The following is a 68,095-nucleotide window of genomic DNA, read 5'->3' as shown; positions in this document are numbered from 1 at the left end:
GTCATCTCTGATATGAGAACCTGAGTGAACAAAAGAATTCCAATTAATTTAAGAGCTCTCTGCCTTTGAGCTGAAAACAGCCAAGAAACGTCAACGCCTTGCGCTGGATTAAACTTGAGGGGGTGGGGGGGGGGGGGGGGGAACGCGTCACCTGCTATGCCAGAAAACTGGCCAGGGACTGGCCTTGAGGACCAATGATATTAGAGGAGTTAGGAGTCTAAAGCTGGAGAGGGGTAGGGGTGGGGATGAATTGGCTGGTTATGTTGTCCCGACTGAATTTTTTCAGCCATTCTCCAGTCAAAGAGACTTCTTTTTGTGGTCTTTAAAGATCATGTCGCTTTCTTTTGGGTGACAGATTAATCCCAGGCAGCCTCTCAAAGTCCAGTGTATTGTGGGGTAGCTGAAGCAGCAGTCCAGCCAGCGGTGACAGCGGTGGGTGTCAGGGGAGGGGTAACTGCTAAATGTGGCTCCTTTCCCTTTGTGACCACCTTTTGGAAAATCAGCTCAGAAGAGCGAATTAATATTAAACATTCCGCTTATTATATTGTATTATGTTTTGTTGATGTACATGCACCGTGGAGTGGTTTTCTAAGATGTAGTCTGTGCGCAAGGTACTTTTAAGCGGTCGTTCAGAAGAATTCTTTACCACGGCCTCAAATTGGAGTAATAAACAATCAAAGGATGAATGAGAAATGACCTTTTGCTCCCTAAATTATTTTCAGGGAACAATGGACGGTCATTTCGGTTATGTTTAACGTGCATTAATAACGGTTTTGTCTTATGTTTTCTCTTAAAACCGAAGCCAACTCGGCGTATACCCTTATATACACTAATATACTTTTTTTTACCTTTTTTTTTACAGGTAAACGATCACGTGTCTTATGTCATAAGGCAGCTTATTGTGCTTGAAAGTGTTAAGGATGATAAAAACTTTCTACCGGCCCAATTTTGAGCCACTGTTGCCATGTTTTAAAAAACGACCACGTGATAACGGATGACGTAATACATATATCATGACATCTCCTCTCTAATGTGAGGAGTAATAAACATGCAATCTAAATGTCAACAATGTCCATTGTTCAATGTCCAAGACCTTTGTCAAAGGCCATTACACAGATAATGTTTTCAGCCGACAATGACAACTCGGCCTAACAACGTGTTAATGATTAACGGTCCTTAATCAAATAGTAATATACAAAATCATTTAGTCTGGGTGGTCGGACAGTTCGGCCAGATCTAGTTCGGATAATATCATTGGTCTTGATGATGTCACTTTTTGGCTCTTAATGATCCCTCTGTGACTTATTGAACTCGTGGTGGTGCTTTTGTTAACATCCGGGGTCTTGATGAGGTCTCTCCTGTTTCACCTGTAGAGAGTTCCATTGCTGGTTACAATTACTGAATGAGGGGTGTGGGCAAGTTTTGTAACTGTAGCAGACTTCCAGCCATTCTTTGTTTTCAGTTGAACAGTGTCACCAGTTTTGACAGAGGTAGTAACTTGGCTCCTCTGTCAAAATACAGCTTCTGTGTTTTCTGTTGAGCATGGAGCCGGGACTTAGCATCTGTTGTAATTCTTGCATCAAGTAACTGTGCGGTAGTTGGAAGAGTGGTTTTCAGCCTTCTGTTAAGGAGAACTTGAGCTGGAGAATAGTTTTGGCCGGTTATCGGAGTGTTTCTGCATTCCAGCAAGGCAATGTATGGATTCAGTACCATCTTCATAAGCTTTATTCAGTACAGATTTGGTTGTTCCAATGTCTTTTTCTACTTGTCCATTAGCTAGTAGGTGCTTGGGGCTTGTAGTTGTGTGCTTAAATTCCCATGATTTTGCAAACTGTTTGAATTTCCTGTTGGAAAGCTGAGGACCATTGTCTGAAATGACTTCATTGGGTATTCCATAGCGTGAAAAGGTGGATTTAAGTTGGGTGATGACTTGGGAACTCATTGTGCCGTCACATATCAAGCCAATCTCTACCCACTTTGAATAATAATCTACAGTCAGAAGACAGTCTTTCCCTCCAAGGGTAAAAAGATCACAGGCGATCTTTTTCCAAGCCCTATCTGGGACATCATGCTGGATCAGTAGCTCTTTGACATTAATTGTTCTTTCTCTGTTTTAGGCATGACCTGCAATTTGCAATTAAATCCGATATCTGTGCATTCATGTTTGGCCAGTACAGGATGTCACGGGCTCTTCGCTTGCTCTTTTCAATTCCTAGGGGGCTTTCGTGAATTCTTTCAAGCATTTCAGGTCTCAGTAGTTCTGGAACAATCACCTTGTGATTTCTGAAGAGAATCCCATCAGCTTCACGGATTTCTTCCTTGAAACTCCAGTATGGTTTTGCGTCAGCAGGCACTTTACTCTTGTGGTCAGGCCATCCCTGTTTGGTCAGCTGCGCGACTGTCTGGAGAGTTGGATCTGCTGCCGTTGCTTCTTGAAGCTCTTTCAATTTTTTCTCTGAGGAGATGGACTTGCATCTCAGTTTCAGCATCAGGTATCCCTTGATTGGTGCAAGTGGTCTCCAGGTGTGCTCTGGATAGTGCATCAGCAATGAACATTTGTTTTTCTTGGACGTATTTCACCTTTAGGTGGTAGTGCTGCAATCAAAGCAGGAAACGTTGAATTCTGGGTGGTGCTTCAGCAATTGACTTGGCAAAGATTGCTTCTAGTCGCTCTTGATCAGATTCTACTTCTTTTTCTTTGCCATATAGGTACTGGTTGGAAGCTTTCACATCCAAATACTATCGCCAGTGTTTCTTTCTCGATTTGCGCATAACCTTTCTGGCAATCAGTCAGGGATTTCGATGCATATGCCACGGGCTGGTTATCCTAACGTACCACAGCTCCAAGCCCTGATTGAGATGCATCCACTGAGAGCTTTACAGGCTTGTTCACATAATAGTAGCGCAGTACTGGTTTTGAAGTAAGGACCTTCTTAACTTCATTAAGAGCTTTTTCTTGCTGCTCCCTCCAGTGTCATTGCACTTCTTGCTTAAGAAGGACTCTAAGTGGCTCAATTAAGATGCTCATATTCGGGATGAGCTTGCTTAGGTAGGTCAGCATGCCTAGCAGGCGTCCTACATCCTTCTTGTTTTGCGGTGATGGCAAGTTGAGGATTGCTTCAATCTTCGATTCATCAGGTTTGATTCCATCTTTGGTAATCTTGTCACCAATGTACACAACCTCGAGAATCTTGATTTCGAACTTCTGTTTCTTTAGCTTAACACCTTTCTCTCGGGCTCTCTCAAGAACATTTCTGAGTGCTCTATCATGGCCCTCTTCTTTTCCCGATAAAAGAAGATCATCATAGATAACTTCTGCTCCTTTAAACCCTTATAGGCAAATTGCATTTTCTTCTGGAATACTTCATTTGAGGAACTCAGGCCAAATGGTAAGCGATTAAACTTGAAACGTCCAAATGGCGTGTTGAACGTTGTGAGAAGAGAACTTGGGTGGTCTAGCTTTACGTGCCAGAAGCCATCCTTGGCATCTTATTTGCTGAATACCTTTGCACCAGTTAACTTGCTGGTTATTTCAGTGAATGTCGGGAGCTGGAGATGCTCTCTTTTTACTGCTCGGTTCAGGTCTTTTTGGTCAAGGCAGATTCTCAGATTTCCATCTGGCTTTTCCACTATCACAATAGAGTTAACCCATTTTGTTGGCTGATCAACTTTCTCTATTGCACCTAAATGTTCCATTCTCTCTAGCTCTTGCTTTAGCTTGGGGAGAAGGGTGAATGGAACTTTTCTTGGAGCGTGAACTACAGACTTAACCTCTGGGTTAATTTCAATATAATGTTCCCCTTCAAGCTCTCCAAGGCTCTCAAACAGGTCGTAAAATTAATTAAGGATAGAACTCTCAGCATTGACATCAGCCGTGTCCTGACAGTCCTGACGAACTTAATTAAGTTCAGTTCCTGACATGTTCTTAAACCAAGTAGAGAGGGGAGGGGGTTGACCCTCAGCCTAAACAACAAAGAAATCAGAGTCAATCTGTTTGTCTTTCTACTTACAAATCATCCTTGCCACTCCTACCACTGGTATCTCGGATCCATTGAAGTCAGTGAGTTTTGCTTTAGTTGTCTTCAGTTGCAGCGTTCCCTTGAGCGATTTGAATACATCAGATGGGATATTACATTTGCTTGTGCTCCAGTGTATCCAATTTAATTAAATTCTACCAGGTTGTTGTTCACTTGAAGAGATGCTTTCCATTCTTGCTCATGGTCATCTTTCTGGATTTGGCCGATAAACAATTTTTCTAATTGTTCGTCTTCGACCACAGGTTGAGCGGCTTGATCACTTTCCACAAAATGAACATTCTTGGAAAGACACCGAGATGCGAGGTGGTTTCGATTCTTGCATTCTTGACAGATTTTTCCAAAAGCTGGGCATTTTCTCGGTGCATGAACTGTTCCACATCTTTCGTATTTGTTTGGTGGTCCACTGCTCGTCTTCTTCTGGCGATCCTTCTCCTTTTTCTCTTTTGGCGGGAATTTACTTTCTGGTGTGGCATTCTTGTTTACATAATCAACACTCTTGGATTCTTCGGTTATCGATTTCGTTTGCCGTTTTAAAAATTCCGACGCTCTGCACATATCAATGGCTTTCTGAAGACTTAATTCGGTTTCTTGCAATAACTTTTCTCGCAAGGTATTGCAGGTTATCCCACAGACGATTCTGTCGCGAATTAAGCTCTCACACAACTCACCAAATTCGCACGTGCTCGCTTTCGTACGGAACTCAGTGACATACTGATCGATGCTCTCAGTCGGTTCCTGAACACAAGTGAAGAATTTGTGGTGTTCAAATGTGATGTTCCGCCTCGGATTACAACAGTCCTCAAATGTCTAGAATAAGACGTGATAACGGATAACGTAATACATATATAATGACAACTGTTAATCGAATAAGCCGTTTTTCTCGTAAAAGTCTTAAGCCAGGCATTGCAACTACTTGAGACAGGGATCGAGTCACGGTTAGATTTCGGCATGATTCTCTTTAAGCTTCTGATAATGATGATGATGACGATGATGATGATGATGATGATGATGATGATGATGATGATGATGATGATGATGATGATGATGATGTGGAGCATGAGGATATTAACAATAAAGAACTGGGAATTGGGTAACTACCCGCGTGGCAAAGAACACCAATTTAATCACAAGGAGACTGATCAGCTTCTGTTTTTGTTGACATGTACCAGACATTTTGGCAAACTTTTTGTCCTCCTTGTTTATACGTCAATAACCTATACAATTGACAATGCTTTCATTAAGTCGAAGACGCGTCTTGAGCAAACTTTTGTGGGGTAAATTTTAAATCTGTTTATAAGTTAAAGACATCGGAAAAATCTGAGGCTTAAATCTGGAAATTCGCGCAGGAAATTATTGGCCACTAAGTATCAGATGTTGTCTTTATAGTGCCTACAGGATATTGACATTTTAATTGATAGTAAATAGCAACAGATTTATTGGTGAATTGTGCTTGCCCAACACAAATTAGAAGGCTTATTTAAGACGAGGCTTAGCAGTTTTGAACGGAATCTATTCAAAGTAAAATCTACTTTTGCTTTGACAAACGTTTTATCGATTTCAGCTTTTGAGAGCAGATACACCCTCAATCAATGGAAACAATGCCGGTGAATTTATTCTATTTACATTTTATTCTACAATATAAGGTAAATTATGCTTCATATTCAGATTTGATTACAGTTAAAGAAACTTTGATTAACGCAAAAGAAAAGCCTTTATACCGACTCTGAAATAAATGTCAGGTGAGGAATTGGTACCTTGACGATTCAATGGACGTTTGAATGTGAGAATGACTAGAAGATGTATTCGTGTACGGTACGGCAACAATCAGTTTGACATAAGCAAAATTCTACAGTAAGCTACCTCGTACCTCTAAACAACGGATTTTCCTCTGGCGTGCATTTGTGGGTCTACTGATAAATCTTAATTCTGTTTTACACGTTTTAAACGGCAAAATGGATGAACAAATCTGAGGTTACAGATCACAGTCTGGTTTCATGCCATTTCCAAATGTTGTTTGAGTGTCACACTGTACTGAATGCCTTAGTCGCCTGGCGGGTTGTTAGTTTTGATGATGTACACGCACCGTGGAGTGCTCTTATGAGGTGCAGTCTGTGCGTCACCTAAAAATACATACCCACATTGTCTGGTCTATTGTGTGATTCTTGTACCATGTAGCCGAATTATATGGGAACATAATTAGCAGAAACCGCGTTGGAGTTTATGTTCTTGTAAAAACTTTTAATTTGATCATTTCACATTGTTTTAAACTGCCAGGACGTCAACTAGAAATGCAGTACAATTTTTTAACGTACGTGCAGAGCCACTGCTTTGCTCCTTTAATCTTTTTTTTTCCTTTGGTTTTGGCGTCCATTGTCGTTACCTTTGTGTCTGAGTAGCCGGCGTTCAGAGCTCTTTTCAAAATCGGGTACCGAAGCAAAGAAACAGGGCAAAATGAAATCCACCATGAGTCAAGCCTGTCACTTTAGCTTACATGAGTTGTGTACGTAAGACTTCTACTCACAATTAGTATTTTGGGTTAATTAATGATGACATGCACAGTTGTTTTGACACACTGATGCATGTTGTTCACGGTAGCTCAGTTTCAACCAGTACGCGTAGAATTTAAGCGTTCGCGTGGGTTTTCCTGCGTGTTTCGGTTTTTTTTTTATTTATTTATTTTTTTTTTTCACTCACGGTCGAATCCTCTAATTTTTCATTGTCATCCCAATTTACACGAGAAGTTAAAACGCCAAAACTTAGAAGACCACTCACGGAATAGCTTGCAACGCAGACTAACTTAAATTACGAATAAATCTTGAAAGTTGATCGCTTCTACTTTAGAACCAGAAGACAGTAAAACAGCCAGAAATAGCAAAGGTTTAGGCTTTTATTATTTACATTTGTCGAGGAAAATCTGATATGGAATCAACAGCAAACTACATGAATATATGATTGGTCTTTTAAGTGACGCCGCTGGAAATGTCTAAAAAAAAAAAACAGTGAGGTACTCAAACTATTAAAATACTTGAGGAAAAGTCGAATATAGTTCAAGTTTTTTTGCTTTAATAATCAAACACACTCAATGATATATCTGCAGCTAAAGTTTCTTATACATCAGCGGTTTTTGAAGCTTCACATGTTTAATAGTAATTACAGCGTGAATACTAATATTTCATATGGTTCACCAGTAAATTTTCTCCGGGTCTGATTGGTTTTAATTGATCACGTGACGTGGCAGTGATCATCCGCGGAGAGACACAATGTGTCAATATCAGGCAAAAATGCCCGGGTGGATAATACACGTCCTTAAACAAGCGTCGATTCATTCTAGCAATTCGTTAACAAATAGGTTGCTTTCATTGCATTTTCACCCTCTATGTTGTTCATTCGTCTTAGTTTTTTAATTTCAAACTTTAATTTGCCTTACACTTCAACTTGACAAGCTTAGAATATTAACCTTGCACAGAGTAAACAGCTGAAATTCAGACCATTGACGGCAAAGTTGGGTTTTTCCTCTCATTTTCCAGTTATAAACGTAAAGAAACATTGAACGTTAAGAAAAATAGTTATTGGGCTCTACCCTCTGTGACTGTTTGCAAAAATGTTTTTACGCACGAGTCCAAAAGATCACGAAATATTTTTTTCTTTAATTGGCAAAAGGTTATTAAAGTCTAGAAGAAATTTGCATGCTATTTTTCAATCTTTAACACTGCTATGTTTTATCCCTTGTTGCATTATTTTTTTGGTGAATTCGTCTTTTCATACATTTTTCTTTTACTGGGCCCCGGTTTCTTAAATGTCCCGATAACTGAAAATTATTTTGTGTGCCGATACCCCGAACGGAAAGACAATTGTTATTTTTAAGCCCAATGTCAGATGTATTCATAAATTTAGGTAACATATACGCAAGTTTTAACCAAAAATTCTTGCTTTATCAGTTGAAGGAAATAAAATAAGTACTTTTTAAACCAAAAGGTTATCTGGTCTTTCGGAAAGTGGGCTCCATGAATTCTATTCTCAGAAAGAGAGTTACTGACAAAACTGACAAAACTGGCAGCAGTACTAGTTAGTCTTTTACAAACGACAGAGCAAATTTCTCTATCAAACAACTTTGTCGATAAATCGGCGTTAAACGTGTACTCTGTTTTTTGCAGAAGACTTGCTACAGAAAATTCTCCAAACTTCTTCATAGGCAAAGTTGTGATAACATAAATACCGGTTAATGAAACGTGCTGTTCAATCCGGACACGACTGTTTTGCCATTTTTTTTTTTTTTTTTTTTTTACAACGGAAACTTACCGAGAAAAAAATCTCACAACTTTTAAAAAATAAACATTAAAAAATAGCGAGAAAATGTTTCCTGTGTTAAAACTAACAACCATATTGTTCCTGTCACTTAAATTAGTATTTTCGATTCCTGGTGGACGACAAAATTCTTTAGCGATGTTTCAGGCACTTTGACAACAGTACATTCATCTACTGGTAAATCACAGTCACCTTCGGCAAATGATGACTTTGCAACGATCCAAAAAGGATGATTTTTAGCTTAAGACAACTGCTCGGCCAACAGTCGTGTCGGTAACTTGACAGTGGATAACAATGAACTAAACTTTGTATCCTTCATATTAAGTGAGTGTAGCTTGTAAGGTGTAGTTGACAGGTGTAGGCTAGATGAGTTAATAGACGGATATAGATTATTGTGCAATTAGAAACGAAAGTTGTTTCTTATTGGTCGTAATACCCATAACCTAGTGTGCAATAAACTAGAGCTGAATTTTAAATCTATCGGACCATGTCAGAAGTCCATAAGTGTGGCCAATTATAGAAAGATCAAGCGTACTATTTTTGGTATAGTAACAACGGGGCATTTAATAACTTCCTGTATTTTCTGTTTTCCACGAGAATTGTTGTGCACTATTTCCAGACTCCATTCTGAAAAAGTTTGCCGTTTGTATTGAACATGATCAATAAGAAGGTATAGTGTGTTGCTACAATTCCGTGAAGCATCGGCTTATTGCAAACTGCGCCAACTTGTTCAATCGTAAGTTGTAAAAGTATCACTACTCACGATATGATAGGAGGATTATTAAAATTTGGCAACAGCTGCAATATCGGAAAGCTTTAGAAACTGCTACCGCATACATCACCTTTAAAACAACGATTAATTTCGACTTTACAACTTCTTCACGTTGCGACTCATCATTAGGGACTTTACGCAACTACGACGGCAACGGCAACGAAAACTCGTTACCTAGAAATACATACCCACATTATCTGGTCTATTGTGTGATAATTCCACACCGTTCTTCTTGTAGCACGTAGCTGATTTATATGGGAACATAATGAGGAGAAACCGCGTTTCCATTTCCTGTTTTCCTAAGAACTTCTGATTTGACCATTTCACGTTGTTTTTATCAGCCGAGTACGTCAAAGAAATGCATCAAGATTTTTCATGACGCAGAGGCATAATTTTGCTCATTTGTTTTGGGAGTCCGTTGTCGTTCCCTTCGTGTTTGCGTATTAGGTTCTTAACGGACTGGCTTGCTAAGCAGATTAAGTGAAAATACGTCGAATAACTGGCCAAAGTCGCTTCCACTTTTGAACCAGAATACAGTAAAACAGCCAGTAACGGCATAGGTTTAGGTTTTTATTATTAACATTAATTTCTTGAGGAAGTTCTAACATTAAATCAACAGCAAACTACATGGATATATATGTTTGGTCTTCTAAGTGACGCCGCTGGAAATGTCGAAAACATGACAGTGAGGTAATCAAACTATTAAAATACTTGAGGAAAAGTCGAATATAGTTCAAGTCTTTGGCTTTAATAATCAAACACACTCAACCGTATATCGGCAGTTACAGTTTCTTATACATAGGCGGTTTGTGAAGCGTCACATGTTTAATAGCAATTACAGCGTGGATACTAATATCTCATATTGCTCACCAGAAAATTTTCTCTGGGTCTAATTGGTATAAATTGATCAGGTGACGTGGCAGAGATCGTCTGCGGAGAGAAACAGTGTCCATATCAGCGGAAAATGCCCGGATTGATAGTAATCGTCGTTAAACAACCGTCGCCATATTCTAGCAATTCATAAACAAACAGGCTTGCTTTTGTTGCATTTTCATCCTTTATGTTGTTCATTCGCCTTTTTAATTTCAAACTTTAATTTGCCTTTAACGTCAACTTGACGAGCTTAAAATATTAACCTTGCACAAAGTAAACAGCTGAAATTAACACCGTTGACGGCAAAGTTAGGTTTCTTCTCTTATTTTCCAGTTATAAACTTAAAGAAACATTGAACATTAAGAAAAACAGTTATTGGCCTTTACCCTCACTGACTATTTGCAAAAAAGGTTTTTTCGCATGAGTCCAAAAGATCACGAAATATTTTATTTATTTAATTGCCAAAAGGTGATAAAGTCTAGGAGAAATTCGCATGCTATTTTACAGTCTTTTACTCCCCCACTATTTATCCCTTGTCACATTTATTATTATTATTATTATTATTATTATCATTATTATTATTATTATTATTATTATTTTTTTTTTTTTTTGGTGAATTCGACTTTTTATACGTTTTTCTTTTACTGGGCCCGTGATAACTGAAATTTTTTTTTTGCCGATACCCCAGACGGAAAGACAGTTGTTATTTTTAAGCCCAATGTCAGATATATTCATAAATTTAGGTAACATATACCCAAGTTTTAACCAAAACTTCTTGTTTTATCTGTTAAAGGAAATAAAATAAGTACTTATTTACCCAAAAGGTTATCTGGTCTTTCGAAAAGCGGGCTTCATGAATTCTATTCTCAGAAAGAGAGTTACCGAAAATATTAATGACGGCGTGTTATACTTTCAATAAAATCTACGTTATTCTTTGAACGATAGCACAAGACTTGCGCTATCCTGGCATGGCAAGTTTTTCCACAGCTTTTACTTGCTCGTGGGTAAAAGGTGAACAAGTTTTCGTTGATGACTTTGAAAGGCTACGTATGTTTGCTCACATCTACAAGTTTTCCTGGATCGCGGCAGCAGTACTAGTTTAAGTCTTTTACAAACGACAGAGCAAATTTCTCTATCAAGCAACTTTGTCGATAAATCGGCGTGAAACGTGTACTCTGTTTTTTTTAAGAAGACTTGCTACAGAAAATTCTCCAAACTTCTTCATAGCCAGAGTTGTGATAATATAAATACCGGTTAAGGAAGCGTGCTGTTCAATCCTGACACGACTGTTTTGCCATTTTTTTTTTTTTTTTTACAACGGAAACCTACCGAGGAAAAAATCTCACAACGTTTAAAACTAAACATTAAAAAATGCCGAAAAAATGTTTTCTGTGTTAAAAGTAACAACTCAGTATTGTCTTTAAGAAACTTATATTGTTCCTGTCATTTAAATTAGTATTTTTGATTTCTAATGGACGACAAAATTCTTTAGCGATGTTTCAGGCACTTAGACAACAGTACATTCATCTACTGGTAAATCACAGTCACCTTTGGCAAATGATGACTTTGCAACGATCCAAAAAGGATGATTTTTAGCTTAAGGCAACTGCTCGGCCAACAGTCGTGTCGGTAACTTGACAGTGGATAACAATGAACTAAACTTTGTATCCTTCATATTAAGTGAGTGTAGCTTATAAAGTGTAGTTGACAGGTGTAGATGGGTTAATAGACGGATATAGATTATTGTGCAATTAGAAACGGAAATTGTTTCTTATTGGTCGTAATGCCCATAACCTAGTGTGTAATAAGGCAGAGCTGAATTTTCAATCTTTCGGACCATGTCAGAAATCCATAAGTGTGGCAATTATAGAAAGATCAAGCGTACTATTTTTGGTATTCTCGGTTTTCACTGTCACGCCATTGAAAAAAAAAATCGAAACCATTCCATGAATGAAGTCAAGAAATTGACATGGTATAGAGAATAAATAAAAAAATAAATAAATAAGGCTTCTGTCCAAGTGTCAGGTCTGTGCGGCATTCTGTACTCGAGTTATTTGACAAAATGTTCAACATAAATTTATAGAGCTTAGTATGGAGACGCCATGTTTGTGTCCCTCTGAGGGGCACAAACATGGCGGCCGGAAATACGAAAAAACATCTGGAGTTCACTTTTGCCAGAAAAGAGGTTTGTTTCCCATTGTGAATTTTCGAATGTTTAGATTAATATTTCTCCTCAAACTTAAATTGTTTAGAATGCTGAAAATCACCCTAAGAGTCATTTTTAAGATACGGAAAAGCTCTGTCACGGCTGTCCTCTTTATGTCACGCACGATGGAAACTCGGAAATTGAAACTGTTCTATTTTCAAAAGGAAGCACGACATCGAGCTAAGAAATTGTGAACAGACATATTTTAAGGTAATCTTTCCTTGAATGAAGGTAAAAATTTTGTAGGCCTCCCAGTTTTGAATTCTAGAATTTGGTGACGTCACGTGAAAACCGAGAATAGTAACAACGGGGCATTTAATAACTTCCTGTATTTTCTGTTTTTCACGAGAATTGTTGTGCACTATTTCCAGACTCCATTCTGAAAAAGTTTGCCGTTTGTATTGAACATGATCAATAAGAAGGTATAGTGTGTTGCTACAATTCCGTGAAGCATCGGCTTATTGCAAACTGCGCCAACTTGTTCAATCGTAAGTTGTAAAAGTATCACTACTCACGATATGATAGGAGGATTATTAAAATTTGGCAACAGCTGCAATATCGGAAAGCTTTAGAAACTGCTACCGCATACATCACCTTTAAAACAACGATTAATTTCGACTTTACAACTTCTTCACGTTGCGACTCATCATTAGGGACTTTACGCAACTACGACGGCAACGGCAACGGAAACTCGTTACCTAGAACTACACACATGCCCAAATTGTCTGGTCTATTGTGCGATAATTCCACACCGTTCTTCTTGTGGCACGTAGCTGATTTATATGGGAACATAATGAGGAGAAACCGCGTTTCCATTTCCTGTTCTTCTAAGAACTTCTGATTTGACCGTTTCACGTTGTTTTTATCTGCCGAGTACGTATTTTCGATTTCTTATGGACGACAAAATTCTTTAGCGATAATTCTTGCACTTTGACAACAGTACATTCACCTAGCGGTAAATCAGACTCACCTTCGGCAAATGATGACTTTGAAACGATCCAAAAAGGATGACTTTTAGCTTAAGACAAGTGCTCGGCCAACAGTCGTGTCGGTAACTTGACAGCGGATAAAAACGAACTAAACTTTGTGTCCTTCATAAATGAATGTAGCTTTTTAAGTGTAGTTGGCAGATGTAGATGAGTTAATAAAGGGATATAGATTACTGTGCAATTAGAAACGGAAATTGTTTCTTATTGGTCGTAATGCCCATAACCTAGCGTGTAATAAGCTAGAGCTGAATTTTAAATCTATCGGACCATGTCAGAAGTCTATAAGTGTGGCAATTATAGAAAGATCTAGCGTACTATTTATGGTACAGGTAACGACAGGACATTAATTTCCTGTATTTTCTGTTGGCCACCAGTCTGAGAATGGTTGTGCACGTTTTTTGGACTCCTTTCTGAGAACTTTCGCTGTTTGTATTGAATATGATGCTTAATCCCTTAATCCTAGGAAGGTAGAGTGTGTTGCTACAATTCCATGAAGCATCGGCTTATTGCAAATAGGACATTTTCACTATGGCGTCATTTGACTACAACTACCAGAATCCTTCAGTTTTTTTGTTTTCTCATGCTAATTAGAGTTATTGTTCTTTGCTCTCCACTTGGGTTACAAAATTCGAATTTGAAAAGGAAAACAAAATGAATTCTGGTAGTTGTAGTCAAATGACGCCATCATGAAAATGACTTATTGCGCCAACTTGTTCAACTATCGCGAGTTGTAATAGCGTAGGAGGATTATTAAAAATGGCAACAGCTGCGATATCAGGAAGCTCTAGAAACTACCACCGCATACATCACCTCTAAAACAACGATTAATTTTGACTTTAACTTCTTTACGTTCCTGCTCATGATTAGGGACCTTACGCAACTACGACGGCAACGCCAACGGAAACTCGTTACCCAGAAATACATACACACATTATCTGGTCTATTGTGTAATGATTCCAAACCGTTCTTCTTGTAGCATGTAGCTGAATCATGTGGGAAGATAATTAGTAGAATCCGCGTTTCTAGTTCCTGTTCTCCTAAGAACTTTTGATTTGACCATTTCACGTTGTTTTATCTGCCGAGGACGTCTAAGAAATGCATTAAGATTTTTCATGACGCAGAGGCGTTTATTATAATTTTGCTCAATTAATGTTTTCTTTTTCTTTGTTTTTGGCGTCGGTTGTCTTTATTAGGCTCCTCATGGACTGGCTTGCAAAGCAGATTCAGTGAAAATACGAATAACTCGCCAAAGTCGCTTCCACTTTAGAACCAGAATACAGTAAAACTGTCAGTAACGGCTTAGGTTTAAGTTTTTATTATTTACATTTCTTGAGGAAATAAACAGCAAACTACATGGATAGATATGTTTGGTCTTCTAAGTTCGTAGACACACTTAATCATATATCTGCAGCTGAAGCTTTTTATGCATCCGCTCTTTTTAAAGCTTCACATGTTTACTAGTAATTACAGCATGAATACTAATATCTCATGTGGTTCACGAGTAAGTTTTCTCCGGGTATGATTGGTTCAAATTGATCACGTGACTTGACAGTGATCATCTGCGGAGAGACACAGAGTGTCCATATCAGGCGAAAATGGCCTGGTGGATAATAATCGTCCTTTAAACAAATGTCGATTTATTCTAACAATTTATTAACAAACAGGTTGCTTTCATTGCTTGTTTTCCCATTAAATCGTTCATTAGTGTTTTTCATTCAACCTTTTGCCTTGAAGGTCAACTTGGTGAGCCAAGAATATCATGATTAATGTTGTCAAATGAAAACTACAAGCCTGTTCGACAAGACTCTAAGGTAATTTGACAGTTTTATGAATAAATTTACTAAAATTGGCACTAACGTTCTGAAATGTAAATTCTGTTAACTGAGAAGCGATTGGTTGAAAGCATAATCCTTGATGGTACTAATCCGTTATACTAATGGTGGTACTAAAATACATGTTCGATCTAACAACTGATTGAAATCATCAGTATGTGTATGTGCCGCACTCATAATATCAAATACGGGGTGTTAGGAAAGAGAGGACATCTCCCACATATACATCGCAGATGCTTTCTTTTTCAGTAAAAATCCCTTTTGATTAAATTATTAGATCAGTTTTTATGCTGTTTGTAGCTACTAGACAACTTGCTCTAGTATTTGTTGCTTGGATGTTCCAGCAACAAGTTACTTGTTACATATTAAGACCGGTTCTCACAATCGCATAAGCAATAGCAAGTGAGAACATCCGCGACATAAGCATAAGGACATACGCACGCGCAGAATACATTTTTTGACGCAATCCTCGATGTTTAAAAACAAGATGGCTGACAATAATGAGATATTTCTCTTTGCGTTACTTGTGATCTACGTTCTTCGCTTAAGAAGGCGTCAAAATTCCAGGAAAACTATCAGGCCTAAAAGGTTTTAGGTGAGGGATGTTTACCGTCAGCGACAAGGCCAAGGCGAATTTAATAACTTAGTCATGAGGGAAAACCAGTTTTTTTAGCCCCATCTTCTGGCGCCAGCGTTTTATAGTTTACATCCTTGAAAAACTTATCAGCCTTGTTCTACAGAACTGGATATAACCCGACTACGAGTAACTCGTCTACAGACGTCATAGCGCCGCAATTTTGCTTGTGATAGTTTCCGCAGAAGTCTGGGTCAAAGTGACCTGTGATTAGTTGAAGGGCTTGAGCTTATGCTAATGCTTATGTCGGCCCCGTTCTCACTTGTGAAAACTGCGACATAAGCATAAGCATAAGTACAAGCCGACACAAAAAAAACAAACATGTTCGTTTTTCTTAAGGCTGGTTCTCACCAGCGCATAAGCATAAGCATAACATAAGCATAAGCAAGTGAGAACACCCGCGACATAAGCATAAGAAAAACAAACATGTTTGTTTTTCTTGTCTCGACCTGTGCTTGTGCTTTTTGCATCGTGCGAGTCAAAGAAAAGCAAAGCCACACACAGATATTGAATTCCTTATATCTTGCTCCACTTTTCTTAAAACCCATTCACCGAACAAGTATTCACAGTGGCTCGTTCAGGGTCAAATCTGGAAAAATTCCTGTATTTCATTTTGAAATGTTTTCAGTAAAGCGAAAAATTCCATAACCCAAATCTGACAAACACCATTGCATAGGTCGCACGGTATGCTAAAGCCCCGGTAAGACTTTGTTATATATCGTATCATGCAGTTCAATTCAAACCACATCCCTTAAAATTATTATAATGGAAGGAGAAAAAAACAACAACAACAACAACAACAACAACAACTACAACAGAAACAAAAACATTTACAAAATAATCGAGAATCGCAAATACTCAGCAACAACTTTCATGGATATCACGGTCTCTATTTTATTTCGCTAAGCCAATCCTCCTGCGCTTCGCCTCCCTCCAGTCGTCCTTGCTTCGCTGTTAAATGTGACGCCATCCGTTGAGTTGATCGGGAAGACGCGCTTTTCCCCAGCACTCATAGACAAGCTTGGTTACTTTGAGAGGCGCCTTGAGGCCTAAGAAAACGAGGCTGGATGCTCCTGACGCAAGCGAATTAAGTACGTTTTGATAGGTTGTTTAATGTCTGTTTGCTTATTTGCAGGTGGGCAAAACCTTTGACCCTTGTCTGCTGGAAAAACTTATCACATGATTATTATTACACCTGATCTTCTTTTTTTGGGATAAATACTTACAACGGGGCTACTCAGTAACAGGACCCTCAATAACAGGAGCTTCCACGTGTTGACGATTGTGCTGTTCTAACTGTAGAGGCCTCCATCGGAGTACAAGCGGGACTGGTCGCGGTTGAGATGACCTGAACACAACCTGATCATGGTGACACACCAGAGTAGCGAAAAACTTTTTGCGAAAGTCGTTGTTAAGTAAGAGATAAAGGCAGGGGTTAATGGCACTGTTGGCATGGGCTATCCACTCAAAAACCATCTTAACTTCTTCTGGTTATAAGTCTATTTGATCAGGCCTCACGTACCAAAAGTAGTGATTGACGTATATTGGAAACCAGCACACCGCAAACACCACGCATACGGTCATCAACAAACGCACCACCTTGCGCTTAGATTTTTGAGCGTTGGCCCGGTTGCTATCGGTCACGTTTCCCGGTATTTTACGCAGCCATAATTTCCGACAAATTAAAGAGTAATTGATAACTGTTATAAAGAGGGGGAAGGCATACAGCGTGATGAAAACAACGATATGGAAGGTTTTATAGGCGCGGGATGCTTCCTCGAAGATAAGGTCGTTTTCATCTTCCCACGGCCACACCGGTACCAGCACACAATAATATGCGTCGGCGATATTATCATATTCCACTTGAAGCAAGATAACATATGGGATCATCAACACAATAGATAAGGTCCAAATGATTGCCGACAGAAATTTCGGATTTTGGAAGATTTTCTCTTTAAAAGGATAGAAGATAGCGTACAACCTATCAACGGATATAAACACTATCGTAAAGACACTCGCTGAAATGGAAATCGGGATGGCATAGAACAAGACTTTACATGCGACGGTACCCAACGTTCCTCCAAACCATAGCCTACCACGGTAAAAGAAGACAATGCATAAAGGCATCATTATGAAAGTTAAAAGGAGATCTGCAACGGCCATGTTGGCGATGAATAGGTTTGTTGCGCTTTTATTAGAAGATTTCTTTAAAACCACAGCCAAACCGAAGGAATTGCCAAAGAGGGCAACAAGAAAGATCACCCCATATGCTGCCGTCATGCCAATGATGAAATTTGTTGAAACGCCGCCAGATTGAGTTGGTGCGGTCGTGACGTTTTGAATATTCACAGAGTGAGTGCTGTTTGTTCCTGACAAAATATGAATAAATAAATAAAATAAAAAAAGAAATAAATAAATAGCTATAGACAAGGGAATTCAAAACAAAGTTCATAGTCTTCACAAAAACAACTCTTGATACATTGCGCAACATTTTAATATTATTAATATTATTGCATATAGTTATAGAATCAGTACCATTTTCTCCAGTTGCATCGGTGGGACTCTGAGTCAGGTCAAAAAGCTGTTCCATGTCTGATCTAAGAACCTGTCTGAGAAAAAGAAGTCCACAGAATTTAAGAGCGATTTTCGCAGTTTCTGCCTGCGAAAAAACAGTAAACACATTTTAAATTAAATGTAGCGTATTAATTGTTGGTTAAACTGAACTACGACCTAGTATTAGCTTAAAAATAACGCAAAAGCAAGATTTATTATGTGAAAGAAATGTGATTAAGTTATTTTTTTTATCCTGGCAAATAAATGATAGTTGAAGTTTTAAGTAGTAGTGACACAGGCATAAAAAAGCGAGTTCTCCCAACAAGAGTCCTTTGAACGCTTCAAATCATAGCATTATATAGAATGTTTGTCACTTGAGCCTAGTTAAATGGCCTTAATTAGCTCCCGCGAGTTTTCTTCAGCTCTGTGGGTAACCCGCAGTTTGTAAGTAATCTAGTTACGGTTATGTTTAAGGCTATCTGTATTGAATTGTAAGTAGAGTCCTGTTTTGTTCAGTAGCGTAAGTATCCAGTAAGCATGTATTGTAGGTAGAATACTGTATTGTCTAGTGATATATTTAGCCCGTACTGTAATTAATGTAAGTAATGTGATTTTGCAAACAATAAAAAAATAAATAAATTAAAAAAAAAAAAAAAAATGGCGCCAAATTTAATCTGTTTTTAATAATTAGATCAAATGATGCGTTGACGTCACACAGGTAGGGGTGAGTGGATCCCCTCCCTCGCGATATAAGCGACAAGGATGGATTTTGATTGGCCTGCTTCTGTTGAAGACAATCAGAACAATACATTCCGAGTAGGAGAGGGGAGGGTTTAATGAATAAATTAATGTACCGATTTGTGGCTACGAGGAAGAAAAAAAAAAACAAGATGCCTGCTATACTGGCATTACGCGTGATGCTGGGGCTGACTCATTTATTCCAACTGTATTCTTCGCCGATTGATAAAACTATCCTTGCTAATGGAATTGTTTGAGTCACGACGATCGCGTTACGTTGTTTCCCTTGTGTTACTCGACTCAGACTATCACCGGAAATTTTAGCAAATTCCATTACGATAACGTAAGCTTCTCAACGACCTCTTTTCAGTCTCGCGTCGTGGTCTAAGACTGTCAAACAAAGCACGATTCCTTCGCTAGGAACTCACCAATTTCCACCGTTTTAAATGTCGGGTGCTTCTTAGAAGTTATTCTTTCGATTTACCGCTTCAACATGGTGAAATTTCCGTTTGAAAACGGCACACTTGAGTCCACAACATGTTAAAACAATATGGCGCGACAATTTAATCCGTCTTTAATTAATGTATATCAAATGATGCATTGACGTCACACAGGTAGGGGTGAGTGGGTCCCCTCCCTCGCAATATAAGCGATAAGAATGGATTTTGATTGGCCTGCTTCTGTTAAAGACAATCAGAACAATACATCCCGAGTAGGAGAGGGGAGGGTTTTATGAATAAATTAATGTACAGATTTGTAGCTACGAAGAAGAAAAAAAAAAGAAATCGACCCGTTTTTAGACAAGGTATGCCCCTTCAGGGCATCCCGCGTAAAAAAGAAAGAAATCGTCCCGTTTTTAGACACGGTATGCCCCCTCAGGGCATCCCGCGTAACTACGTAACAGATCATGCAAATTACATCATTTAAAGCGATCTTGGTGCGAAAATTAACATTACAGGATGCAAAAATTACACAAATACTTTCGCACAAATAGAGTCTGATTGCACGTTAAGATTTGGCTTTAAGTGTCTTATAAAAAGCATTTCGTTCTAAACAGTCAAATTTGTTTCTACATTTCTTAAGTACCTCGAAACGGCTCAGATGCTCATGAGGGACCGTCCCGTGCACGCTCTTGTAGGGTTTGGCAATAGAGGAGGACTGATATTTGTGTCCTTCTCCACTATTATGTAAATGCCCGCGTGTGTACCCGAGAAAACCTGCATCAAACAGGTCGCATTGAAAACTATAATCTACACACTGTTGATTTATAATTAGTGGCTTTGATTCCTTTACTTTAAGTTCTTGTACAATTTTTTCCTCACAAACACGGGCTGAATGGTGGTGTGCACTTTTAGGCAGGCTCAGTTCCTTTAGTTGTTTCCTTACAGTATCTGCTGATATTTGGTCCTTAAATTGCAAGACTACACGAATTTGAGCTATCTGAGAGTTGCAAAGCGTGGAAATGACATACATAATACTTTTAACAGGACTTAATTCACCTGACCTCAAAGGAAACATCAGGGTGGAATGCCCCCCCCCCCCCCCCCCCTAATCCGGTTCCTAGAAGACAGAACAAAGCCCGGTCTAGATAAAAAAAAAATCAATGTATGCACATAATGCGTAACCATTAAAAACATCAAAGCTCTTAATTTCATGTTAATCGAAGCTGAGCTACTTGTGGTTCCTTCGAAGAAAAAAATTAAGGTTTGCAAAAAAAAATTATGCAAATTACTGAAATTCATCCAATCAAAATCATAATGTCCGTACTTGGGTGATGACGTCGCTTGAGAACGTACACAGTAGGCAGATGAAATTCAAACAATTGACGACGAAATTAGTCCCCTTAGTTACTTTTTCTCTTATATGTCCAGTTATTAAAGTATAGAAACATTGAACGACAAGAAAAATAGTTAGTGACCTCGACCCTTGGTAACTGTTTGGAAAAATAATTTTACGCCGCAGTCTAAAAGACCACAAAATAGTTTTATTTATTTAAGAGCCAATGTCGGAAAATATCGAGAATCTCAAATCAGTTCTAAAAATTCGAATTTTTGCTGATACCAGCCAAACATCCCTATGGGTGAACTATTTCTAGAAATGATATTAAGAAATCCCCAAGCGCTTTACATTTTGAGAATTTTAGAAAAGTTCGAAAATTCGCTAAAAATACATTTTTTTATTCGGAAATGGGTGCAAATTTTAACAATTTTCATCGAAACAGTTCAAGAGCGCAAAAGTTCCTATTGACTTGATATTACTCATGTATTTAGAAGACATCCAAAGCTTTAAGACCTCATAAAAAGGTTTTGCAAAATAACTATTGTAATATAGTTTCTGGCTTTTATTGTGTGCACCCCGATTGAGTGTTGTTTTGGCAGTCAAAATAACGCCCAACTTCAACCGCCAAAAGTCGACCCTGGTATGTCACAAATAGCCCTTTTTACAGTTCCCAGCGCCATCTTGGAATAGTAACGGCGCAGACACCACATCGAGGCTCGCGTTGAGTCGTATTTTCGCACGTGGTGTGTTTATGAGAACAAAGGACGCTTTCCCTTGCTTTTTTTCGCTGTTTTTGTCGTTTCTTTGATATTTGATTGGATTATGTCGTCTTCAAAGAAAAGAGGTAAACATTGTGCCGTTTTTGGCTGCAACAACAGCTATTATAATGACGAAGGGCTCTTCGGTGGCTATCATTTCTTCACATTCCCCACGAGCCCCAAGCGAAGAAATCGCTGGTGTAATCTCATTAAGAGGCAACATGGAAGAGATGGCTTTACCGTAACAAGTTCAACTGTAGTTTGCAATGAACATTTTAAGCAGGAGGACATTGTGAGAAAGTTGTCAGGCCGCTGGGACTTGAAGAAAGGTTTGTGAAATATACATCAACCTTATAGCAATAATGATATGCATATCACCTTTCAGTGCAGGTGCCCTTACATTTTGCTCAATCTTTTTTTTCTTTTTATCTTATTTGCAAAGCTTAATATAATGATAGGGCTATTGAGCTCATGAATAATGATTATTAATGATTATAAGTGCTTTGTTTTTTAGTGACTGTAGTATTTCGATAGCAATTGATGTTCAGTCCTTCTTTGTCCAGTCTCTTTTTTATCAAAGATAATCCTAGTGTTGTGTGAATAAATAGCTTGCAGTCAACAATGAGTTTCACTGAGGACACCGGACCCGAGCACTGTGTTATTGTTATCAATGTACATGTATTTTTATTATAATTATTTCATATTGTAAAAAATTACACCTTTCAATCAAAGGTGCTGAGCCATCGCAGTTTTCATGGACCTCACAAAAAAAACCCCGTAAAGCCCCTGTTGAACGAGTAACAAGCACAGCAGTTTCTGCAGAGGAAATGGATGTAGAAGATTCATTCGAAGAGTCCTCAAATCTATCACTGCCTTTGGAAACAGTTTCAGCAGCAAGTGATCAAGCTTCGCCTTCATTCACTGTTGATCAGGATCATGCTGACGCCTCTGATAATGGTGTTATCAGACAACTGCAACAACAGATTACTTTGCTGGAACTAAAACTAGCCGATTGTGAAGAAAGTTTGAGAGAAGTGAAAAGTGAAAATGAGATTCTGCTAAGCCGTCAATTTTCCTTAGAGAAAATAAAGGATGATAACTCAGCCATCTTATTTTACACAGGGTTTCCATCGTATGAGGCACTGATAAGTTTTTTTAAATATATTGAGCCAAAATTAGAAAAGATGCAGTACTGGAAGGGAGAGCGTCTTGTGAAAGGGAGTCAGCCTTATCAAGAGGATGAAAATCGCAAAAAACCAGGACCCTCTAGGAAACTATCATTTCTAGATGAATTTCTGTTAGTACTGATTCGGCTGAAGGCTGGCTTATTTGTACAGGACCTCGCAGACAGATTTGGTGTAAGCATCAGCCTTGTGTCAAGGATTTGTATTACGTGGATTAATTTATTGTACTATGAACTCAAAGATATTTTCCCTTTCCCAACCCAAGAGTTGGTGCGCAAAAATATGCCAGAAGAATTTGCTGAATTTGCAACAACCAGAATAATTTTGGACTGCACTGAGCTTTTCATTCAGCGTCCATCTGCAATGCTTGCACAGTCAGAAACGTGGTCTGATTACAAGCACCACAACACTTGGAAGCTACTAGTGGGAGTCACACCAAATGGCCAAGTGTCTTTTCTTTCAGACCTTTGGGGTGGACGAGTGTCTGATAAACAAATAACTCGAGAAAGTGGAGTGCTGGATTTAATTGAAAGTGGAGACAATATCATGGTTGACCGTGGCTTTGACATAAAGGACATTGTGCCCGAGGGTGTCACAGTCAATATGCCACCCTTTTTAGCGGGACGCAATCAACTAACTGCAGCAGAGACAGAGGAAACAATGACCATTGCCTCTGTACGGATCCATGTGGAAAGAGCAATTGGTCGGATAAAGACTTACCACATTTTAGATGGTAATCTGCCCAATACGCTTAGCCCCTATGCGACGCAGATAGCAACAGTATGTGGACTTCTTACAAACTTCCTTCCGCCTTTGCTAACACCTGCTAATCCGAAACCATAGTTGTCGCTATTGGTGACTTAACTGCCATGTTTCTTGTTGAAGAAGTTAGTGTCTGATAGCCCGGAGCTAGTGGATTTTGCTATCAGGCTAGTGGATTCTGTTTTTAACTGGCCCAACGGGCAAGTGAGGTTTTTTGAGGAATTCACATTACAGAAGTACTGTCAAATCAATATGCTCATCAAAACCTTTTTGGGGCCTAGTTGAAATGATGTTTTGGCCAGTAAATGTTAGTTTCAGCTTGCCCGAATGACAAGCTGTAGAAATAACTTTCTTTGCACCCTGAATATGAATAAAGTTTCAGATCAATGTAAAGCTTATACTTGTCTTTCAAATCTTAATTTTAAACCAGTTCTGCTGCAGCTATAGTGGCCAAATGGTTGCCACCCACCATGGAGGTAGAGAAGCTTTCCCCTCTGCACTCGTTTGGTAAGAAGCTCAGGGAAAAGAGCCCTTCTGTAAAAGAAATCAATCTTAGGCAGGCAGTCACTGGACCAAGTGTTGTCTGAGTAAAAGTTCTCTAAAAACAGTGGTTTACCTTCTCCAAAATAAACTGTGAGAATGATCCCTTGTAGATCTAAGTCAGAACAGTAGAGCTGTCCTTGAATTTGCAAATAATAATCATGATTCCGTTTGAGTCTCACCGTTCCATCACCAATTTTCTCCAGAAAAAAATTTTTGGTTTTGCATGCCTCTTCTACAGTCATTCCTGCTTTGCTGAAGGGAGATTTAATTTCCATTCCCCATTTTTCTTCTGTATCTTTGAAGGTGACAATTCTGTCAATGCTAGCTCCCAAGTATGGTTTCTCCTTAGACACCAATAATCCAACCTCTTCAACTTTAACATTGACACCGTTTTTTCTCATTTCCTTAATATACAAGTTCACTGCCTTTGGTTCACATTCAATGCCATATTGAAGAGCATCTGTTGTGAAGTTTGAGTAGAGGATTGACTTTAATTTATTTGAAGGCTCCACTTTGGTCTTGGCAGCTTTTCCAAAATTTGAAGCTGTTAAGAGAGTTTTCCTTTTTTCAAACCAAAGACTGTTTTTGTTTTGTCCGCGTGTCAGTCTCTCTGTCTCCTGGATCTCTTCCTGGGTAATTGCTAAGTTAGAGACGTGTTCATCAACCATGTATTTGAAGTGCTTCGAAGCTATATCATAGTTATCATTAAAGGGTACGCCCTCTGGTTTCTCTTTCTCTTCAGGGTCAGGCTCTTCTAAGCATTTTGACTTAATGTCATGAAATAAAAAAAAAGAACTAGCAGGGAGACTGTTTTGAAGACCTGTACAAAAGGTCTTAAAATGTTTTTCATCCGTCGTTCGCTGGTTTGGCGCTCTTGGATCAAATTTTATAATCTTCGGTTGGAGACGAATATTTTTCTTCCCAAATCGTATCTTTCTGATCAGAACCTGGTCAAGTGGCTTTGCTGCAACACTTTGGTTACGAGGCACAACCCAAACAGACAGCCGCGATGTGCAGGTCAGAGGTTCGGCATGTTTTTGTAATCCTCTTCTCGTAAAATCTTCAGCAGCAAACAACACGCCTCCTACGTGGTTGCATTTACCTTTTCCATTTAAGCCAAGCCCGGCCGGACACGTGCACGCCGCTCGCAATATGTCACATTGAGGTGAGAACTCTACTATAACTCTATACGGATTCTTCTTCATAGATGGAAGAACACTAGCTTTGACATAGGTCTTGCCTTGGTAAACTTTACTCTCCAGTCGTTTTACGTTTCCCTCAAAGAAAAATTGGTAAGATTTCAACTTTTTATAATTTGTACCCTTAAGCACGATATGGCGGTACTTGCGTGTAGATACAACGAGGTAGTCGTACAGCTGGATAAAGTTAAGTTCTGGCAGCTGACGCAGGTCCGTAGACCATCCAAGAGCAGAAATCCGTCTAAGTGTGTCTTCGTATTCAAAGTGGCCACTATTATCCGCATTTTCTTCGACATTTTCGGCCGGCCTCACCACGTTCCGCACAAGCAAAGCGTAAACTTTTAGGACTAAGTCCGCCTTTGTTCCGCCCGCTCTTTCAGAATTACACTTCAAAATATCCCTTAGTTCTTTCACTTTCAGCTTCTGAATATCTTCCAGCGTCGTGATTTCCTTGTCTTTGTATTTTATGACCATTTAGAGTGAAAAGAAATAACCAAAATATACGAACGTGTGAGCAAAACAGCTGTGATTTCACTCTGTTTATGTTTTGCGGGTCAACGCGAGCCTCGATGTGGTGTTTGCGCGGTTACTATTTCAAAATGGCGCCGGGAACTGTAAAAAAGGCTATTGAAAAACGTACTATATTAAACGAAAGAACTGTTATTTTATTAATTCCAGCCGAAGTTTTAGCTCTGCAAATTAAAACTTTTGCGAGTAATAAAATTTTAACTTGAGCCCCCCAAGTCGCCGTGCGCGACAAGAACGTGGAATGTAAACAAAGGAAAATATATGCAAATCGAGGAGAAAATCACACGGAAGTTATAACTAGCCCGTCAAAGCGCAAGGAATTGATGAAAATTCTGTTGTCTAAGCAAGTATTGCTATCTGGGAAGCTAATAAAGCGAAATTGTTCGTCGAATAATCTAAAACAAGGAAAAATACTGAAACAAAGTATTAAAAAGAGCAGCGATTGGCTTTGCACGGTCACGAAATCTGGTCGGGTGTATTCCCGGTTCTGAAGTAACAGGCGTTTGGTCTATCAATCATTTCAACTTCAAAACCCCATCGGCAAACTATGTTTATTTTTCTTTTTTATTAGCTTCGCCAACAGATAATAAATTTACTTAGATAAAAATTAACTATGAAATGAAAGTCAAAATTATTGTAAATGACCTCTCAACAAAATGGAATGACAGCGGCTATCAAGACCACAAACAAAACGGACCGAAATAATTGTATCCCAAATAAAAAAAATAAAAAAAACAATAATTGTTTGTGCTCAAAGCCAAAAAGCACAAGATGCAAGTATATCAAAGCAAACATTTACAATAATGATGAACACACCTTCCAGGCAGGGCCTTCTACGGACGTCCATCGCCTCCAAGCTTTAAGATACTCTTACGAAAGAATTGGTTTTCGATGTTCGTCCAGGATTTTTAGAAACTAATACCCTCCACCCAGTCACAGTCTTAGCAAGTGTTCATCATCTTTCTCGTGATGTAAGGCTTTGTAGCTTACCTGAATGAAATGACTTAAAAACTAGCGAGTAACTGAAATTGTAACGTATGTCCGTACAAAGGTTTCGGTGCCAAATGTTGGTTCTTTAATTTGGTGTCAAGTTACATGTATGGTCAGTGATTTGAATAAATTGCCCTGTGCACAGCCCCTCACGCAACATTCCCCGTGTACACGTAATCACCTAATTCTGTACAGTATTTCGAAATCCAAACAAACTACATCGCATAAGCGACACATGGTATAATCTACAGCGTTTATAACGCTGTGTATGGAAAGAAAAAATGTTGTGCAGTTTTTCGACTCTTGTTGATGGAAATTTTAAATGCGATATTAGCCAGGAATATCCTGGTCAATACGAATGTATACCTCTTCTTAAATGTGAACGAGACATCACGAGACATCTGGAAATGTATGGCCTTAGTGAAGATCCATCGTTGGAAAGTGAAATGAAACTGCTACTAGCTCGTGCAGGTAAACGACATTTGGTTTAATTTTTACTTTGTTTTTAATTTTGTTGCGTGATTATTGCGTGAGAGTACTATTACGAAAGTTCTCTTTTTTTAATCAGGAATTTTTTCGCCTGATGTGTCTCATGAACTCATAACTATATGTCCCCGTCATCGGGCGGAATATGGTATAAGATGGAGAACAGGGAAAACTATGTGTTCGGTTCCAAGCCCAATGATCGCACATAAGTCAGCAAAAGTGAAAGGAACACGCAGAATAAACAGTCAACTATCTTCACTTATTTTGAAGGAAACAGGCCAGCTAATTGCTGTTGGATCGCGTACGTGATTTTTACGTAATGTCTTGTAATTTTTACTGAAGTTCTCATGAGAGATTGATAGAACGGCCCTGGTAGTAACAAATTCTTGGTTTTCACGTGACGTCACCAATTTCCAAATATTCAAAACCAGGACGCCTACAGTAATTTTGCCTTCATCTAAAAAAAGATCACCTAAAAATATATCTCTTCACAATTCCTTAGCTCGATATCGTGCATTCTTTTGACAACAGAACAATTTCAATTTCCGAATTTTCATCGTGCGTGACATCAGGAGGACGGCTATGCCAGAGCTGTTCCGTACTTCAGAATGACTCTTCCCCTCGATTTTCAGCATTCTAAACAACGTAAGTATAAGGAAAAATATTTGTCTAAATTTTGGAAAGCTCACAAGAGAAAACAAACCTCTCTTCTGGTGAACGTGAACTCCAGATGTTATTCAACTATTTCCGGCCGCCATGTTGGTTTCCCTCAGAAGGGCACCAACATGGCGTCTCCATACAAAGTTCTATAAATTTGTGTGGAACATTATGTCAAATAACTCGACTACGGAAAAACGTACAGACCTGATCTGAGACTTGTACAGAGTCCATATTTATCGATCGTTATTCATTGAATGCTTTTTTATTTTTATTTTGATGGCGTGACACTGAAAACCGGCAATAGCGGATCCAGACGTAATCCATAGGAGCCCTGTAAGGAATTTTTTTTACTGAAGTGATGGAACCCGGGGACTCAAGGGAAGTTTGGGTAGGAGTGTGCCGCCGCCCGCCGAGGCCTTCAAACCCTGACTTAGTTAAGTTTAAGACAAAATTTGTCTTTTCGCTATCCAGTTTAAGACATTAGACCTAAATTTATGGCCATGATTATTTGTTTCACTTTGCATAAAAAATTGAGTAATTTTTCAAACTAACATAATGGAATTAGGATTTTTCCAAAAAAAAAAAAAAAAAACGTTGGTAACCACAAATGTAGACCCTCCATCACTAACCTTGACACTCTTTTAAAGAGACACCCTGTTTAAGACTCAAAAGCAAAAACTCTACCCTGTTCAGCGGCGCACACCCGTATGGTCCCTAATCTCGTACCTAGATATCACTCTGTCCTTGAGAGATCTAGTTTTTGCCAGTGTTCGCGACTTTTTCTCGCGACCTTTTTTTGTGTTATTACCGAGGGGCCCAGAGAAGTAAGACACAAACAAGAGATGGCGACAGAAGCTGTCAAATAAAGTCGCAAAAAAATGGCGACAATGTGTGTAGACATTAGTTATCCCCGTTCTCTCATGAGCTTAACCGGTCTTAACCATGATATGCTTCGAATTGCCAAAAACTGGACAGGAGCACTTGCTCCTTCCCAACCCCCCCTCTCCCTCCCCCTTTTTTTGGGATAAGCTGCAATGCTGTTTTGCAAATATTTCAACGGTTAGGAGTTTCAACAAAACTACCTCAATGTTGAGGACTAGAAAAAGTAAGACTACTTCACTTTTTTTCTCGTGGATGAAGAGGTATAAGATTGTTACACTAACATATTATTATTTTACATTAGCTATTTGCTTCACTTGTTCTGAACATTTGACGAGGGAAGAGGAAACACATCTAACGGGTGCTGGAGCTATAGAGAAGGGATTAGAAGGACCTAGGGAAGCTAAAGCGGAAGAGGAGAAGTTAGAAGGATCTATGGAAGGTAGGGATGAAGAAAAGAATTTAGAAGGACTCATGGAAACTGGTCATACAAGGCTGGTATGTTCATAAGCCCATAAAATAAGTTATTTAGTACTCAAAATATTTCTCCGTTAATGATTGGCTCAAAACCCCCGGCTAATTCTTTATAAACAGCAAACGTTGACGGCGATTGTGGTATCTGAAAAATGATGTCAATATCACAGGGAAGAGGCCATAAAAAGAGAAGGCAATCGAGAATTGCTGGGGTCGAGGTTGCCACTAAGCATAACTCAGTTTCTCTAACATGAAGCACCAAAAAAAATAAATTTAGGCAGATCGAGTAGCGTGAGATCCGCCGAGGCTGAAAGGCTGAACTTCAACCCAATCAAACTAAAAGAAGCAAAAAAAAAATGTGAATAAACTACCATCGGACGAGCAAATTGTTTACTTGCGTCTTCACTGCTTTTGTTCAGCTGATTTTAAAAAAAATCAAATTAAGGAAGCTGTTTATTTAGAGAAGTGGCTTACCCTACCGCATCTCTCTTATCCGTACAAAATCGGACAATACAGGGCGCTTTTGTTAAAAATGCAGCAACCCGGATAAGACTGTAATGGATATCATAAGGATTTTCTAATTTGTTATTTATTTCAAATGTGTAGGAAACCGAGGAATCAATATCTGCAGACAGTGATGTATCTAGTGCTGTCCTTGGTGCATTAAGCAAGTTAGAAATTGCCGATGAGACCCTTTTAAGCCCTGAAACCAGGAGCACAACGTCTACTCAAAGCGATGAAATTCTTCTCTCTCAAGCAACAGCCGCAGAAATGCAGTGAGCCTTCTGAATGAGTTCTTGGTGGCTTGGAATATCCCGCCGCTTCAAAGAAAATGGTTGGACTTCAGCAGTTGCAGTGAATCCACTAAACAAAGGTATACAAGACGATCAAGCGACATCGTTGCTGCAGTGCTAAAAACCATTTCTCCCGAAAATGCTGGCCTTATTTGGAGAGCCATGACGTCAACAGCTTCCATGAACAAGTTGCTTGGTATTGAAGAAATCTCACAAGCAGATCAGCGTTACCTAGAAGCCTTGACAGAAGCGCGTACAATAACGCCGATAGCTGGGATACCCGCCGCCAAATCCTTTCTGTAATGACTGGTGTTGCTGGTTATAAAATGTTAGCCACCTTCATTCCAGGGCTAACAACGTACCGGTACACTATGGCAAATTTGCACCGCCTTCAGTTTGGTCGAGGAGCACCTGTACCCGGCTTCAGGTGTCAACAAGAATAAAAGTAGATCTAAAACGGTTAGATCAAGATCTTCCGTTCGGACAGAAACATTTGACTCTTTCGACGGGTGAAGTCATTAAAGTGTCCAACGTGATAGGAACCATGATACCTCAGCGAATCGTGCGTCAATATACTCAGTACTGTGAAGAGACTGGCTTTCAGCCTTTTAGTGGAAGCACGATGTTGCGCATTTTGTCTGAATGCAGTGCGTCAGTAAGAAATTCTCTTCAGGGACTCGATTACTATGCCGCGGAGGGTACACGAGCATTTGATGACTTGATATCACTGGTGCGTAAAATAAACGAAGTGGAAAGTGACATGGATTGGGAAACACGAATGAACGAGTCGCTCAAAGCTGCTAAGCTTTATCTAAAAGGAGACTACAAGGTTTGTTTTAGCAAACCAAACATTTGATGGTTAATGCATTAATAAACATGGGTACATTTCACCTCAGTTCCCGCCTGATCGTTAGTATCCTATAAGATACTAGAAGACATCACTGTTTACCACCATTGTTTTTGTAATCAAGAGCCATTATGGCTCTTGTTGTAATTCAAATTTGCAACGAGTGAAAAAAAAAAAGAGAATCTTTTGTTACAAGAACCAATGCGCCTCTTCTCTGGGTTCCAGAGACTTTTATTGCCCGGTTTTCGGTTTTTGTCAAGTCTTTATAGTGAGCCGCGTTTTTCTCGCGGCTTCGGCCGAAGATTCCCGCCGGCCGCAACACGCGAAAAAAAACGTCTGGACCCAGGGTAATGCACTTCGTGTTGGCACATTAATGTCAATAGGTGACGTAAGCGTGAGTATCGCTATATCTTGATCCCATGTGCGAAAACATTTGTGTGAAAGGCGTATAACTTGGGTAGCAAGTACATAGAAGCGCAAAAAATATTAACTGGGATGACAAATTTTACTTAAAGTGACTTTCACTGTCGTTGTCTGTAGCCAATCGCCGAAATAAGTTGATTAAATGAGGCTTATTGCTTATACAATGATCGACTTCTTTGCAGGTGCATTTAGAGAAAGAAGCTAGCGTGCCAGATCACTGTGTAGCGTTTTCATTGAGCGATGCTACCGATCCAGACTACCGGGAGAAGTGTCAACACAATCACGAAGATACCTGTGAGCAGTGTGAAGCGCTAAACGAAACTTTAAGAGCCACTGTCTGTAAATATGGAGAATCCGGCGTCAGTCGTGAAATTTCCAATTTCTTCATATTTTGCCCAAATAACCTCTATAGTGAGTTATCTTCGAAAATACTATTCAAAGGAACTGAAGCGCTTTAGTTTTTTCAAAATCTAACAAAGTTCGAAAAACACCATTTTGGCCTTCCGGCGGCGTAGAAACTACAATAAAATTATGCATTTTCTTTTTGCTGGTTCAGATCAACGCAATAACATCTATCGATGTACTTTGGTTAACTCATAACAGAACTCTTGATCTCCCTGAATCACGAAATTATTTTGAGAAAGCTCTTGAAAACTGCTTGATTTTGGCTGTGACAATTACCCTAGTTACAGCGCTTTAGCGGATAAGGTAATTTTAGCTAACTTTAACAGCAACAAAAGCCCACTGGTACATGTAATTTGAAGTTGAAACTAGCATGGTCTTAAAGCCCATTCTTTATAGTTTGTTGTATAAAAATTGCTAAGTCGGCCCGACAAAATTGTCCTGTCGAGAGACGGAAACGTGAAGTGTACTTTCTGGAATTTCGACCTTTCACGAAGCGAACAAGAAGCATCCCGATTCCGAACAGAACCGCACATTGTAAAATCTACCGATGGAAACCTGTTTCGAAATCCTGGATGCATCAAAACAGTATTGTACTCAAAGCTACAATCCCTTTTGATTGAAAATATTATTATGTCAACACTTGTGGAAAACAGGAGACGTGTAGTTCAAGCCGTGAAATATGTAATTCAACGCCGCGCCGAGCAGATATATCTACAGTATCACGCTCGTGTACATGACGCAAGATTGCTATTTCGTTCCGCTATTGTTTTACCGTTAAAACTAAAAAGAAGATCCTCAATATCATGCATGTTGTCGTCTTCCTTCGTTCATTCTTATCTTGAGATTTTTAAGCTCTGAAGGGAACACGCCACACGCCAAAAAACAAAACAAAACAAACAAACAGGACGATCAAATTCCAAGACAAACGCAAATAGCTACAAATTCAGGCTCGATTTAGTATTCAGTTGATTAAGACAACCGCACATTTGTTTTATATTCCAGTGATAAGGCATAATGTACATCAAATGATTATGTAGACAAAGTAAAAACAAACTATCGGCAATGCCAAAGTACCATGGGAAAGCAACTGTTAACAAGGTAAACAAAACAATTTCAACCTCACCGGTCTTTTTGCAATCCTTGAGAAAATGTAGTGAATTCCTTGCTTCTATAGTTATGTATGCCAAACTTGCTTCTATAGGTGTATTTGGCAACCGGTAGACTTGTTTCCTCCAAAGGATGTGATAAAATTCAGTACACTAGAGTATCGCAATAATCTTCCGTAAGGTACAAAAGTTACTTTTATAATTGGTCAATCACGCCAAATGGTCCAGATTTCTTCCTCTACAAAACGTTCCAGAACGTCGTTTGTGGCCGGATTTTGAAGTAGTTTTGTTGGCCTGTCTTAATAACTTTTTTTCTCTGGGAAGCTTGCTAACGGTTACTGTTATGGCCTTGTCGGGAGCCGTGTGTAAATACATGTATGCGACTTTGGTTGGTGGTTTGTGCGGCTCCAGTTCAGAGAATCCAGCAACTGTTGGAATGCGTGACAGTCTATCGCGCGTCCAAGGGCATCTCGCATTTTGCCAAGAAAGGACAGTTAGTGACGATTGTGGAGTGGACAGTGAATCAAAATTGCTGCTTTCCCAAGCAGGTAAGGTGTCAAATAATTATAAACTTCACAGTACACATTGTCACGGTTTTTAGCGCTCAAATCAGTTGCGCGTTGCGCGTTGGGAGGGGGTAAGGGGGTGGGCACTGGAACTGGAAGGTGGAAAAAAAAAATCACAGGAAATTTTTCAACAAGGCTGCTGCTAAGGCCTTGTTTTGCTTGGCTCCTGTGTTTAAATGCAAATGGTTCTTTTAGGACCTAAAAATTAAAATAAAATTATTTCCAAGACAAAAGTTTAAAAAATCCAATTGCTTAAAAAAATCGTCCAGCATCAACATCCCTTCCTCTACTGTGCACGCGCCCGAAAAGAAAAAGGTAAGAGGAGAGAGCGGTCGGTCCCTTGGAAGATTAGAACTTCTAGCTAGCAGGATTCCAGCTTGATTATAGCTCTCAGAGTTAGAGCCCCTGCTCTGAAATGAAAATGATGATAATGATTTAAATATGAGCACGATACACTCCTTTTTTTAGTTTGTAACTTTAAATTTAAAGTGAAGTAATTTATTTAAGGTCAAAATCACAGGGATTACTTGCGCAATCTCCCGAGCCAGAGGCGCAAGATAAAGTGCTTCCCTATTATTAAATTTGATTTTTGAGGAGAGGGGAAAATCGGAGTACTCGGAGAGAAATCTCTCCAAGCAAGGACGAGAACCAACCATTAACTAAGCCCTCTTATGACACTGAGAACTAGAATCGAACCCGGGCCACATTCAAACCAAATTTCCGGAATAACTACCTACATGATAATGACGACGAGGTGTGCTCCTTTTTCACCTTTTTTTTATGTTCAGCCAAGCCTGACGTTTTGGCTCGTTCGATGGATGCCCGATGGCTATGCCATAATGATGAGCCCAAAACAGTTGTCTACACAGGACTACACACTCAGAGCAAGAGGGGGAGTCGTAATCTTCCGAGGGAACGACCGTTTTCTCTTCTCACCATTTTTTGTTTGTTTGTTTGTTTGTTTGTTTGTTTGTTTTCCGCGGAGGGTAAGGGCCGGGCCTGATGCTGATGCTTCTGAACAACTGAATTCTTTTTTCAACTTTAGTTTTGGGAATAAGTTTTATTTTTAGGTCCTGAAAGAACCATTTGCATTTAAGAGCGGCTTTCCACAAATATCGACCAAGTGGTGGCACAAGTCAAAAAGTCGATTTCGTTCATATTTTGCTCATAGGTAGTCCCTAGTGAGAAACAAACTGAGCTGTAGTTAGTTTTTCAAAATACCGCTTCCTTTTGAGTAAATATGCGAAAAACGATTTTGTCTCAGTTTAGCTCAAAGTCCGCTTTCGGCGGGATGGAATTTTCCTTAACTTTCGTATCAATCCGCAGACTGTTACTAACCTTCAAATGACATTTATTGCTTTATTAGGTCTTCCTCTTCTGTTTCACGTGAAAACATTTAAAATCTAAGTTACTTTTACGTCCGAAATAGGTTGAGAAGAACATGCTATAAATGCAAATTTTCGCAACCACATTTTAGCACTAAAACATTGCCAATTTTACCCTTGGGCGATAACTTAGATTTCCCTATAATGACTTTCTATGGCTTCACTGTATACCTATTTATCATAATATAAAAACAAAGCTCTGGGTAAATGAAAACAAATGACCCGCTAGGCTTCAGATTTATCAGCATTTTCTTGAGATTTGCGGCGATCGAGGCGCAAAAAAGATGGCGTGACAGACTGTCACGGGAACAAATAGTTTTTCTTATTAGAAAAAAATGAAGCGACATTTTTAAAAGGAGGCATTTTTCATTCGCAGTAGAAAAATCTTTGGATCGAAAGTTCGGTAGCGTTACTGACCAATATATATTGCGGCTGCTTTTTATAAATGGAAATTCCAGAGTATCCGTTCGCTCTGATGCGGAGTCCAATTCGTTATTGTGGCTGAACATTACTGTGTTATAACAAATAATTGGAAAATTTCTTTTCCTCTTTCTTTATCACTGTCATGGACAAATTAAACTAGAAATAGGTTAAACGCAGCAGATTTGAACTACATTAATCTGATTAAAAGTTTCAACTGTTATATTCAATAACTGCATCGTTTACGTGAAGTATACGTGAGAAAGCACACGCACACACAACGACAACCAAAAAACAAACAGAATTCTGAACGTTTCTAAGGGAAAAAGTAATAACAATAAAAACCGTAACAAATTTAATGAAACCAAGATAGTGGTCAATACCCGTGTTATTAATAATGTTATTTTGCTGCGCTTTTTGATCCTGAAATATTCTTTGTGTGAAGATGAACGTAATTAACTATAATTAGATTTTTGAACGTCGCAGTTTTGGACCTATGAATAAATTGAATTATTATTACACCAGAGAAACAGTCAGGAACTGTAAACAAAACGGCGAGCATGGAAGTTTGCTGTTCTTTTAAGTCGATAGTTGGTGGGCCATGTTCGTTTACTCGCAGAGACAGAACAAGGTCCAGAGAGATAGTACCTGTGCTTTCCTGAGTGTGTCCTGTACAAAGAATATTGACCAGCACAAGTCATGTTATGGTTTTCAAGATGTAGGGAACGAGGGCCATGTTTTCAAAGCCAGAAAACATCAAGAAAATGACGATTTGGGCTTAGCTGTTCAGAAACATTTGTCACCAAAGACACTTATCGGGCCCCGGGTAAGTTACCGCGACTTTCGAGAAACGGGCCACAGGGCTTATAAGCCGCGTATTCCTGGATACATAGGAGAGAAGGTAGACACAGAAATACCAAATGTAGGAGCCGTAGCATGTCCTTATTGCTACTTCGGCCGTCAAATTTGGTCGGTGCGTTTGTTAATTAAGACCCACATCTGATAGAGAGGAAAGGACTTCTTTCTGAAGAGAAACGAAAAAGAACTAAAACAGAACGCTGTGTAAAGGCTGGTTTCCATATGATCGCAGATCGCAATAAGGTCTGCGATCGTCTGCGATCATATGGAAACTACTGCTGCGATCGTCTGCGATCCTGCGATCGTGATCGCAGACGATCGCAGAAGATAGAACCGTGTTCTATCTATAGGCTGGTTTCCATATGATCGCAGACGATCGCAGATCGCAAACAATCGCAATTGATCGCAGGAGATAAAACATGGTTCTATCTTCTGCGATCGTCTGCGATCACGATCGCAGGATCGCAGACGATCGCAGACCTTATTGCGATCTGCGATCTGCGATCCGCGATCCTATGGAAACCAGCCTTTAGATAGAACATGGTTCTATCTTCTGCGATCACGATCGCAGGATCGCAGACGATCGCAGACCTTATTGCGATCTGCGATCTGCGATCCGCGATCATATGGAAACCAGCCTTAACAATATTAAGTCACGGATGATTTAACTTTGTTGGTCTTCGAATATATTGTGCCCGTTTCTGAGTATTTGTTCTGCGTGCGAAAGTATGGAAGCAAACGGACATTGGTTATGAAAACTAGTCCCTTAAAATCGTCTGTATCCCCATTGAAACATACATTGAGACATTGCGGAAACATATAAATCTTTATGGTGACACTTCCGGTTCATGGTTGTCACGCAACAGTGTGACCTGCGAGTTGTTTATTAACAAAAAAAAAAGAAAAGAAATGTTTATTAATTCGTAAACTGGATTGTTTTGTTACTCAGAAGGTAAGAGTACAGAAATCACCTCAGTGCAGGTTAATGAACAATTTGATGCTAAATTCTTGTTAAAACGTGCATGAAATGATCATGAAACAAAGGTGTCAGTAAAACGCGGGGCCGGGGTCTCTTTTTTTTTCTTTTTAATAATAATAATAATAATAATAATAATAATAATAATAATAATAATAATAATAATAATAATAATAATAATAATAATAATAATATATTCGCTATCACCGACGGCTCAAACATGAATTATACACTGAGCTTCATGGGAAGGGCTTTTAATCGTTTTTCACCTCATCAACCATCATCCTCTACAACACGTTGGAAGGAAGGGAGTTTTACAGTCAATCCACGTCAAGCTTTACCGTTTTTTTTTTCAATTTTAATGGAGTTTTTAAATGTACATGTCAGTTTTGACGTCGTCAATGAGATTTCAGAGTTCCCGTACAATTTCCCCAGTTTATTGACGGTATAAAACTATGAATTTTTCTTTACATTACAGCACAAGTATTTCAAGAATAACAATTGTCTCCCAAGTATTTTGAATCGCTTTTTTTTTGTCAGTTAATACGTCTTTTTCGGAAAGATTTCCAGAGAAATGTTCTACATTCTATTCAAATGCCGAGCTTCGAATGCATGTTTATTTCATTCTCGGAAATAATAGTCACGCGTGACATGGATTGACTGTAAAAAACGAACACGATCATGGAAGGCGGCGGGGGTGTTCACAGTAAGTTCATTGACATTCTAGTTTACGAATTTGTTAGTTCAAGGAAATATACCGTCTCGTACCTTTTTTTGCCTCATTTCGTTTCTTGGAAGAATAAAAGGTAGTCAATTCACGGAAGCAATGTCCGCCAAAATACGGAATTGCATCGAGTGTTGTCACCGATGACCTATCAGTAAGCTTTAGAGACTTAACTTTTTTTTATATTGGCTTTAATTCTTATTTGACCCACAAATGATCTGTGATGTTGAAAATAAAAAAAAAAGAAAAAAGAAAAAAAAAAAGGAAAAGAAAGAGACCCCGACCCCGGCCCCGCGTTTTACTGACACCCACGAAACACTGAAAACCTCGTCGTCGACACACTAATATGCTTGTATCGAGCGGAAATAGATGAAGAAGATGGCCAAAACTTATGTTTGATTTTTCATTAAGGTATCAGCTTAGTTTCCGTACCTTTGTGTCTCAAATTGACGCACGTTTATGATTCTCTTTTCGCTTTCGTGGTTCGCAGTCACCTGCTATGTCACGCCATTGTTTACAATGCGAATGCCAGATTTTCGACATGGTAGGTGATAAATTCGAGGCCCTGCGGGTCACTTAAAATAATTTACCCAAAGTTTTGTTTTGATATTATGATTGATAAGTACACAGTGAAGCCATAGAAAGTCGTTTTATGATAATCTAAGTTATCGCCCATGGGTAAAATTGCCGGTATTTTAGTTCGAAAATTTGGTTGTTAAAAATTTGCGTTTATAGCATGTTGTTCTAGATCTGTTTCGGGCATAAAAGTAACCTAAGTTTTGAATGTTTTTCTGTAGAAGAGAAGATGAAGACCTAGAAAAGCAATAGATGTTATTTCATGATCCGTGACTGGCTGTGAATTGATACGCGGCCGGCCAAAGTTAAGGAAAATTCCGCCCGACCGGAAGCGAATTTTGAACTCAACCGAACTGAAAATCGTTTTTCGCTTGTTTACGCGTAAGGAAGCCGCATTTGGAAAAACTAACTACAGCCCGTTTTGTTTCTTACTAAGGCCTACCTATGAGCAAAATATGAGCTAAATCGATTTTTTGACTTGTGCCACCAAAAGTTGATTTCGGTCGATATTTGTGGAAAGCCGCTCTTAAACACAGGAACCAAAGAAAACAAGGCCTTAGCAGGAGCCTTGTTGAAATTTTTCCTTTGACTCAATGTGCTAGTTTCAATGCCCACCCATACCCCCACTCCCCCCAACTCCCAACGGGCGCCTCCACTGATTTGAGCCCTAAAAACCGTGACAATGTGTAATCTGAACCTTGCAATTATTTGACATCTTACCTGCTCGGGAAAGCAGCAATTTTGATTCACTGTCCTCTCCACAATCGTCGCTAACTGTCCGCGAGATACCCTTGGAAGTCCTTTATACACCGCGCGATAGACTGTCACTCATTCCACAGTTGCTGGAGCCGCACAGGCACCAAGTCGAATATTTACACACCGTTCCCGACAAGGCCATAACAGTGCCCGTTTGCAAGCTTCCCAGAGGACAAAAGTTATTGGGACAGGCCAACAAAACTACTTCAAAATCCGGCCACAAGCGACGTTCTGAAACGTTTTGTAGAGGGAGAAATCTGGAGCATATGGCGTGATTGGTCAACTTTGAAAGTAACTTTTGTACTTGACGGAAGGTAATTGCAATACTCCAGTGTAAATTCACAGCCTTTGGAGGAAACAAGTCTACCGGTTTGCTAACTTTACATATAGGAGCAAGTTTGTCATACATAGCATAGAAGCAAGGGATTCACTAATTTTCTCAAGGATTGCCAAAAGACCGGTGAGGTTGACATTGTTTTGTTTCCTACTACAAATTAATTTAAAAAGCTTGTTAACAGCTTTCCCACGGTACTTTGACATTGCTGAAAGTTTGTTTTTACTTTGTTTACGAAATTATTTGATGTACATTATGCCTTATCACTGGAATATAAAATAAATGTGCGTTAATCAACTGAATACTAAATCGGGCCTGGATTTGTAGCTACCGTATTTGCATTTGTCTTGGAATTTGATCGCCCTGTTTGTTTGTTTTGTTTTGTTGTTGTTTTTTTTTTTGGCGTGTGGCGTGTTCCCTTCAGAGCTTAAAAATCTCGAGATAAGAATGAACGAAGGAAGACGACAACATGCATGATATTGAGGATCTTCTTTTTAGTTTTAACGGTAAAATAATAGCGGAACGAAATAGCAATCTTGCGTCATGTACACGAGCGTGGTACTGTAGATATATCTGCTCGGCGCGGCGTTGAATTACATATTTCACGGCTTGAACTACACGTCTCCTGTTTTCCACAAGTGTTAACATAATAATATTTTCAATTGTAGCTTTGAGTACAATACTGTTTTGATGCATCCAGGATTTCGAAACAGGTTTCCATCGGTAGATTTTACAATGTGCGGTTCTGTTCGGAATCGGGATGCTTCTTGTTCGCTTCGTGAAAGGTCGAAATTCCAGAAAGTACACTTCACGTTTCCGTCTCTCGACAGGACAATTTTGTCGGGCCGCCTTAGCAATTTTTATACAACAAACTATAAAGAATGGGCTTTAAGACCATGCTAGTTTCAACTTCAAATTACATGTACCAGTGGGCTTTTGTTGCTGTTAAAGTTAGCTAAAATTACCTTATCCGCTAAAGCGCTGTAACTAGGGTAATTGTCACAGCCAAAATCAAGCAGTTTTCAAGAGCTTTCTCAAAATAATTTCGTGATTCAGGGAGATCAAGAGTTCTGTTATGAGTTAACCAAAGTACATCGATAGATGTTATTGCGTTGATCTGAACGAGCGAAAAGAAAATGCATAATTTTATTGTAGTTTCTACGCCGCCGGAAGGCCAAAATGGCGTTTTTCGAACTTTGTTAGATTTTGAAAAAACTAAAGCGCTTCAGGTCCTTTGAATAGTAGTTTCGAAAATAACTCACTATAGAGGTTATTTGGGCAAAATATGAAGAAATTGGAAATTTCACGACTGACGCCGCATTCTCGATATTTACAGACACTGTGGCTCTTAAGGGAAATTGAAAATCGTATAAACCGTTGCCATTTTTCATCTGATGACGCGGTGCGTGATGAAGCGATTTACATCATGCAGTCATCGAAGCTTGCCATCCGTTCATGGCAGGGCCACATATTACGATCTTTTAACCAAGACCAAGCGCGACTGGATTGTCTTGACCTTCTTGACAATGAGACATTACTCATTGTCAACGACTGGGCAATGAAGTTTCTACCGCAGAGGTACCGAGAATCGCAGTCTGACTGGTTCGGAAAGCGTGGCATATCCTGGCACATTTCCGTGGTCTATAGAAGATCCGACAATCAGTTACAGTGGCAAGGATATATTCACGTCATCCAGTCATGTAGTCAAGACAGTGCCTCCGTGATATCAATTATGCAGGATGTGCTTCGCCCTGTCAAAGCCGAGTATCCAAACGTAACGAAGGCCTATTTTCGGCAGGACAACGCTGGATGCTATCATTCGTCCGCAACGATCCTTGCGTGCCCTGTAGTTTCGAATTCTACTGGGGTCCAAATCAGACGCATTGATTTCAGTGATCCACAGGGCGGCAAGGGAGCTGCAGATCGTCTTGCAGCCACATGTAAGGCTCACGTGCGCAGTTTCATCAATGAAGGCCATGATGTCACGAATGCCACTCAATTAAAAGACGCTCTTGTCTCACATGGAGGAATTGATGGCGTCCGCGTAGCGTGTCTGGATGCAATCACAACGGCATCACCAATCAGCGAAACAGCGAAGATCCAAAATGTCAGTAAACTTAACAACTTTGAGTTTACAGAAGGTGGTATCAAAGCATGGAGGGCATATGACATTGGCAGAGGGAAAGAAATCAAAGCCGATACCTTGACAGCAGGTAACATTCAGTCTTGGAGTTTTTGTTGTTGTTGTTTGCATTTGGGACCCTGGACTATTTTAAAATGTTCATTAAAAAAAATTAAGGATGGCTAAGAAAACCCTAGACTGCAAAACAGTCGTTTTTTTTTGTGTGTGAATGCGCGAATTCTCGCGCGCGAAGCGCGAGCCTACCACGCCCACTACGTAATCGGAAAGATCAACTCAAAACTAATAAGAGCAATGGAAAAATAATACCAAGTATAGCAATATACAAAGCTCTTTTAAAACTAGAACACAATACACTGAATTTATTCGTTTACCCATCGTTTTGACACGTTTAATTTCCCTATTTACAGAATCCGAAAACAGGTGGTTAGAGTCTACATTTTCTCCGGGGAAATTCAAATCTCTCGGCCATAAAGACAGAAAGCATGTTGATGACGACGAGTCTCCCAAAACAGAAGAGAGTTCCAGTGACATTCAGGAGAGTCAGACCAAGCATGGTGTACACACTTGCCCAGAGAGTGGATGTACAAGGGTTTTCCAGAGACATTCGGCATTGACGAAACATCTATCCTCTGAGAAATGCATACGGTCCCTGGAAAAACACACTCTTATGGACCTTGCCAAGCTTGGCTATCAGCAGGTTTTAGAAGAGGGCGTCGGTGTTGTGCCAACCTTAAGAACCAGCAGTGTTGCAAGCAAACAATCCAGGGAACGTTTAGCAGAGAGATGGGCGTTACGACCAGCTAAGAAGGCATATCGTTTTAGTGAAAAGCAGAAGGCCTATCTCACTGCTAAATTCACCATTGGTCAGTCCACTGGACGGAAAGTCGACGCAAGTCTTGTAGCACGTGATATGAGACGTGCCCATAGTTCGAATGGCGAGCGGCTTTTTAAATCAACTGAGTTTCTGACCTCTCAGCAGATATCTTCATATTTCTCCCGCCTTTCTGCAACAACTCGCCAGCAGACCCATGAAGTCGACATCGCAGCTATTGAAGAAGAAATAAACTTTTCTGCGGCCAGAGACAAAGCGATGGCTACTGTCACCCTCCAGCATCCAATACTGTTTGACCAATACAACATCTGTGCCATGGCAGAAGAAGACACATTGAAGAGCTTGAAGGTTTCGTTGCTGCAGGTGATTTGCCAAGGCCTCAATCTCGACATCCCTAATCCACCAATTCGCCGTAAAGCTCCATACCTGAAGTTGCTTAAAGAAGCCATCAGTGATTGTAGTTGCCAAAGCCAAGAAATCGACTACTGAAGAGGTGACTCTAGCAAGTCCTGTCCCTTAACATCGAGAAGGAGACCTCCTTTTTTTACTTCCACCAATCTGTCGATCATTTCTTTAAGTAATATTTTATGTAAGTAAAGAAAAATAAGTGGAGACAAGAGAGGATACCTTCATCCTCTCTTGGTGGAGATCTAAGCCTCGGTTTTCGCCGCTCTCTCTGGTTCGTTCCCGAGAAGAGACTTTCGGGGGAGGAGCGCGGGCTCATTTCCTAAACAGCTGCTGGTAATTGAGCCTACGAAAATCTCAAATACTTCAGTTGTAAGGGACGGACCATTACGAAAGTTATGGGGGTGGGGAATTTTAGAGCGGCATGAATTTTTTCGTTAACATTTCCCTTTAGGCCAATGCGGGAGTATTTTTAAGGCTACTCGGCGTGCATGAATTTTTTTCATAAGATTTTCCCTTGCACGTAAAATTTTTTTTTGTACTTCGTCCCCACCCCAGAACCCTTTCTAATGGTCTGTCCCTAGAGCCGGGGGATATTTCCCTATAAAAATTGCGCAGCGCGTGGCAGAAATTTACAAAACACTGGAAGAGGTACAAGCATTTCTCATTTGTTTTCGGATCAATGGTCTTAAAGTCATTGAAAGGTACCGCCAAAGCTCTCATGACTCTTGGAGTCTCTTCCTCTTACTTCCCTTTCCGTCTCTTTAACTCCAGGGATGAGAAGAAGAATAACCCTGGAAAGGGGCTTGAGGGCTTCGACATGGGTGCGATTGGCACCCCTATTCATTTCTGGAGAGAAGTAATATTTTGCTTATTTAGATATAAACGGAGATGGCGTAGGTGCACTAGGAGATTCTTTTAGTTCTGATTGCACAGTCCTCCTTTATTTAGTGACGATTTTGCGATGTTTTGCTGGCGACTACCCTAAAGGACATAACTAAAGAACATGTTATAATTCATTTTCACAATACCGTGTACAGCAAAACGTGACTTGAAAAATGTGACAGGTAACACAACACCAAAATAAACAAGATGAAGTGGCTTCTTCGTTTTCAGTGTTTATGTGAGGATTATTTACTCCCTATCTACAAATAGTTCTAATGAACAAATAAGATAGTCTTTTTTTATGACATGTTTAAACAAGACGGAGGGTTTTACTCTAGTGAGAACTGTGCAAACTTGGAACACGGAACACGACATAAGGTCAGTGAGTAAACAATTCTAAAATGTATATAATTAAAAATTTGCGATGCGGGAAATCTAATTCCCAAGTGAGTACTATACTTTTCTAAGATTATTTTAAACTCTGATTTATTTTGTTGTATCTTGTTACGTTTTGGAATTAATATCGCGTAGCATAGCCAAGGGACGCACCATTTAAAATGGAATAGTCGATGGCCCGTAATAGCCTCTGTCATTTCTTTATATTCTAAAAATAAACTTTATACATTTTATGGTTCATTTCTATCATGCCTCAAAATATCTTCTTTTACTGACATTGTTTGTTTGCTCCATGGTGCATTTTGAAAGCTTCTTTAGAAGCGTTTGGAATTAAAATGATTGATTTTTTTTTACCTCAGAACCATCCGCGCTAGCTCATCCGACCCGATTTCATGACCCTTAGCCCTCCAGCCCTAAAATAGCTTTTTTTATTATAATTGGACGGATAATTTCGCTTTATTAGTCTCTCAGATAGCAATACTTGTTTATATAACAGAATTTCCATCAATTCTTTGCGCTTTGACGGGCTAGTTATAACTTCCGCGTAATTTTCTCTTCGATTTGCATATGTTTTCCTTTGGTTACATTCCACGTTCATGTCGCGCACGGCGACTTGGGGGGCTCAAGTTAAAATTTTATTACTCGCAAGCATTTTAATTTGCAGAGCTGAAACTTCAGGTATAATAAATAACATAACAGTTCTTTCGTTTAGTATAGTATTTTTTTCAATCTATGACATACCAGGGTCGACTTTTAGCGGTTGAAGTTGGGCGTTATTTTGTTTGCCAAAACAACCCACACAATCAGGGTGCACACAATAAAAGACAGAAACTATACTACAATAGTTATTTTGCAAAACCTTTTTATGAGGTCTTAAAGCTTTGGATGTCTGCTAAATACATGAGTAATATCAAGTCAATAGGAGCTTTTGCGCGCTTGTACTGTTTCGATGAAAATTGTTAAAATTTGCACCCATTTCCGAATAAAAAAATGTATTTTTTAGCAAATTTTCGAACTTTGCTAAAATTCTCAAAATGTAAAGCGCTTGGGGATTTCTTAATATCATTTCTTGAAATAGTTCACCCACAGGGATGTTTGGGTAGTACCAGCCAAAATTCGAATTTCTAGAACTGATTTGAGATTCTCGATATTTTCTGACATTGGCTCTTAATGGTCAAAAGACAATTGAAGTCCATAAGAAATTTGCAAGCTAATTTACAGTCTTCTAGTTTGCCCATTTATTATCCCCTGTCTGAATATTTTTAATTCCGATTTCGACTTCCTAGCACGTTTTTTTTTACTTGCGCCCGTTTCTCAAATGTTCCAATAACAACCTGGCCCGAAAACCAATTTTTGTGAACAATATACCCAACAGGGAGACGATGGTTATTTTGAAGCTTAATGTCAATATACTCATAATTTTTGGCAACAGTGACATACAGGCACGTATGAACTAGAAATTCTTGCAAATTTAATTGTTCTGGAAGCGACAAAAGAACGACTTTGAGGAGCAGAGTTCCTGCTGTCTATAATAATTAGATCCCAACGAATTTGTTTTTCATCCACTATTTATTGAAATCATCAGCATGTGCATGCTTTCTTCAAATGATCGTTCTCATTGATTTTATTTCTTATTAGGTTAGCTAGCTAGATGATCACTATAATGAAATCAGCGGCCGTCTCAAAGAGTATTGATTTGTTCTGGTGCTTCCAGGTTTCTGCCCCTGAGTAATCAGGAAGTATGACGCTCACAATAACATTAACTGGAGAGGATATAGGGTGATATTTGTTTTTATTAGCCGTCTAGAAAAAAATACTTCGACAAAACAGGCCACAGGTTTGTTAAGTCACATAGCATTTAAATGGCATGATAACACCAGATATAAGTGACACTAGCGTCTTATCGAGACAGTATCTAGACCGGGCGGAGAGGTGCAGATTCTTCCCACGGCGTCTTTGCACCCGAATAACTTTTTTTAATATTTGAGCAACGCCATGTGGACGTTTAGTGTTCATTAACTTTGATGTTACCATGGCAACGAACTTTTGATATCCCTATTTTCAACGAAAGGAAAATCCCCTTTTAAAATGAATAGTTATTTCAAACGACGATCATCAGCCGCATAAACTCCTTGTATACTGGAAATCAATAGCTTGTCCTCCTTTAATTTGGCCTCGTGAGATTTCGCGCGTTGTGTCATGCAGTTTTCCCGCCAATTCGTGTCAAACAGACCCACGGACTCCACCCACGCTGTCTTTTGAAAGGTGATTGTTGACGGCAATGCGTTCATTGAAAAAAGTCAATTTGCATAAGCATGTAAAAACAACCGAGCTCTTTTCGATTGTCATTTCCCGCAAAGAAAAGGAAAACATTTGGAATAACTTTTGCAAAGTAATGAAAATTATCTAATCAAACTCACTTTGCCCGTTTTGGCCCCGTGCATGTGGGGTGAGATGTCTCTTGAGGATGTGTAAGGTAAACAGCTGAAATTTAGACCCTTGCTGACAAAGTTTTTTTTTTTTTCTCTTGTATGTCTAGTTATTAACGTAAATAAACATTAAACGTTAATAAAAATAGTGTTTTTTTAATGGCCAAAAGGTGATTAAAGTCTAGAAGAAATTTGCATGCTATTTAGCAGACTTTCACTCTCGCACCCTTTATCGCTTGCCGTGTTATATTTTTCTGAATTCGACTTTTTGTAGGTTTTTCTTTTACTAAAGCGTTTCTCAAATGTACTGTTAACTGAAAATTATTTTTTGTGTCGATACATTTAACGGAAAGACAAGTGATATTTTTTTACCTAAATGTCAATACATTCATAATTTTAGGTATAACATATACGCAAGTTTTAAACAAAAATTCTTGCTTTATCAGTTAAAGGGAATAAAATAAGTACTTATTTATCAAAAAGGTTATCTGATCTTTCGAAAAGTGGGCTTTGTGCACCTTATTCTCAGAAAGAGAGTTACTCACAAAATTAATGACGGCGTGTTTATACTTTCAATAAAACTTCCGCTATCCTGGCATGGCAATGCAAGTTTTTCCACAACTTTTACTTGCTCATGGGTAAAAGGTGAACAAGCGTTCGTTGATGACTTTAAAAGGCTATGTATGTTTGCCCACCTCTACAAGTTTTCATTGATACGCGGCAGCAGTACTAGTATGTTACAAACGACAGAAATACATGCCGAGAAAATGTTTGCTGTGTTAAAGCTAACTACTCAGTATTGTCTTTAGGAACCTTATATTGCTCCTGTCAATTAAATTAGTGTTTTCAATTTCTTATGGACGACAAAATTCTTTAGCGATAATTCTTGCACTTTGACAACAGTACATTCATCTACTGGTAAATCACACTCACCTTCGGGAAATGATGACTTTGCAACGATCCGAAAAAGGATGACTTTTAGCTTAAGACAACTGCTCGGCCAACAGTCGTGTCGGTAACCTGACAGCGGATAACAACAAACTAAACTTTGTGTCCTCCATAAGTGAATGTAGCCTGTTAAGTGTAGTTGGCAGATGTAGATGAGTTAACAAAGGGATATAGATTATTGTGCAATTATAAACGGAAGTTGTTTCTTATTGGTCGTAATGCCCATAACCTAGTGTGTAATAAGCTAGAGCTGAATTTTTAATCCATTGGACCATTTCAGAAGTCCATAAGTGGGGCAATTATAGAAAGATCAAGCGTACTATTTTTGGTATAAGTAACAACAGGACATTAATTTCCTTTATTATATGGCTGGCTCCGCGAGCGGGCAAGATGAGTCAAGTTTGGCTACCCGAGCGCTCAAGATGGAGCTATCTTGCCCGATCGGGATTACCCGTTGCCCGTCCGCTTGGCATCGAAAGTTTAATCCCGAGGAACAATGCAATCTTTTCTTCGATTTTCTCGTTGTTCTGGCGGAAAATCCTCACTAAAATGTTCGGTAAACCGTGTCAACATTTACCTAAAGGAAAGGAAAAAGAATAGGATCATCCTGGTGTAGTGAAAAATTTGTATCAGCTACAATGAAAGCGAGCCAGTGAATCGGTGAGTTGCTCTGTGTGTAGAGATTAATTTTGTAAAAGTTATTGTCTCAAGTCGAGTACTAAATTGTTTAGTTCTCTAGATTTGCAATGACTGTATTTAAATCATAGCGTAGTGAAAGTCACGTTAAGTGTCTAGAGCGGTTCAGAAAAATGTTTTTCTCAAGTTCGCCGAAGAAGCTCACATTTTTAATTTAGCCGCGTCTTGCTTCTTGTAAACAACAAAATCTTATCAAAGTTTCGCTCAGTTTTTTGAGTTACCTGCTCTATTTTTCGGCTAATGTTTTCATATAATTCAAAATGTATTGTTTCATTCAAGAACTATTGATTGGAGACCGGAAACTGTGTACTTGAAAAGTGTTTATTATTTACGCCACCACGCGATCGGCTGAAAATGGCGTGTTTGCCGGATTCTATTAAAATCTTCCCGCACTTGCCAAAATCTAAATTTTTCGTACTCAATAATTGTATACTCCCTTTAAGCCATTATAAAGTTAGAGCCTTAAGATAATTTAGGATTCCTTGTTTTCCATGATTACATGCTAATCCAAAAATGCACTGAAAATGAATCTTATACCGGCCGGCTATGAAGAATTTCTTTCCGAGCAGAACAGTTTCTTGTTCTGTTTTGTTTTGTTGTTGTAGTTTTAACTTGAAGATAAAGCCATATCATAAATCCTTTATTGACCAAGCTTGTTCGGTCAAGATGGCTGGATATTGGCCTTGTTCTTTTTTACTCGTGGATATGCTTTAGAGTGTTAGGGGCATTCTGTATGCAAATGAGTCACTCACTCCGGTGTAACCGGAAGTGGAATAATAGCCAATCTATGGAATGCGGAATGGTGCAAAATTCAAGGAATCAAAATTGCTTCCAACATCAACAACCAATCTGCAGTTCAACATTTTCTTTCTAGATCAACAATAAAATCCGTCCAACTTCAACGGCAAATACACTAACCAACAACGAAAGTAAGTCAACACCAACAACAATTCCTCTCGTCTTCAACAACGAATCACCTTCAAAACCAGCATCGAACAGAGTCTCAACTTCAACAACACAAAATTCGTTCAACAATTTCGGCACAAGCGACTGGCTATGGTCGGGGGAGGTTGGGACCGAAAATATCCATCGCTGGGAAATAGAAGATGGCGGCCGGCGGAGCTGCTAGCCATACTATCGGATGGGACTTGTTTTTTATAGATTTGGAACAGCTAGTCTTAGATTATGAGCAATTGAAAGCGTCAAACTTTACTACAAACTATTCCTTAGACGAAACTCTTCTGGAAAGGTTTGAAAATGCTGTCCAAGCTTTACGAAACGTGCTTCCTCATGTCCATCATTCACATTCAGTTGCTGCTATATTGTCAGAAATTGCACACAATCTCCAGCTAATGTACTGGGACTGTATTCGTCATGGTGATTTTCCTTGTCGCTCGAGATGCTCTCAAGTAGCAGTTTTATCATTTAATTTACCAGAAAGTGTTAAAACCGGGCATCCAGGAAGACCCAAGTTTGATATACATGAGGAAACTCTAATTGAGCTGAGGTCACTGGGCTTTAACTGGAATGAAATTGCTCGAATGTTATTGGTATCGCGCTGGACAATTCAGCGCAGAGTGGCTGAGTTTGGACTAGAGCATTTGTCAAAATTTGACGAAATTAGCGATGATGAGGTGGACCAAAAAGTTAGGAACTTTATGCAAGAACATGGTTGCTTTGTTGGATCATCCATGATTTGTGGATATTTTCGCGCTCAGGGAATCAGAATCCAGCGAGATCGCATTCGTAAGAGTCTAGCAAGAATTGATCCAAGAAATGCAAGAATTCGATGGGCCATTACCATCTCTCGACGTGCATACTGTGTGCCTGGCCCAAACAGCTTGTGGCACCTAGATGGCCATCATTCTCTGGTATCTTGGGGATTTGTTATACATGGAGCTATTGATGGCTATTCACGTTTAATCACTTATCTTCATTGCTCAAGCAATAATCGCAGTGAAACAGTGAAAGAATTGTTCGTAAATGCCATCCAGTCATTTGGCGTTCCGTCAAGGGTCCGGACAGATCGAGGAGGGGAAAATGTTGGTGTCTGGCAAGAAATGGAACAAAGAAGAGGCCCAAACAGGGGAAGCTACTTGGCAGGCACATCAACCCACAACCAGAGAATCGAACGGCTCTGGCGGGATGTCTTTCGTTGTGTGGCCCACATTTTTTACTACACATTCCAGGTAATGGAAGAGAATGGTTTATTGAATATGGACAACCCAATTCATAAATCTGCTCTGCATTATGTGTTTCTACCCCGTATAAACAGAGCTATTACAAGTTTTAAAACAGCATGGAATAACCATCCTCTTAGAACTGAGCACAACTGGAGCCCACAGAGAATCTGGTCCAATGGTATGGTTGGTATCAGGAACCGTACTTTGACTGCGGTAGCAGAAATCGCTGAGGCGGAGCCAGCTGTTGATGATTTAGAGTGGTATGGATTTGGTCCAGCGGCACCTACACCAATGGATGAAGAATTACCCACAGTGGAAGTTGATGATGCCACTCTACTTTCAGATCGTATCTTAGACCAGCTATGTACTATGGTTAATCCACTACAAGAATCAAACCGTTATGGAATTGATATATACACACATTGCCTTACTACTCTTCAAGGTCTAGTTACTAATGAGTAATGTACACAGAAAAAGACTGAACATTTGGGGGTCAGAAAATCCAATATGGGCCCTGCCAAGCAAAAGGGACCTTTCACTGTATGTAAACTTTCAGCAACATTATTTATCAAAATTTTGCATGACATCCTGGAGATTTGTTCATCTGAATAATCAAATTTTGTGAAGGGCTTTTACACTATTTGGTCGGAATAATGAATTTCTGTAATTAGGTCCATTCTCAATAATTATTGGCAGGGTTTATATTTAATCTTAGGTGCATGACCAAACAAAGCTTATCCTGTGGTTGACCACTACAGTAAAAACCTGCCAACAAGAATCTAGAATTTTAGCCTAGAAAGGTTCTTATAGTATTGGTTTTTACAGGGAAATGAGGGATCAAAATCAACAGTTTTAGCCTAAAAAGGTTCTGATATCTAGGTTGTTATCTGCGGGTTTTAATGTCTTTTTGGCAATATACAGTACAGTACTAGGACAGGACCTCCTCCCCTTCTCTCAGAGATGTTGGTCAGTGGGGTTGTATCTTGGCAATCTGTGTACAACAGCCCCCCTCTCATTTGCCCCTCCTCGCCCATACTGCCTTCATTGTGCTTGGATTCAGAGAATAATGGACCATAGAAAGGAAGCTACTAATTGAACAGTACATGTTGGTTAATTTCTCACATGTTTATTACCTACTTGTTACAGCTGTTCATGGACTACAGACCAACAGTAAACAGATTGCTTTGGGTTTCCAAAGCATTGTAGGCATGCTAACAGAATTTGAACAAATGCATACATGTAGTGCTTGAATATGAAAATATTATTTTACTTAACTTTCTGGATTGGAGTGCAGGTATCAGAACCATGAAACTCTACTAAATCAAAATAGCACTATTTCTATTCTGTGCTTTTGTTAGCTGTAAATATTTAAGAATATTTCATGTGTCTAATGTCTGCACTCTAGCTTCTAATGCTTTCCTGAGTGTTCTGTTGTGTTTACAAATACGCTTGAACTAAAATCACATTGTTTGTTTTATACTAAACAGTTGTGTTCAACTCAACATGAAAATTGTACAAGAGGGTCCACAATATGCCCACAAACTCTGATTCCCACTTAAGTTTTTCTTGGACTCCTGAATTCTAAAATAGCTAAGAATTCCTGAATATCTAAAGTTGGATTTTAACATCCTGAATCTTGTCTCACCAGAAGTTTATATGTTGTAAAGTGGAGTAGGAATTAAGTAAAATCCCACATTTTACATTCCTTAAACCTATTGTGTACCCTCCAAGAACTTACAATTTTCATAATGTCAATTTAGCAAATGTATCTTTGAATTTATCTTATTCTGTTTCTTAGTTTAAAATTTCAACCTTTGTCTTGTAAAATAAATGTTGCTCTGATTTTAATTTCAACTATTGAATTACAGGGGAAGGTCCCCATGGTTGCACTCCAAAATGATTGGGAGGTGCAAATTTGTGGTAAATAAATTATAATCCCCCAAACTCCCCCAGGCTTGAAGGAAAACCTGAAAAATCTCGTTAACAAAAGATTTAGATGAAAAAAATATCACAATCAAAATTGGATCTGCAAAAAGTCAATGATAGATTAAGGGGGAAACAAAGATGACCCAAGTGAAAGATATTAAGTGTTCCTTGTGCAAAAGAGACCTGGACTTTTGTGTAGCCTATATGTTTGAGTGGTCATTGAGTCATCGGTGATTGCAAACAGTGCGATGCAAATAAATCAGAAAATAATAGTTATTTTAATAAATGCCTCTTTTCTTACACAATGCCCCTGTCAAATATCTATTTCTTTACGTATTGAAGCACTCGTTTACTGCCAATTCTCCATTGTTTTCAATAAAAAAACAAATTTCCTTGTAAAATAAAACTACTCCAGAGAATTCACAGCAAAAATTTCCTACCCCACACCCTTAAAAAACATGGCAGATTCCAAATCCCCCAATGTATCACACCTCCTGTGGTTTCAAACCTGGTGTACCCCTTTCGGGGGAAGGTCCTCCATGACCCTGACAATGAATATGTCAAAGGGTTACTTGGAATGTGAATGCTGAAAAGAACTTTACTTGGGGATTCTTGCATATACTGCAGTCATTCTATTTAAAGTGTAAAGAATGATTAGCGAAAGTTCAACAGTTGTTACGCAGAATACATCCTCAAGAGCATTTTTTTAAAATGAGGAAATGCCAGCAGATTACTAAATGTTCAAAGCTACATTACGAGTTAAGTACACAGAACATGTCAACTGCTGTAATACATGCAATGAATGGGGAACACAAAAATACTTGTGAAGCAGGAAAATGACTGAAGTTGACAATAGTACTGGTCGTATCCAAGGGAATCCATACTGTTGAGCAGGGATATAGCCAACCAGATAAACTGTGTTACATGTTACCATAATTTATAGCAACTTGTACTACATGTACAGCATGTGCCTTTAGAAGGATAAGAAAAATGTTACCATTTAAGGCCTTATATACATGTACTATAAGCATTGCCAGTCATCTTTAATAACTACTCCTTTAACCAGTCGTGAATGTGTTCCCTTTGATGACTGACCTCATCGCACTTTCAAAATCTTTGTAACTGTCAAAATGGTTTGGCAGTTTGAGATAAAGAAGGCAGGTTGATGCAAATATGCTATTTGTAGCTGCACAAGATACTGTGATACGTCTTGGTAGGATACATGTTGCTGAAGATCTTGAACCAGTCACAAACCTAAGGAAGTCGTCAAGATCATCAGGACTGCTATTTCGAATAAAGGTGTGAAGCATCTGAAACACTCTCTCAGCACCTTCATCCTCACTGGCAGTCAAATTTAGACAATCAGCCACTGACTGATTGCTTACTTCATCTTTATGAACAAAGCAATCTTCAAACAACTGTGGACTTCTTTCTATCTCATCCAATAGGCCTACGATTGACAATCCTCGTCTGAACTGATCCAAAATGGACTTCTTTCTCACCAGAATATTGTGCAGCATAAGAGATTGCATAACATCAATCTTGTTCTTAGGCTACAAAACAAACAAGATCAAATGATGAAGATGAGAAATTAGTTATTAGGTCTCTATGGCTTGAGCCTGTTGGAGGGAGGGGGGGGGGGGGGGTGGATGGATTAATTCTGGAATCACACATTCCACTATAGCACTGGCAAATTTAGCCAGGAAAGTTGCAAAAAAAAAAAAAACACTCACATTAGCTGCATGAGGTTTCATTGTAACAGTCGATTGATCATATTAAAAGGGTCTATTGATGTAATATGCTGACCCTTTGTGTCAAGAATGTTTTTTGTTTGTGATAATCGCTGTACAATTATTAACACTTGTATTCTCAATTTTTTCCAGGTAAAAGAATTTCAAAATTTCAAGTAAAAGAATAGTCATTCATATATATCTGTCTGGATTTGAAAGAACATATCCTGAGAAATCTCAGTTGGGGTATGTTCTTATAAATCTTTTTTTACAACTAATGAGCTGACTTTTCACACTTACACTGATTAATCTACTCTCTCCAGACTCTGACATCAGTTGTAGGAAACCAGACTCTGTCGTGATACCAGACAGGTCATTGTCTGTTGCAAGGGTGATCTGTAGGTCAATGAGGAATGAAGTTCACAATCACATTTTTTATAATTATGGTAGCCTAGATAGCAATGATAATGATGGCATGTGGCATAATCTGACCCAGAACTTACAAAATCATGTCAATCTTGCCAGATAGGCATGTAAACACTAACAATGCAGCCTGTTGCCAAGACTAGAGGTGGGATGGCAGGAATGACATTCAACACAAATAGATTTGAAAGTTTGCAGATTATTGATGTTTGTCACATGAAAGTAGAATTTTAATAGCTCTTCTGTACACTCTTAAAGTGCACCTTCCTGGTAAATAAAAATCAGTCTATTTTATTCAGAGATAACTGTTTTCAACAAAATAATATATAAGGTATGTTACTAACTATTCTATCACTGTATGAGTCAAGACCTGAAAAAGTCTACTTGAATCTACTGTATATTTTTGTCCAATCAAACACATACCCTTGTGATGTAGTCCACAAGATCATGGCTGTCAACATCTACGCATGATGCCCTCTCCAAAGCAACTTGGAGATCCCCGGTTGCCAAGTACCAGTATATCACTGGGGAGAGGTAAGGAAAACCTGGCCCTCCCTGCACCAAGCTGTGTGCAATCATTTTACCCAAAGTTTCAAAGAAGCCATTAACAACAAGTTCGTTGCTGAAAACAGGAAGTCTTCTATATTCATTTCCAACAAATATGTTCCTGATCACTTCATTGTTGGCCAGGGCATGGAAAACATTGCTAAAAACTTGACGCAAAACACCGCCAGTGTCAATAGCTGGCTGTCCCTTTAAGTAAACGAATATAGGGATCAATGGGTCAAAGTCTGAACTTTTGTGATAACTATATACATCCATTACTTCATCCTCTGGGTCAACCTTTAACTTCTCACGCATCCCCCTTGATTTCATTTTCCTTCTCAATTTTTGGAACACAAAAGGAAGGCTCCCAACAGTCTGTGGTGGGTTTTCTTGGGTTTCAATGTTACTGATATTATCACTGCTGCTACTGGGGTTAATATCATGATCAAATTCCCCATACTGCAACAAAACATTGAGCAGTGTTCATGGATGCACAGGTTACCACTGCATTTCTTATAACATCTTGAGGAATCCTTGGGAACATCATTGATAGGTTATCTACTTTTTGCTGATCCAGCGATGAGTTGATAGCCGCAGGGGGTCTTAATAACTCATCGTCATCATCATCATCAACAGAACATGGCGGTTGAGCTGAAGATGCAGAGGCTTCACTGCCAGGCTCTGGGGTGGTGGCGCTGGTAGTATTACACAAATCAACATTTGAATATGCCTGACTAGGAGTGGGTAAACTGATACTTGATGTGGTTGCGGTTGCAGTATCATCCTGGCATTTGTCACCAGCTTTGCCTGAAATTTCATCAACATCAGTTATCAATCTAACATACAGTCTTCCGTTTCCACATAAATGCTTGACATGACTAAAATCCCATGTATGATTGTCTTTGACTATTGGAGTGGTAATCAAGTTCCGTTCCCGCTTCACAAACTCGAAATCACACAGACCAATGCCAGGATATCGTTTCTCAAAAACTGTCTGTAGTTCGCCCCTGATGGCGTTTTCGTTCTGGTCACTCTTCAGGTCGATTTCAGCCTTTACTAAGACAGAATCGTCGGTTAGGGCATAATCACCATAACATCCATCATCTGTTATCTGTACATCATCATCTGGTCTCTCCAAAAGCCATACAGTCTTGGGAATTGACTGGACTTGCTTCGTCTTTTCTTGTTTTGACTTCTTCGGCCTGTTCCAGTGGCCCGGAATGTTTTGTCTTTTTATAGCCGGTCGAGAAGATGGCCCCAAATTAGAGCTCCTTCCTGCAGTTTGGCTTGCAAAAGCATTATTTAAGTCATTTACAGAGCTCGAAGCCGCCGAACGTATTACATTTCTCGTCCTGGAGACAAGATTTAGTTCTAATTCCTCTCGGACACATCGCCGGATTCTCTCCTCTTCATCCGCCATATTTCTCTCCTCGTGTCTCTACTACCCAGCATGCCGTACCATGGATTTTTTCGGTCCCAACCTCCCCCGACCATAGCCAGTCGCTCGTGCCCAAATTGTTGAACGAATTTTGTGTTGTTAAAGTTGAGACTCTGTTCGATGTTGGTTTTGAAGGTGATTCGTTGTTGAAGACGAGAGGAATTGTTGTTGGTGTTGACTTACTTTCGTTGTTAGTTAGTGTATTTGCCGTTGAAGTTGGACGGATTTTATTGTTGATCTAGAAAGAAAATGTTGAACTGCAGATTGGTTGTTGATGTTGGAAGCGATTTTGATTCTTGAATTTTGCACCATTCCACCTTCCATACCAATCCCACGTCGGAACAAAGCGACAGCCGGAAATACGTCTGCCATCGCAGGTTAGATTTCTGTGGGTCGCCATTGCATGGCTGTTTTCTAGTGCTTTGAACGCATTCTCGCTGCATTCTCCAACATTAAAAGCAGTTGTCTGAAGAAGTGACAAAATAGTGTTCTTCGAAGGTGAAGCAAAAGATTCTCAACAAATGCAGATTGATACAATAAAGAGCGATTGTGCACCACCTCCGCCCACCGAGGCGTAAATCTTGATGTCGAAGTCGAATCGACGGTAGGTGAGAAGACACAATTGTGTGCCCTTTCATGTATTGTTAAATTATCCGTTGAATTTCCTTTTACTACAGGCACATACGAACAATTTCGCTACGCTCAAGACGAAATAATTGAAAATTTTCTTTGCCGCACGCGGATCGCGTCGGGCTACGGAACAGTATAATTGTTAATCATTGTAATCACCGATGCAATCATACACTCACTTTCTGCTTTTTTTTTTTTCCCGTGGAAAAGCCACACTTTAAGAAATAACAAAGAGAATTGAGGATCACAGTTGCCTTTCAACACCGTTTAGGAATACTTGTACTATTAATATCGGTTGAACAAATTTGCATATCCGTGATTACGGTAAAATTGTTCGTCTCCGATATGTTCATTTCTTTTGGCAGATTTTCAATTAAATCAGGGAATCTAAATCTTCTTTACTCGCCGTTTTCCAGAGCCGTTAGCTATCCGTTCGGCACCTGTCCGTTGTTTGATGGATTACTATAACTTACGCAGCGAAATCATTTATTGCATCGAAGTCGCTTTTGGTAATTAAGCTATGCGAACTACGACTGAGGGACATGAGCATGTGAAAGTTAGTGTGCATATTTTCATCTGGTGAAGTCACAATTTAACTTTTTAATTCATGAGTCTTTTCCCGTCATGAATTTATTTATTTTCATTGTGTTTTTACAAAAACGTGGCAAGCTTTTAATAAACTGATATAATTCAGGAAGTGTTCTGCTGCTGCTTTAAAATGACCAAGATAAAAAAATAAAAATGCTACAGTTGTCGGAAATCCATTTACATGTAAGGAAAATAATTTGAATCTCCTCACAAATAGGGCCTTGTGCCTTGTGTGATCTAGACCTGAAACGCAAAATCTTAAACTCAAACCGATCCATTCGACCAAAAATATCCGGAAATTCTGGTACAAAATCAAAATCGAACGGCAATTTTTTTAAAAAAGTTAGTTCGTTACGAAATCGTTTGGCATTTCATTTCGATCAGACACTCAGCTCTAGCTACTCCAGTAGTGATCAACATTATTTACAAATGAAATGTGTTTCCGTCTTACTTCACCCCACATGCTTAAGAATTCTTCCCTCAAGGTGTTTGCTTTGATAACGAAGAAAACATTGCCCCTTCCATTGATCAGTTGTCGGGAAAGTCGAAAACAAAGAAGTGAAAATAAAGTTGATGGAAAGTTCTGTTTCTTAAAACTGTAAAAATGCACTTACAACTCCATCGACATCGTGGAAGAACAGAATCATCCTTCAAGGACGATTACCAGCCCTTTGAGGTTGAACGAAGGAATATCAAGGGATAATAAGCACCTGGTACAGCGTGGTCGCGCTCGGATTTCTAGATCACGCGATCTCGGGCTCGGATTTTTGAAGGGCTACGTTTGAAGAACTAGTTGAAGTCTCGGCCCCAGAATTTAAACGAGAGTCTCGGCAGGCCTCGATTTTTTCCACTATACCCCTCTGGAAATATGTCCCTTAGGTCACCCCATCCCCCACTGTAAACTAGTTTGAGCAAACTGACCACCTTCCTCCCTAGAAAATCAAATCCCTTCAGGGGGGAGGGGGTACGAATATTTTTTGGAACTACACATTCTGTTTACCGTAATCCAGCCCTTAAAAAATCCAGAATTAAAATTGTTTACCTTTATATCTCGTCATATAGGGCAAAGAAATCATTCCACCAGTATTAAAAGTCTTTTATTAGGTGAGGTACTGGGAACATCCACCCCAAGGAAAAATTGGAAGATAGGAGGCAGCCACAAACAGCTGCATTACATTTGAATCCTCAAAAACAAAAACAAAAAAAAACAACAAAAAAAAAAAATGATGACGCCTCCCCCAAGGACATACCCCAAATTTGCCTTCCTTGTTTGATTCCTCCTTTACCCAAATACCTCAAATTTTTGTGAGGCTAACTCAAGTCCAAGTGGAAATCTGCTGCCTAGGCTGTCAAACCCTGACCCTGTTTACGACAAAAGTATTTGCACTTCTCTTACCTTGTTTATGACATGAATTAATTTTTCGAAAAAGAAAAGAAATATAAATTTCTTACTTGCTAATCAGTTTTAACAATTTGCAGGTAGTCAGAGAAAAATAGACGCATTCCTTCCCCCACCCACCCTCCATGGGGGGAAACGCGTGAAGAGCCCTAAGAGTCATCGTGACTATAGGACATTTTCATTATGGCGTCATTTTACTACAACTACCAGAATCCTTCTGGTTTTTTTTTCTAATGTTAATTAGAGCTATTGTTCTTTGCTGTCCTCTAGGATTGCAATATTTACATTTGAAAAGGAAAACGAAATGAATTCTGGTAGTTGTAGTAAAATGACGCCATCATGAAAATGGCCTATTACAATTCAAAGACCATATCCACGAGTTAACGATAGTGTCACTTTGATTTGCGTTTCTATGGACCTCGACTTCGTCTCGGTCCATTTAAACGCAAAAAAAAGAACTTGGCCAATATCCAGCCATCTTGACCTCACGCTTGGTCAATAACGCATAATTATGTATTTTCTTTTGGCCACCAGAATTGTTGTGCACGATTTTTGGACTCCTTTCTGAAAACGTTCGCCGTTTTTATTGAACATGATACTTAATCCCTTAATTCTAGGAAGGTTGAGTGTGTTGCTACAATTCCATGAAGCATTGGCTTATTGGAAATTGCGCCAACTCGTTTAACTTGTTCCTCCTATCGTGAGTTGTAATATTATAGGAGGATTATTAAAAATGGCAACAGCTGCGATATCAGGAAGCTCTAGAAACTGCCACCGTATACATCACCTTTAAAACAACCATTAATTTCGACTTTAACTTCTTCAGATTGCTGCTCATCATTAGGGACCTTACGCAACTACAACGGCAATGGCAACGAAAACTCGTTACCTAGAAATACATACCCACATTATCTGGTCTACTGTGTAATGATTCCAAACCGTTCTTGGTGTAGCATGTACTTGAATTATTTGGGAACATAATAAGTAGAAACCACGTTTCTAGTTCCTGTTCTCCTAAGAACTTTTGATTTGACCATTTCACGTTGTTTTTATCTGCCTAGGACGTCTAAGAAATGCATTAAGATTTTTCATGACGCAGAGGCATTTATTATAATTTTGCTCAATTAATGGTTTCTTTTCCTTTGTTTTTAGCGTCGGTTGTCTTTATTAGGCTCCTCATGGACTGGCTTGCAAAGCAGATTAAGTGAAAATACGACTGACTTGCCAAAGTCGCTTCCACTTTAGAACCAGAATACAGTGAAACTGTCAGTAACGGCTTCGGCTTAAGTTTTTATTATTTACATTTCTTGAGGAAATAAAGAGCAAACAATATGGATAGATATGTTTGGTCTTCTAAGTTCGTAGACACACTTAATCATATATCTGCAGCTCAAGCTTTTTATGCATCAGCTGTTTTTGAAGCTTCACATGTTTACTAGTAATTACAGCTTGAATACTAATATCTCACGTGGTTCACAAGTAAGTTTTCTCCGGGTCTGGTTGGTTTAAATTGATCACGTGGCTTGACAGTTATCATCTGCGGAGAGACACAGAGTGTCTATACCAGGCAAAAATGTTGATTTATTCTAACAATTCATTAACAAACAGGTTGCTTTCATTGCATGTTTTCCCATTAAATCGTTCTTAGTGTTTATCATTCAACCTTTGGCCTTAAAGGTCAACTTGGTGAGCCAAGAATATTATAATATTAACGTTGTCAAATGAAAACTACAAGCCTGTTCCACAAGACTCTAAGGTAATTTGACAGTTTTATGAATAAATTTTCTAAAATTGGCACTAACGTTCTGAAATGTAAATTCTGTTAACTGAGAAGCGATTCGTTGAAAGCATAATCCTTATTGGTACTAATACATAATACTAATGATGGTACTAAAATACATGTTGGTGGTTTTTAGTGTAGCGCGAGGATTTAAATAAGAAGTAAGAAAACTGAAAACGTGATCCATTGTTTCTTTTTTCTCACAAATACTAACAAGTGAAAATGAAAACTTGAATCATGGTTGAACATTTGACCTACAGTTCCGGGATGTATATGCCGTTGTATATGTGGTTGCTGAAAATTTGCATCTATAGCATGTTCTTCTAAACCTATTTAGGACGTAAAAGTAACTTAGGTTTTAAAATAAATTAATGTTCTCCTGTAAAAGAGAAGACGAAGACCTAATAACGCAATAAATGTCATTTGAAGGTTAGTAACAGTCTGCAGATTGATACGCAAGCCGTCGAAAGTAAAGGAAAATTCCATCCCGCCGAAAGCGGACTTTGAGCTCAACTGAGACAAAATCGTTTTTCGCATATTTACGCGAAAGGAAGCGGTATTTTGAAAAACTAACTACAGCTCAGTTTGTTTCTCACTAGGGACTACCTAAGAGCAAAATATGAACGAAATCGAGCAAAAGCCATGTGGTCGTTTAGTGTTCATTAACTTTGATGTCACCATGGCAGGCTTCTTTTTTGTTTTTTTAGAAAATGGAAAATCCCTTTTTTTTAAATGATGAAAACTTTTGTCATATCTTTTATACTTGCGAAGTTATGGAGAATGGGTGGCGGAATCCGGCCCTTATAACACAACTCACGGCCCTTATAGGACATCTCACACATATACATTGCAGATGCTTTCTTTTTCGGTAAAAATCTCTTTTGATTAAATTATTAGATCAGTTTTTATGTTGCTTGTAGCTACTAGACAACTTGCTCTAGTATTTGTTGCTTGGATGTTCCAGCAACAAGTTACTTGTTACATGCTAAGGCCGGTTCTCACTAACGCATAAGCATAAGCATAACATAAGTGAGAACACCCGCGACATAAGCATAAGAACATACAAGATATGATGGCTGACAATAATGAGATATTTCTTTTTGCGTTACTTGTAATCTACGTTCTTCGCTTGAGAAGGCGTCGAAATGCCAGGAAAACTATCCGGTCTAAAAGGTTTTGGATGAGGGAAGTTTACCTTTGGCGGCAAGGCCAAGGCGAATTTAATAACTTACTTCTGAGGGAAAACCAGTTTTTTCAGCCACGTCTTTCCACGCTAGCATTTTCGTGTTTACGTCCTTGAAAAACTTATCAGCCTTGTTCTACGGAAATGGATATAACCTGACTGCAAGCAACTCATCTACAGACGTCAAAGCGTCCGCCGTTTTGCTTGTGATACTTTACGCATAAGTCTGGGTCAAAGTGACCTGTGATTGGTTGAAAGGCTTGAACTTATGTTTATGCTTATGTCGGCCCCATTCTCACTTGAGAAAACTGCGACATAAGCATAGGCATAAGCACAAGCCGACACAGGAAAAACAAACATGTTCGTTTTTCTTATGCTTATGCTGTGCTTATGTCGCGGATGTTCTCACTTGCTTATGCTTATGTTATGTTTATGCTTTTGTGCTGGTGAGAACCGGCCTTTAATCAGGACTGAAACATGTTTTGGCACTTAACTCTTTTGCCCTTTTATTTCTTCCCTCAATCTTTACGCCCTTTTTCAAGGTCCAAACTGTCACGCTTTGTAATAAATCGTAAAGAGAACCGTTCTTTTGAAATGTGTGTGTGTGTGTTTTTTTTGTTTTGATAAAATAGCAAACTCTACGGTTTTTGCATTGTGCGAGTCAAAGAAAAACAAAGCCACACACAGATATTGAATTCCTTATATCTTGTCCCACTTTTCTTCAAACCCATTCACTGAACAAGTATTGGCTCGTTCAGGGTCAAATCTGGGAAAAACCCTTTATTTCGTTTTGAAATGTTTTCAGTAAAGCAAAAATTCCACAACCCAAAACTGACAAACACCATTGCAAAGGTCGCACGGTATGCTAAAGCCGGATAAAACTTTGTTATGAATCGTATCATGCAGTTCAATTCAAACTATAGGACAAGCCTGACTATTCATCACATCCCTTAAAATTATCATAATGGGAAGAGAAAAAAAAAAAAACAACAACAACAACTGAACAAAAACAAAAACAAAATAATCGAGAATCGCAAGTACTCAGCATTAAATTTCATGGATATCACGGTCTCTATTTTGTTTCGCTAAGCCGATCCTCCTACGCTTCGCCTCCCTCCAGTCGTCCTTGCTTCGCTGTTAAATGTGACGTCATCCGTTGAGTTGATCGGGAGGACGCGCTTTTCCCCAGCACTCATAGACAAGCTTGGTTGCTTTGAGAAGCGCCTTGAGGTCTAAGAACGAGGCTGGATGCTCCTCACGCAAGCGAATTAAGTTCGTTTTGATAGGTTGCTTAGTTTCTGTTTGGTTATTTGCAGGTGAGAAAACCCCTTGGACCCTTGTCCGCTGGAAAAACTTATCACATGATTACAGTTGAATCTCTCCACAACGGCCACCTTGGGGACAGAAGAAAGTGGCCGTTGTGGAGAGGTGGCCGTTATGGGGAGGTAGGGGTGTAATATGACACCTTTTTTTCGGGAAGTACAACATGTTTATTGTGCCAAGTTTATGCTTACGGTAGTCTATAATGGCAATCCAATCTTAGATAATATATACAGATAAAATACACATTAAAACGTAAATAATGTTTTGAATCAAAATGTTAACAAGACGAAACGAGCAAGGTTCGCAACATTCGCTGTATTATTGTAGACAATTTATGCTTACTGCAGCGTATATTATTAAAATGGATACAGAAACGTAATGTTCCGAAGACAAATGTCGATTACTGCATCAACTTACAAAAAAAGGTTTTTACAAAAAAGTGCTGCACTGCCCGTTTTCGAGAGGTTATTTTGGCAGTTGGGGACGCACTTTAGTGGCCGTTGCCGTTGTAGAGAGGTTTAAACGAGAAGTAATGTATGGACTGTTCGCCGGGACAAAAAAAAGTGGCCGTTGTAGAGAGGTGGCCGTTGTGGAAAGGTGGCCGTTAGTGGAGGTTCGACTGTATTATCACACCTGATCTTCTTTTCTTGAGGTAAAAACTTACAACAGGGCTACTCAGTAACAGGACCCTCAATAACAGGAGCTTCCACGTATTGACGATTGTGCTGTTCCAACTGTAGAGGCTTCCTTCGGAGAACAAGCGGAACTGGTCGTGGTTCTAATGGCCTGGACCTGACCTTAGGGAGACAGACCAAAGTAGCGAAAAACTTTTTGCGAAAGTCGTTGTTAAGTAGGAGATAAAGGCAGGGGTTGATGGCACTGTTGGCATGGGCTATCCACTCAAAAATCATCTTAACTTCGTCTGGTAATAAGTGTACTTGATCAGGCCGCATGTGCCAAAAGTAGTGATTGACGTATATTGGAAACCAGCACATCGCAAAAACCAAGCATATGGTCATCAACAAACGCACCACCTTGCGCTTTGACTTTTCAGCGTTGGCCCGGTTACTATCTGTCACGTTTCCTGGTATTTTACGCATCCATAATTTCCGACAAATTAAAGAGTAATTGGTAACTGTTATAAAGAGGGGGAAGGCGTACAGCGTGATGAAAGCAACGATATGGAAGATTTTAAAGGCGCGGGATGTTTCCTCCAAAGTAAGGTCGTTTTCATCTTCCCATGGCCACACCGGCACCAATACACAATAATATGCGTCGGCGATGGGATCATATTCCACTTGAAGCAAGATAACATATGGGATCATCAACACAATAGATAAGATCCAAATGATTGCCGACAGGAATTTTGGTTTTTGAAAGATTTTCTCTTTAAAAGGATAGAAGATAGCGTAAAACCTATCAACGGACATAAACACTATCGTAAAGACACTCGCTGAAATGGAAATCGGGATGGCATAGAACAAGGCTTTACATGTGACGGTACCCAACGTTCCTCCAAACCATAGCCTACCACGGTAAAAGAAGACAATGCATAAAGGCATCATTGTGACAGTTAAAAGAAGATCTGCAACGGCCATGTTGGCGATGAAGAGGTTTGTTGCGCTTTTATTCGAAGATTTCTTTAAAACCACAACCAAACCGAAGGAATTGCCAAAGAGGGCAACGAGAAAGATTACCCCATATGCTGCCGTCATGCCAATGATGAAATTTGTTGAAAAGCCGCCGGATTGTGTTGGTGCGGTCGTGACGTTTTGAATATTCACGGAGTGAGTGCTGTTTGTTCCTAACAAAAAATGAATAAATGGATTAATAAATAAATAAATAAATAAATAAATAAATAAATAAATAAATAAATAAATAAATAAATAAATAAATAGACAAGGGAAAACAAACACAAAATTCATAAGCTTCGCAAAAAAACTCGATACATTACGCAATATCGTAATATTTTTAATAGTATTGAACACAGATTATTCTAATTTTGAAATTAGGGCATACATTTATAGAACCAGTACCATTTGCTCCAGTTGCATCGGTGGGATTCTGAGTCAGGTTAAAAAGTTCTTCCATGTCTGATCTAAGAACCTGTCTGAGAAAAAGAAGTCCATTGAATTTAAGAGCAATTTTCGCAGTTTTCACTCGCGAAGAAACAGTAAACACATTTTAAATTAATTAAATGTAGCAAATTAATTGTTGGGGAAGCAACTACGACCTAGTAGTAGCTTAAAAATAACGCAAAAGCAAGATTAATTGTGTGAAAGAAATGTGATTTAGTTATTTTTTTTATCCTGGTGAATAAATGATAGTTGAAGTTTTAAGTAGTAGTGACACAGGCATAAAAAAGCGAGTTCTCCCAACAAGAGTCCTTTGAACGCTTCAAATCATAGCATTATATAGAATGTTTGTCACTTGAGCCTAGTTAAATGGCCTTAGCTCCCGCGAGTTTTCTGCAGCCCTGTGGTAGAGCATCCGAACTACAGTAATCGAAAGATCGTCGGTCCAACTCCTGTTGGAAGAACCAAGTATGCCTGTCTCACCGACAGGAAAATTAATTTATCAAGATTTATCTTGGTTTTATTTCTTTATTTTGAAAGCTTAAGCTTACCTTTGATTTAATCATCCTGAATGGAAAATTTTGTGAGGGCCAAAAGCTCTGTTTAAATTGTAATTTGCTCCGAAAAGAACTGTTGTGTCGTTTGGGAAGTGTTTGAAAAGCTAGCAAAATAAAATCACACAACGAGCACCAGCTCTATGAACGGCTCGTGTGCTGGTAATCCTTAGTTTCTGATCTCGTTTGATTTGATTTTTGCTAGGTTCGCTCGCTTAATGCCAATTTTTTTGTTATTTTTTTCTTGTAAAATAGACCCACCTACTCTTTCCACCCTGTAAATTGCATTGTTATTTTTGAAGGTGATCCTTTAACACTATCTAGACCGGGGAGTGAGGGCAACTATTAGCTGGAATTACCTTGTTAATACTTCAGGAATTTTTCAGAATTCTATCTATTAAATATTTGATATGGTCGGTTAGTGTACAACGACTTTGATGTTACCATGGCAACAATTTATAAAATTAAGAAAATTTACTTTTCAAGCCATAACTCTTATATTTTTCGCTCATATTGGTGCTCCTTTATTGGTTTTGATTACTTTTCGTTCAATTTCGGCGCTTTTCTGAAGTTTTGCGGAAATCCAGAAATCTAAAGATAACAGACCCAGATGGCGGCCAATCGGCAATCATGACGTAATAACGACGTCATAAGACGTCATCACTCGAGTAAATTAAGGTATTGGTCCGGCAGTTCTTCGGGGGTGGTCTATTTTCTAAGGCTTTCGTCCTAATATCGGAAGATGAGTAGGACTATATAGGTTTCCAAATCTTGTCATTTTAGTATGTGTGACGTATGCAAATTAGTTTAAAGTCGTTAATCTTTTCGTACCTTTAATTTTAGCTATCTCAGAGTTGCCAAGCGTGGAAATGACATACATACATAATACCCTTAGCAGTATAAACTGAATGTAGGCCCAGGCCTTAATTCACCTGACCTCAAAGGAAACATCAGGGCAGTATCTACCCTCCTCCCCCCCCCCCCCCCCCCTACCCGGTTCAACAAAGCCCAGTCTAGATTTAAAAATCAATGTATGCTCATAATGCGTAACCTTTAAAAACAACAAATCTCTTAATTTCATTTTAGTCGAGGCTGAGCTTCTTGTGGTTCCGCCGAAGAAAAAATAAAGGTTTGGAAAATAAATTATGCAAATTAATGAAATTCATCCAATCAAAATCATTTTGTCCGTATTTGGGTAATGACTTCGCTTGAAAACGTGCACAGTAGGCGCGCAGCTGAAATTCAGACCATTGACGACGAACTAGTTAGTCCAGTTAGTTACGTTTTCTCTTATATGTCCAGTTAAAAACGTATAGAAGCACTGAACGAGAAAAAAAATAGTTAGTGACTCCTCCTTTGGTAACTGTTTGCAGAAATGATTTTACGCCGGAGTCTAAAAGACCACGAAAGAGTTTTATTTATTTAATGGCCAAAAGGCAATTAAAGTTCATGAGAAATTTGTATGCTATTTTACAGTCTTCTAGTTTGCCCATTTATTATCCCCTGTCGGAATATTTTAAATCCTGATTTCGACTTCTTAGCACGTTTTTCTTTTACTTGCGCCCGTTTCTCAAATGTTCCGATAACAACCTGGCCCGAAGACCAATTTTCGTAAACAATATCCCCAACAGGGAGACAATGGGTATTTGAAAGCTCAATGTAAATATACTCATAATTTTTAGCAACAGTTACATACAGGCACTTTTAAACTAGAAATTCGTGCAAATTTAATTAAAAATGACACAAATTAAAATATTTAATATAAAAAGTACTTATTGAGCCAAAAGGTTATCGGGTCTTTCGAGAAATAAGCTTCATGTACCCTATTCTGAATACTTATTGACAAAATTTATGGCAGCGTGAATATACCATGTCTTTCAATAAAATCAACATCAATCTTCTTCATGTGACTTAAGCTGGTTCCCCAAGATTAATGTATACCCGGCATGACACGTTTTTTGAGAATTTTATGTTGCTCATGGATGGAGGATGAACGAGCTTTCGGTGCTAACTTTGAAAAGGTATATGTATATTTACTCACAGAAAGAAGTTTTCGTTGGTCGCGGCAGTAGTCTTTTACAAACGATTGAGCAATTTATCTATTCAGTCTCTTTGTTCAATTTGAGGTGTGGAACGTCAACTCCATTCTTTTAACAAGACTTGGCACACTTTTACGCAGCCAAAATTTTCATAATATAAATACCTGTTAAAGAAAAATGCTGTTCAATCCTG

General features: G+C 39.0%; 6 protein-coding genes and 1 pseudogene across 7 annotated transcripts in view; 3 read left to right on the top strand and 4 right to left on the bottom strand.

The window, feature by feature from the left end:
* Positions 1–16,114: 16,114 nt before the first annotated feature.
* LOC146476756 (G-protein coupled receptor 83-like) lies at positions 16,115–47,456 on the bottom strand (annotated as a pseudogene). Its single transcript, XR_014865539.1, has 3 exons — positions 47,375–47,456; positions 18,184–18,257; positions 16,115–18,017 (listed from the first exon to the last, which is right to left on the bottom strand). The product of XR_014865539.1 is annotated as a G-protein coupled receptor 83-like (transcript).
* Positions 21,379–23,518, top strand: LOC146476759 (uncharacterized). The gene is made up of 2 exons (XM_085114171.1): positions 21,379–21,805; positions 22,209–23,518. Exons 1-2 carry the CDS (start codon positions 21,541–21,543, stop codon positions 23,501–23,503), a joined length of 1,560 nt encoding a protein of 519 aa, XP_084970297.1. The 5' UTR covers positions 21,379–21,540; the 3' UTR covers positions 23,504–23,518.
* On the bottom strand, positions 23,818–25,781 carry LOC146476758 (uncharacterized). Its single transcript, XM_085114170.1, has one exon. It carries the CDS (start codon positions 25,636–25,638, stop codon positions 23,818–23,820), a length of 1,821 nt encoding a protein of 606 aa, XP_084970296.1. The 5' UTR covers positions 25,639–25,781.
* Positions 40,895–42,865, top strand: LOC146476757 (uncharacterized). Its single transcript, XM_085114169.1, has 2 exons — positions 40,895–41,564; positions 41,902–42,865. Exons 1-2 carry the CDS (start codon positions 40,910–40,912, stop codon positions 42,813–42,815), a joined length of 1,569 nt encoding a protein of 522 aa, XP_084970295.1. The 5' UTR covers positions 40,895–40,909; the 3' UTR covers positions 42,816–42,865.
* Positions 47,457–49,170: 1,714 nt separating the features above from the next.
* On the top strand, positions 49,171–52,365 carry LOC146476755 (uncharacterized). Its single transcript, XM_085114233.1, has one exon. It carries the CDS (start codon positions 49,192–49,194, stop codon positions 50,728–50,730), a length of 1,539 nt encoding a protein of 512 aa, XP_084970359.1. The 5' UTR covers positions 49,171–49,191; the 3' UTR covers positions 50,731–52,365.
* A 20-nt stretch (positions 52,366–52,385) lies between these two features.
* LOC146476754 (G2/M phase-specific E3 ubiquitin-protein ligase-like) lies at positions 52,386–55,223 on the bottom strand. The gene is made up of 3 exons (XM_085114232.1): positions 54,771–55,223; positions 54,225–54,320; positions 52,386–53,747 (listed from the first exon to the last, which is right to left on the bottom strand). Exons 1-3 carry the CDS (start codon positions 55,221–55,223, stop codon positions 53,253–53,255), a joined length of 1,044 nt encoding a protein of 347 aa, XP_084970358.1. The 3' UTR covers positions 52,386–53,252.
* Positions 55,224–63,905: 8,682 nt separating this feature from the next.
* LOC146476753 (neuropeptide FF receptor 1-like) overlaps positions 63,906–68,095 on the bottom strand; it is a 4,872-nt gene continuing 682 nt past the window's right edge. Inside the window, exons 2-3 of the mRNA XM_085114243.1 lie at positions 65,271–65,344; positions 63,906–65,038 (exon numbers count right to left, since the gene is read on the bottom strand). Coding sequence (XP_084970369.1) covers positions 63,906–65,038; positions 65,271–65,325 — 1,188 coding nt within the window. The 5' untranslated portion in view covers positions 65,326–65,344. The remainder of the gene's footprint in view (positions 65,039–65,270; positions 65,345–68,095) is intronic.

This window comes from Pavona decussata, unplaced genomic scaffold (genome assembly GCF_977016875.1).
Source record: "Pavona decussata unplaced genomic scaffold, jaPavDecu1.1 SCAFFOLD_73, whole genome shotgun sequence".
Lineage (NCBI taxonomy): Eukaryota > Metazoa > Cnidaria > Anthozoa > Scleractinia > Agariciidae > Pavona > Pavona decussata.
This window is presented reverse-complemented; position numbering and strand designations above follow the sequence as displayed.

What these genes read in the sequence shown, in the direction of transcription:
- LOC146476759 (XM_085114171.1), top strand. Translation starts at nt 21,541, where the DNA reads ATGTCGTCTTCAAAGAAAAGAGGTAAACATTGTGCCGTTTTTGGCTGC. An exon ending in CCGCTGGGACTTGAAGAAAG is followed by an intron (nt 21,806 to 22,208) that starts GTTTGTGAAATA and finishes TTTCAATCAAAG; the next exon opens with GTGCTGAGCCATCGCAGTTT.
- LOC146476758 (XM_085114170.1), bottom strand. Translation starts at nt 25,638, where the DNA reads ATGGTCATAAAATACAAAGACAAGGAAATCACGACGCTGGAAGATATT.
- LOC146476757 (XM_085114169.1), top strand. Translation starts at nt 40,910, where the DNA reads ATGAAGTTTCTACCGCAGAGGTACCGAGAATCGCAGTCTGACTGGTTC. An exon ending in AGCCGATACCTTGACAGCAG is followed by an intron (nt 41,565 to 41,901) that starts GTAACATTCAGT and finishes CCCTATTTACAG; the next exon opens with AATCCGAAAACAGGTGGTTA.
- LOC146476755 (XM_085114233.1), top strand. Translation starts at nt 49,192, where the DNA reads ATGGCGGCCGGCGGAGCTGCTAGCCATACTATCGGATGGGACTTGTTT.
- LOC146476754 (XM_085114232.1), bottom strand. Translation starts at nt 55,223, where the DNA reads ATGAAATCAAGGGGGATGCGTGAGAAGTTAAAGGTTGACCCAGAGGAT. An exon ending in TTGTGGACTACATCACAAGG is followed by an intron (nt 54,321 to 54,770) that starts GTATGTGTTTGA and finishes ATTGACCTACAG; the next exon opens with ATCACCCTTGCAACAGACAA. An exon ending in GAGAGAGTAGATTAATCAGT is followed by an intron (nt 53,748 to 54,224) that starts GTAAGTGTGAAA and finishes TTTGTTTTGTAG; the next exon opens with CCTAAGAACAAGATTGATGT.